The 65,672-nt window shown below is 41.2% G+C and overlaps 3 protein-coding genes, 2 long non-coding RNA genes, 1 other non-coding gene and 1 pseudogene across 7 annotated transcripts; 1 reads left to right on the top strand and 6 right to left on the bottom strand.

Moving 5' to 3' along the window:
* Positions 1 to 5,482: 5,482 nt before the first annotated feature.
* Positions 5,483 to 5,930, bottom strand: LOC117193808. The gene is made up of 2 exons (XR_004474709.1): positions 5,889 to 5,930; positions 5,483 to 5,824 (listed from the first exon to the last, which is right to left on the bottom strand). It is a non-coding gene; the product is annotated as an uncharacterized LOC117193808 (long non-coding RNA).
* Positions 5,931 to 10,492: 4,562 nt separating this feature from the next.
* Positions 10,493 to 11,178, bottom strand: LOC117193725 (persulfide dioxygenase ETHE1 homolog, mitochondrial-like; the record flags this gene model as incomplete). The annotated part of the gene is made up of 3 exons (XM_033398450.1): positions 10,493 to 10,580; positions 10,640 to 10,758; positions 10,820 to 11,178. Coding segments are annotated over 3 exons (534 nt in total), but the record flags the coding sequence as incomplete, so codon positions are not given.
* Positions 11,179 to 14,189: 3,011 nt separating this feature from the next.
* Positions 14,190 to 14,637, bottom strand: LOC117193995. The gene is made up of 2 exons (XR_004474718.1): positions 14,596 to 14,637; positions 14,190 to 14,531 (listed from the first exon to the last, which is right to left on the bottom strand). It is a non-coding gene; the product is annotated as an uncharacterized LOC117193995 (long non-coding RNA).
* A 4,215-nt stretch (positions 14,638 to 18,852) lies between these two features.
* LOC117193581 (persulfide dioxygenase ETHE1, mitochondrial-like) lies at positions 18,853 to 20,021 on the bottom strand. Its single transcript, XM_033398324.1, has 6 exons — positions 19,959 to 20,021; positions 19,807 to 19,866; positions 19,605 to 19,749; positions 19,173 to 19,536; positions 18,993 to 19,111; positions 18,853 to 18,939 (listed from the first exon to the last, which is right to left on the bottom strand). The coding sequence occupies exons 1-6, from the start codon at positions 20,004 to 20,006 to the stop codon at positions 18,884 to 18,886; spliced, it is 792 nt and encodes a 263-aa protein (XP_033254215.1). The 5' UTR covers positions 20,007 to 20,021; the 3' UTR covers positions 18,853 to 18,883.
* Positions 20,022 to 21,856: 1,835 nt separating this feature from the next.
* LOC117193946 lies at positions 21,857 to 24,504 on the bottom strand (annotated as a pseudogene).
* Positions 24,505 to 24,659: 155 nt separating this feature from the next.
* Positions 24,660 to 26,083, bottom strand: LOC117193580 (persulfide dioxygenase ETHE1, mitochondrial-like). 2 transcript variants are annotated; one of them, XM_033398322.1, is made up of 4 exons: positions 25,583 to 26,061; positions 25,375 to 25,515; positions 24,962 to 25,299; positions 24,660 to 24,900 (listed from the first exon to the last, which is right to left on the bottom strand). In XM_033398322.1, exons 1-4 carry the CDS (start codon positions 25,787 to 25,789, stop codon positions 24,726 to 24,728), a joined length of 861 nt encoding a protein of 286 aa, XP_033254213.1. In that variant the 5' UTR covers positions 25,790 to 26,061; the 3' UTR covers positions 24,660 to 24,725. The 2 variants fall into 2 exon arrangements, with proteins under 2 accessions (XP_033254213.1, XP_033254214.1); XM_033398323.1 differs by lacking the exon at positions 24,660 to 24,900 and having other exon boundaries at positions 25,101 to 25,299; positions 25,371 to 25,515; positions 25,583 to 26,083.
* A 13,399-nt stretch (positions 26,084 to 39,482) lies between these two features.
* Positions 39,483 to 39,554, top strand: Trnat-ugu. The gene has a single exon. It is a non-coding gene; the product is annotated as a tRNA-Thr (tRNA).
* Positions 39,555 to 65,672: the final 26,118 nt, after the last annotated feature.

Here is a 65,672-nt window from a genome sequence, read left to right as displayed (position 1 = left end):
ATTTTAAACAACTAGTTACTACAAGTGCTGAATATAAACTGAAAATCTAAACATATTTCACTATTACAGTAGATAGCGTAGTTAGAATTTTCCAAGATAACAAATAGCTTAAATAAATTATTTAGAGCACATCTAAGAGGAATTTTTTTGTGGATTCTACAGCTTGTAAAAAAATTTGGATAAAATGTGAGACTTTTTCCTATATCGATATCAATAATATTATTTGTTAAGTACTTAGATAAAAACTTTTTTTTAATTTCACCACGTACAATAACGGTGCTAAATCTATTTAGTGGTGAAAGTATTTCACCTAAACTTAAATATGATATTTCACCATCTGACCATTCCAATCCATTTATGGTTTGACGATTAATATGTTGTTGTTTAATCATTTCATTATCCAATTCATTCAGATGATATGGTGGTTTGAAATGAATGAAGTTTGGTGTTACTGTTCCGGTTTGCATAAACGCCAATTCCTTAATAAAAAGTTGTTTATTATTTCCAAAGGGATATTGAAAATCAACTATAACGCTCGAATTCCTGTCGATTGTGTTCATGTTGGTTTGAGATTTTGTAATAAACTGAATGAGTCGTTGATTCCTATCTCCTTTATATACAGCCCAATTCAGTAAGGGTTCTTAGTTTAACAAAAGCATTCAACCCAAATGGACACGCTTCAATCAAAAAGAATTAGGTCCACTAGAAAGAAGCAGGATCACGAAGTCATTTTCGGTCTCGAATATTATGTAGTACATAATTTAAAACTTAAATGCGGTTTTTCAACTACAAGAAAATTCACTCCAATGATATGGATGCAGCAAAGCAAAAACAATTTCGTCGGTTTAGATAAAGATGAATGGATGCAATTGGTTACATACAAGGAGTATATCCAATTGAAACTTGATCAGTATGATTTTTTGATGCCTGATACAATTATAGACCATCCATTATTGCCCACAATTAAGTGTAATTTTAGATTTCGAAAATCAGATAAGCAGTATGTGTTTATAATAAATCAGTTTGGAAATAAAATTGAATTTGATAGTGAGTCCTGGAGATCGTTTTTAAGATTAGGCATTTTTTTTACCACATTTTTATGTTGGAATACGATACTTAAGCAACAAATTATATACCTCTACTATAATAATATTATTCCTAAGTGTGCAGCCTTACAAAAATTTGATGTTCAACTAGCTGATTTAGACGGTACTTATGATAGAAATGTGCAAATAGATTTAACCCGTTTATGCTTTGAAATTTCCAAAAAAATGTGTAATCAAATAAAACGCGATGTTCTTGAGTATAAGCAAACACTTTTAAATAAGCAATCATCCCAACATAACAATAGAAAATAAAAATTATATTAAACGAGGGGGAACGTTGTGAGTTGCTGCGGACACCGCAACTCTACGGTTATACCCGATACTAAGTCAGTATAACTCTCCTCCGGCAGACGCCGCTAATATTAAACGACACGACAAAGAGTGCGTGCGAGAGAGACAGAAAATCAGTCTGAGCGTCACGTCGGGCGCTGCGTAGCCACTGCAAATTGATTTGTTCCTTTTGGCTATAAAAATTATCTGATCTAATCCAGATTCAGCAATTTGATAGATATGGTCATTATCTATGATTCTGCGTTTTTAGTTTTCTCGAATGTGCAATATTGTGGATGCAACAGCTTTTCGTTCTTTGTGTGGGCGGAAGGGGGTGGGGCGAAATTTTGAGATACACGTTTTATAGTAAGATCTAACTGGAGTGCGAATATCAAATTTGGTTACTCTAGCCTTAATAGTCTCTGAGATTTTTTAATATCCCCAGATTTTCGTCCTTTGCGGGGGCGGAAGGGGGTGTGGCGAAATTTTGAAACAAACTCGTCTCGGTCCGATATATTAGGAGTGTGGATACCAAATTTGGTTGCTCTAGCTTTTGTAGTCTCTGAGATCTGGCGCTAATGTTTTACTCTAAGCAAAGCCGCCTATGCTACGTGTGTGTTAGAGAGAGACAGGGCGAGAAAAAATGAAATTGTTTTCTTGATGCTGGCTATAATAATAATACGATCCAATTCAGATTCCGCAGTCTTAAAGATATGGTCATTCTCTACAATTCTACGTTTTTGGTTTTCTTATATCTTTAAAATTGTGGATGCCACAGATTTTCGTCCTTGGTGGGGGCGGAAGTGGGCGGGGCGAAGTTTTGAAATATTTTTGTATCAGTGACATATCACAGAAGTCTGGATCCAAAACATCGTTGCTCTAGCTCTTATAGTCTTTGAGCACTAGGCGCTGAAGGGGACGGACAGACGGACAGACGGACGGACGGACAGACAGACAGGGCTCAATCGACTCGGCTATTGATGCTGATCAAGAATATATATACTTTATGGGGTCGGAAACGATTCCTTCTGGACGTTACACACATCCGCTTTTACCACAAATCTAATATACCCCAATACTCATTTTGAGTATCGGGTATAAAAAAAAATGAGGAAGCAACAAGTTGTTAATGAAATACATAAGCCTGCTAGAAGAAATTTCATTCGTCGTAAATTCGTACAAAAGGGAATTAATGACACGTGGCAAATCGATTTAGTTGAAATGATACCCTTTTATAAGGAAAACAAAGGATATAGGTACTTGCTGACAGTAATTGACACGTTCTCGAAGTATGCATATGCAGTTCCCGTTAAGTCTAAAACAGCTTTAGATGTTTTATCAGCATTGAAGAAAATATTAAAAATATCTAAACATAAACCTAAAAATTTCAGTCTGATCAAGGAAAGGAGTTTTTTAATCTAGCCTTCGGAGAGTTAATGAAAAAGAATAACATTAACCATTACCATACATATACACACCTTAAGGCATCTATTTGTGAACGTTTTAATAGAACATTAAAAAATCGTATGTGGAAAATCTTTAGTATGCAGGGTAATCATACGTGGATTTATACCTTGCATGAATTACTAAAAGATTATAATAATTCATATCACCGTACTATAAAAATGAGGCCTATAGATGTAAACAAATAAAATGAAGAGTTTATTTTGAAAACAGCTTATAATATTTGTAAGGTATTTCCTAAACACAAGTTTTCCATTGGTGATCCTGTTAGAATAAGTAAATATAAAGGTATTTTTACAAAGGGCTATGATCCAAACTGGACAACCGAAGTTTTTAAAATTTTAAAAGTAAAGTCTACTAATCCTGTAACATATGAACTGGAGGACTATAAGGGAGAAATGATCAAAGGCTCATTTTATGATCAAGAACTCCAAAAAGTTAAAGATGAAAATGCTTTCTTAGTGGAAAAAATACTCAGAAGGAAAAAAGAACAAGTTTTTGTTAAATGGTTAGGTTTCGATGAAACACACAATTCATGGATAGATAAAAAGAGTATATTAAAATAATTAAGCACGCAAAATATTTATCAGATTTAATTTATTTTTGTGTATTTTTTACATTGAAATATAGTTTTAATTATACACAAATTAAAAAATAATAATAATATAATGTTAAATTTACTTATACCATATTTTGTGTATTATTACTAGCACCTAAAATATTTTTAATTTCATAGTGATTATGAGCTAATGTTGAAATATTATCAGGTAATATAAATCTTTTGTCATCCTTATAATTTAGACTTGTCTTATTTACAATTTCAGTATAAATTTTATGACCTCTACTTCTAATAACTCTCTGTTGTCCATAATAAGTTTTTTTATGTTTAATGCATTCAATATAATGAGTATGAGTTAATCGTTTCACTACTGACTTTTTTACGCCTTTAACCTTTTTTACGTTATAGTCAGTGTTATCATCTTTAGCAATTAAATATGAGTATGCTTTCGCTTTTAGTCCTGCAAACGACGTCATTATTTTTCCTGCATTTTCGTCTTTCATTAATCCAAGCTCTTTGTCATTAGCGAGATTGATACCGAATCTGTTTGAGGCTAGGTAATTGGTTGTATCAAAGCGATTAGGATTGAATTTAATTAAATCATAAAAATCTTCTTCTGATGATATAATAAATGAATCTGTATCCATATAGAGTATTTTTGATGATGGACATTTTACAGAATGAAAATTATAGAAATAGTCATACATTAACCATTTTGAAAGTTCTAGTACACTAACTCCAATGTATATGGGCTTATCATAAAAAATTCGGGACTTAGTTGATTCAATGGCAGCCAAATTATCTCCAAAGATTTCAACACTGTGGAAATTATGTCTTGCTATGCGTTGTCTAAACCCTGCTGAGTTTTGTCTTGAATCATAATGCTTAACTAATGCAACCTCACGACGTTTTTCTACATTCTCCATTGTTTTACCGTAAACGGCATTAGCCATTAATTTGTAAAAGTTTATCTCAAAGTCATTGCTAGCTAATTTTCTAAGAGATGTATTGAGGTCAATATAAGGTTTTAGCCAACAGGACTGATTAAATGATAAAACTCTAGATATTTTTTCTAAAATCATACCTTGCTCTATACATAACTGTAGCTGCTTCAAATGGATTATATAGTTCTTTTTATCACTTAAGTCAGCTATTAGTTTTGTCTGCTTTCCTCCTGGTGGAATCTTATTTTCGGGGCAAAAAGGTAAACTATTATGCTTATTATGAATATCATCAGGATATCGCATATCTACTTCTAAAATATATCCAACATCACTAGATGCCGATATGCTAAGAACGTTGAAAGATGAAATTTCATCGTTACTTAGAAATTTAAAATTAGAAAATGGAAGGGGTTGACTCATAGCCCATCCATATAAGTTGTTGGCGTCAATATATGAAAGGAAATTTATGGGTTCGGTAGGCTTAAATTTATTATTTAAATATTTGTTATTTGCTCTTGCAATCCGTTGAGTACATTGGGTCAACCCTCCACGAACAGCAGTTTTTAAAAAATTATAAATGTCAGGATCACTTACAAGTTCTAATTCTACCCTTGTGTATTTTAACATTGCATCCCATGAAACTGAAGGAGCAGTAACATAATTAATGGGGTCTAACCTGTACACTCGGGAACAAAGACTCCTAAAATTCTCAAATACATCAGCAAGAATTAAAACATCGCTTTCCAAATATAATTTTAAATAATCTCTAATAGTTTTGCAATTAAATGCGCTCCAAACCTTCTGAGCAAAGTTGTAGTCTTCAACACTACATTCCTCATCATTCAGTAAATTATAAAAATTATCTCGCAAAGGAAGCAGGGATTCATCAAATTTTTCAAAACTATCCAAATAATCATAGGGAAATACTCCCTTTCGTCATAGCATATCAAATTTTTCACCTTGATATTTAGTTTTCAAAATTTTAAAATTCGCTATGTTCATATAACTAGCGAGTTTTTCTAAGCTTGAATTTAAAAATCTATTTGAATCTATATATCTAATTTTATATTGATGAAGATAAGATTCATCGAGCTTACAAATTTGAGTTAACGCAATATATAACTCTTTATTGCAAGGAATGGGTCTTAGTTCATCTTTTATTGACGTAACAAATAAATGTATATCATAACGAGACAAGTTATGAAAAACTACCGGGAAAAAGGGATCGCTTAATCTAAATGTCTGTTTACACAGCTTATGAATAGGACCTACATATTGTCCTGTAAACTGATCAAAGAATTTTTCTCGATCATCATCAGAAATTTGTTTCTCGCAGGCATAGCAATCACCGTGTTCCTGATAATCCTCATCCCAAATGTTAAACTGATAGATTGGATTTTAATAGGACTTCCAGTACTTCTCATAAAGTCCATCGGTTTTCATCCTAAGTGCTTGACAAAATTTTTGGATACAATCCGGTCCTGAAATAACGAAATCATAATGTTTATGAGTTTATTGCCTTTGCTGGAATGTTAAAATATTTACCTTCGTATGTCCACATCTCATTTAGATGTTCATTGTATTTATTTACAATATAAAATGATGCTGCACATGCTGTATGCCTCTGTGCCATAGTAGTTGATGATTTTGATGGATCATTAAGATTTATATGGTAATTTTCCAAAACTGCTTCGATGTCAGCATAAATTACTACTGGTGGAGATAGTTTTTTAGAAAAACTTTTGAATACAGTTTTGGTATTAGGTTCAGGATACAAAGCAGCAACTTTTCCACACTCTTTAGTGTCATGTATAGTATTTGTTGTACTATAAAATTGCAAGCAGTTCTCGCAAAAATATGCAGTATTATGGGATTTACTATGTTGTGAATAACATAATTTTCTCATGCACGTTATATATGCATAATGCATCATTTGCATATTATCACTATTAATTCCAAGCAAGTTTATGTGGTGAGTCCGAATTTTCTTAGTCCTCACTGTGCGTCCCACAACGTTTTTTCCATTCTCATCGACTTCATAAACATTGATGCTAAAATCCTCATTTGCTGATTCGAATCGCTTGATTCCTTTGCTTGTTATTGGAAACTCAATTCCGGAAAAATTTAATCTTACTCCTTCATAATAAATGATGTCTTGCCGTATGTTTCCGCATCGATAGGATGATGGTATTGTTAACTTATCTCGGGAAATTTTTTTAATGCTGCTGTTTGATATATAGTTTTAAGGTGTTTTCCATAGGCTAATGATGCTAAAACACACCACTTGAAACAAAAATCCTCGTAATTTTTAACATTTATGAGTGCATTTCGTGACTTAATTTTTTTGGGAGCTTGGATAAACCTGTTTGCAGCGATATGCTCTAGTTTTATCATGGTAAGTTCAAAATATTTAAAACACTTTATTGCCCAACCTGACTCTTTCTCCTGGAATTCACTGCTGAGAGTTATAAAATTTTCTATGGTATCATTTAGATGATCATCAATCAGCTCGTTTTCATATATTGGTTTGTATGGAGTAATGAAATGCTTCATTGTTTCTGTTAAGCTTTCATCATCAGTGTTTTTAACGTATAATCCATATACTTTTAAATTGTATTTTATGGATCTGTACTCACTCATGCAGTGACGCAATAAATTGATAATATCATTTTTGCAATCATGAAAAAACTCTTTTAAATCAATCTGTTCACTTTTATTTGAGTGAACACGATATGATTTTAAAGGAAATAGCGACTCCGTTGAAATTAAAATAACGTTTTCATTTTCCTCTAGTTGAGCTGCTCTTGCATTCTTATGTTTGTCCGACATCATATGGCGTCTTTCCCTAGACGAAGGGTAACTTTCACCGCAAATTGAACAGTCAATAATCCTTAGTTCCATCGGAGTATCCAATCGAGGCCGTTTTGAAGCTCCTGACGTTGAAGGACCTTGAAGATCACTTGAATTAGATCCTTTGCTCATAAGAATCTCAAAAGCATTCCTAGGTCCCAAGCATGCTTCATAATGACTATCAAACTCTATTAAGTCGATGGACTTAGAGCAAAGGTCACACACCACATTATTACGAGAATCAGAGCATCTCTCATAATGAGATTGAAACTCTGAAAAGTCAACGGACTTATCACACATGTTGCACTTAACTTTTGATGCCATTTTAAGCTTTATTTATTTTTTATTTTTATACCCGATACTCAAAATGAGTATTGGGGTCTGTCCGTCTGTCCGTCTGTCCGTCCGTCCGTCTGTCCGTCCCCTTCAGCGCCTAGTGCCCAAAGACTATAAGAGCTAGAGCAACGATGTTTTGTATCCAGACTTCTGTGATATGTCACTGCTACAAAAATATTTCAAAACTTCGCCCCGCCCACTTCCGCCCCCACAAAGGACGAAAATCTGTGGCATCCACATTTTTAAAGATACAATAAAACCAAAAACGCAGAATCGTAGAGGATGACTATATGTTTTAGAATGTAAGATCTCAACCAGATCGTATAATTATTATAGCCAGAATCAAGAAAACAATTTCATTCTTTCTCGCTCTGTCTCTCTCTAACACACAGGTTTCATGGTCGGTTTTGTCAATTGCACAATATGAGTTCAAGGATCTCAGAACCTATAAGAGCCAGAGCAACCAAATTTGGTATCCACACTCCTGTGATATCGGACCTTGACCGTTTCGTGTCCAAATTTCGCCACACCCCCTTCCGCCCCCGCAAAGGACGAAAATCTGGGGCATCCACAAATCTCAGAGACTACCAAGGCTAGAGTAACCAAATTTGGTATCCGCACTTCTGTTAGATCTCACTATTAAACGTATATCTCAGAATTTCGCCCCACCCCCTTCCGCCCACACAAAGGACGAAAATCTGTTGCATCCACAATATTGCACATTCGAGAAAACTAAAAACGCAGAATCATAGATAACGACCATATCTATCAGATTGCTGAATCTGGACCAGATCAGATAATTTTTATAGCCAAAAGGAACAAATCAATTTGCACTGGCTACGCAGCGCCCGACGTCACGCTCAGACTGATTTTCTGTCTCTCTCGCACGCACTCTTTGTCGTGTCGTTTAATATTAGCAGCGTCTGCCGGAGGAGAGCCATACTGACTTAGTATCGGGTATAACTGTAGAGTTGCGGTGTCTGCAGCAACTCTCAACGTTTCCCCTCGTTTTAAAATTAAATTCAAATATTTCAATGGCAATTCGTAGTGGTGGTAATATTTTCTTTATCAGCGAATCCTCTAACATTTGAAACAGAATTAAAATGCGTGCAAAAATTATGAACTTAAAAAAAACCTTATGCTCAAGATTGCATTTAACGGTTTTTATATGCAAACTGTTGCGCAGTTTAGTTTTAACTAATACCCATTCCACATCAGCATTTGACCGTGAGAAGGAGAGCATTTGAATAGAATTTGTAGGCCAATATCAATGACGGTGATTTTACTATCTTCCAGAACTTTCCACGTTTCCAACGGAAAATACATTGAGTTTCTTAAGAACTTCAAATTTATAGGGTAGTCCGAAATTTAACAGAACCAAAATCATGCTCTAATGAATTTGAAAAGCTAGTCTACTTTTAAAAATGCTAGATCTAGCCTGAAATGGGCTAAACTGGCAGCACTGCCTGAGATCGGATCGGATCGTGTCGTGTGGGTGAGAAACCTAATTCCTCTCTGAATTACTCTCTCACACTCGCAAAGCTTTATCAAGTGCTGAATGTGAACGGTACTATCATTGGGATAGTCTAAGCATTTAAACACTGGAAATAGCTTAAGAGCTATCAATCGTTTAGATTTACTTTTCAATTGTATTTTTCAATTAAGTGTTTAATAAAAGCACCATTATTAGCTCTTATACAATGTTTGCATTCTTCGCAATTGTTCAAACGGCTGCCGGGACACGCTTACGTGCGGTTTTTATACCCGATACTCAAAATGAGTATTGGGGTATATTAGATTTGTGAGCCCTGTCTGTCTGTCCGTCCGTCCGTCCGTCCGTCCGTCCGTCTGTCCGTCCCCTTCAGCGCCTAGTGCTCAAAGACTATAAGAGCTAGAGCAACGATGTTTTGGATCCAGACTTCTGTGATATGTCACTGCTACAAAAATATTTCAAAACTTCGCCCCGCCCACTTCCGCCCCCACAAAGAACGAAAATCTGTGGCATCCACAATTTTAAAGATATGAGAAAACCAAAAACGTAGAATTGTAGAGAATGACCATATCTTTAAGACTGCGGAATCTGAATTGGATCGTATTATTATTATAGCCAGCATCAAGAAAACAATTTCATTTTTTCTCGCCCTGTCTCTCTCTAACAGAGAGAGTCTCTCTAGATCTCAGAGACTACAAAAGCTAGAGCAACCAAATTTGGTATCCACACTCCTAATATATCGGACCGAGACGAGTTTGTTTCAAAATTTCGCCACACCCCCTTCCGCCCCAGCAAAGGACGAAAATCTTGGGATATTCAAAAATCTCAGAGACTATTAAGGCTAGAGTAACCAAATTTGGTATCCGCACTCCTGTTAGATCTCACTTTAAAACGTATATCTCAAAATTTCGCCCCACCCCCTTCCGCCCACACAAAGAACGAAAATCTGTTGCATCCACAATATTGCACATTCGAGAAAAATAAAAACGCAGAATCACAGATACTGACCATATCTATCAGATTGCTGAATCTGGATTAGATCAGATCATTTTTATAGCCAAAAGGAACAAATCAATTTGCACTGGCTACGCAGCCCCCGACGTCACGCTCAGACTGATTTTCTGTCTCTCTCGCACGCACTCTTTGTCGTGCCAGAGGAGAGCCATACTGACTAAGTATTGGGTATAACTGTAGAGTTGCGGTGTCGGCTGCAACTCACAACGTTCCCCCTCGTTTTAAATAGTTTATCACCATCTCGTCACAAAATACGTGCTCGGCTCGTGCCCACACTGGTGGCCAGATTTACTCCGAGTGCACAAGTCTCACAATACGTGCAAGGCTCGTGCATACACTGGTGGCTATAAATAATGGCCATGCTTACACATTTGATTGCTTTAAAGTGCCAGAGCTTCGGTCAGAAATTCTTTTTAAAAGTATATAAGCTTGTCTATTTTTTTCAATGCATTTATTTAATTAAATTAACGTTATATTTTTGTTAATGGACTACTCCTTTGGTATATCGTAGACTCCGCACTCTCGATTGGCAGGCAGCGAGACATCTGAAAGAGATCCATTAGTTACGGGATGATCCTATACTAGTACCTTTCAATAACACCACCTATCTTATTGGGATATGACAAGTTAAGATTATCCATGATTTGAATAAACTCCTCCAGATCCTTAGTCAGACGGGGGTTATAGCGCTTCTCCTCCCACACGCTGCTCTCTAGTTGTCCTCTGTAAGGATCAACGCATTAGCACTCGATCTTCCCTTTATTTTTATATTCCTGTAACTCACTTGTAGTCGTGAGCCGGATAGATGCGATAGCTATCGGGCAGTGTAAAGATTTTGGTATGGACATTTTCGTAGAAAAATTCTGAACTGCCCTCCTGGAAGTCTGTGCGTCCACAGCCGCGTATCAGAACCGTGTCGCCAGTGAAGACGCAGGCCTGCTCCTTGATCACGTAGCTCATGCAGCCATTGGAGTGGGCCGGAGTGGCTAGGACATCAATGACATGGCTTCCAAATGCAATACGATCGCCCTCCCTCAGATACAGATCCGCTTTGGCTCCGCTGGCGGCGGCAATCATCGACTGGCAGCCAGTCAGCTCCCTCAACCAGCCGCTGCCCGTGATATGATCCGCGTGCATGTGTGTGTTGACTTGGGAGAAATAATAAATAAGTGATATTAGTTATATATATGTATGTATAGTGACTAAAAATACTCACTAAATTCGTACAAAAGGGAATTAATGACACGTGGCAAATCGATTTAGTTGAAATGATACCCTTTTATAAGGAAAACAAAGGATATAGGTACTTGCTGACAGTAATTGACACGTTCTCGAAGTATGCATATGCAGTTCCCGTTAAGTCTAAAACAGCTTTAGATGTTTTATCAGCATTGAAGAAAATATTAAAAATATCTAAACATAAACCTAAAAATTTCAGTCTGATCAAGGAAAGGAGTTTTTTAATCTAGCCTTCGGAGAGTTAATGAAAAAGAATAACATTAACCATTACCATACATATACACACCTTAAGGCATCCATTTTGTGAACGTTTTAATAGAACATTAAAAAATCGTATGTGGAAAATCTTTAGTATGCAGGGTAATCATACGTGGATTTATACCTTGCATGAATTACTAAAAGATTATAATAATTCATATCACCGTACTATAAAAATGAGGCCTATAGATGTAAACAAATAAAATGAAGAGTTTATTTTGAAAACAGCTTATAATATTTGTAAGGTATTTCCTAAACACAAGTTTTCCATTGGTGATCCTGTTAGAATAAGTAAATATAAAGGTATTTTTACAAAGGGCTATAATCCAAACTGGACAACCGAAGTTTTTAAAATTTTAAAAGTAAAGTCTACTAATCCTGTAACATATGAACTGGAGGACTATAAGGGGGAAATGATCAAAGGCTCATTTTATGATCAAGAACTCCAAAAAGTTAAAGATGAAAATGCTTTCTTAGTGGAAAAAATACTCAGAAGGAAAAAAGAACAAGTTTTTGTTAAATGGTTAGGTTTCGATGAAACACACAATTCATGGATAGATAAAAAGAGTATATTAAAATAATTAAGCACGCAAAATATTTATCAGATTTAATTTATTTTTGTGTATTTTTTACATTGAAATATAGTTTTAATTATACACAAATTAAAAAATAATAATAATATAATGTTAAATTTACTTATACCATATTTTGTGTATTATTACTAGCACCTAAAATATTTTTAATTTCATAGTGATTATGAGCTAATGTTGAAATATTATCAGGTAATATAAATCTTTTGTCATCCTTATAATTTAGACTTATCTTATTTACAATTTCAGTATAAATTTTATGACCTCTACTTCTAATAACTCTCTGTTGTCCATAATAAGTTTTTTTATGTTTAATGCATTCAATATAATGAGTATGAGTTAATCGTTTCACTACTGACTTTTTTACGCCTTTAACCTTTTTTACGTTATAGTCAGTGTTATCATCTTTAGCAATTAAATATGAGTATGCTTTCGCTTTTAGTCCTGCAAACGACGTCATTATTTTTCCTGCATTTTCGTCTTTCATTAATCCAAGCTCTTTGTCATTAGCGAGATTGATACCGAATCTGTTTGAGGCTAGGTAATTGGTTGTATCAAAGCGATTAGGATTGAATTTAATGAAATCATAAAAATCTTCTTCTGATGATATAATAAATGAATCTGTATCCAAATAGAGTATTTTTGATGATGGACATTTTACAGAATGAAAATTATAGAAATAGTCATACATTAACCATTTTGAAAGTTCTAGTACACTAACTCCAATGTATATGGGCTTATCATAAAAAATTCGGGACTTAGTTGATTCAATGGCAGCCAAATTATCTCCAAAGATTTCAACACTGTGGAAATTATGTCTTGCTATGCGTTGTCTAAACCCTGCTGAGTTTTGTCTTGAATCATAATGCTTAACTAATGCAACCTCACGACGTTTTTCTACATTCTCCATTGTTTTACCGTAAACGGCATTAGCCATTAATTTGTAAAAGTTTATCTCAAAGTCATTGCTAGCTAATTTTCTAAGAGATGTATTGAGGTCAATATAAGGTTTTAGCCAACAGGACTGATTAAATGATAAAACTCTAGATATTTTTTCTAAAATCATACCTTGCTCTATACATAACTGTAGCTGCTTCAAATGGATTATATAGTTCTTTTTATCACTTAAGTCAGCTATTAGTTTTGTCTGCTTTCCTCCTGGTGGAATCTTATTGTCGGGGCAAAAAGGTAAACTATTATGCTTATTATGAATATCATCAGGATATCGCATATCTACTTCTAAAATATATCCAACATCACTAGATGCCGATATGCTAAGAACGTTGAAAGATGAAATTTCATCGTTACTTAGAAATTTAAAATTAGAAAATGGAAGGGGTTGACTCATAGCCCATCCATATAAGTTGTTGGCGTCAATATATGAAAGGAAATTTATGGGTTCGGTAGGCTTAAATTTATTATTTAAATATTTGTTATTTGCTGTTGCAATCCGTTGAGTACATTGGGTCAACCCTCCACGAACAGCAGTTTTTAAAAAATTATAAATGTCAGGATCACTAACAAGTTCTAATTCTACCCTTGTGTATTTTAACATTGCATCCCATGAAACTGAAGGAGCAGTAACATAATTAATGGGGTCTAACCTGTACACTCGGGAACAAAGACTCCTAAAATTCTCAAATACATCAGCAAGAATTAAAACATCGCTTTCCAAATATAATTTTAAATAATCTCTAATAGATTTGCAATTAAATGCGCTCCAAACCTTCTGAGCAAAGTTGTAGTCTTCAACACTACATTCCTCATCATTCAGTAAATTATAAAAATTATCTCGCAAAGGAAGCAGGGATTCATCAAATTTTTCAAAACTATCCAAATAATCATAGGGAAATACTCCCTTTCGTCATAGCATATCAAATTTTTCACCTTGATATTTAGTTTTCAAAATTTTAAAATTCGCTATGTTCATATAACTAGCGAGTTTTTCTAAGCTTGAATTTAAAAATCTATTTGAATCTATATATCTAATTTTATATTGATGAAGATAAGATTCATCGAGCTTACAAATTTGAGTTAACGCAATATATAACTCTTTATTGCAAGGAATGGGTCTTAGTTCATCTTTTATTGACGTAACAAATAAATGTATATCATAACGAGACAAGTTATGAAAAACTACCGGGAAAAAGGGATCGCTTAATCTAAATGTCTGTTTACACAGCTTATGAATAGGACCTACATATTGTCCTGTAAACTGATCAAAGAATTTTTCTCGATCATCATCAGAAATTTGTTTCTCGCAGGCATAGCAATCACCGTGTTCCTGATAATCCTCATCCCAAATGTTAAACTGATAGATTGGATTTTAATAGGACTTCCAGTACTTCTCATAAAGTCCATCGGTTTTCATCCTAAGTGCTTGACAAAATTTTTGGATACAATCCGGTCCTGAAATAACGAAATCATAATGTTTATGAGTTTATTGCCTTTGCTGGAATGTTAAAATATTTACCTTCGTATGTCCACATCTCATTTAGATGTTCATTGTATTTATTTACAATATAAAATGATGCTGCACATGCTGTATGCCTCTGTGCCATAGTAGTTGATGATTTTGATGGATCATTAAGATTTATATGGTAATTTTCCAAAACTGCTTCGATGTCAGCATAAATTACTACTGGTGGAGATAGTTTTTTAGAAAAACTTTTGAATACAGTTTTGGTATTAGGTTCAGGATACAAAGCAGCAACTTTTCCACACTCTTTAGTGTCATGTATAGTATTTGTTGTACTATAAAATTGCAAGCAGTTCTCGCAAAAATATGCAGTATTATGGGATTTACTATGTTGTGAATAACATAATTTTCTCATGCACGTTATATATGCATAATGCATCATTTGCATATTATCACTATTAATTCCAAGCAAGTTTATGTGGTGAGTCCGAATTTTCTTAGTCCTCACTGTGGGTCCCACAACGTTTTTTCCATTCTCATCGACTTCATAAACATTGATGCTAAAATCCTCATTTGCTGATTCGAATCGCTTGATTCCTTTGCTTGTTATTGGAAACTCAATTCCGGAAAAATTTAATCTTACTCCTTCATAATAAATGATGTCTTGCCGTATGTTTCCGCATCGATAGGATGATGGTATTGTTAACTTATCTCGGGAAATTTTTTTTAATGCTGCTGTTTGATATATAGTTTTAAGGTGTTTTCCATAGGCTAATGATGCTAAAACACACCACTTGAAACAAAAATCCTCGTAATTTTTAACATTTATGAGTGCATTTCGTGACTTAATTTTTTTGGGAGCTTGGATAAGCCTGTTTGCAGCGATATGCTCTAGTTTTATCATGGTAAGTTCAAAATATTTAAAACAATTTATTGCCCAACCTGAATCCTTCTCCTGGAATTCACTGCTGAGAGTTATCAAATTTTCTATGGTATCATTTAGATAATCATCAATCAGCTCGTTTTCATATATTGGTTTGTATGGAGTAATGAAATGCTTCATTGTTTCTGTTAAGCTTTCATCATCAGTGTTTTTAACGTATAATCCATATACTTTTAAATTGTATTTTATGGATCTGTACTCACTCATGCAGTGACGCAATAAATTGATAATATCATTTTTGCAATCATGAAAAAACTCTTTTAAATAAATCTGTTCACTTTTATTTGAGTGAACACGATATGATTTTAAAGGAAATCGCGACTCCGTTGAAATTAAAATAACGTTTTCATTTTCCTCTAGTTGAGCTGCTCTTGCATTCTTATGTTTGTCCGACATCATATGGCGTCTTTCCCTAGACGAAGGGTAACTTTCACCGCAAATTGAACAGTCAATAATCCTTAGTTCCATCGGAGTATCCAATCGAGGCCGTTTTGAAGCTCCTGACGTTGAAGGACCTTGAAGATCAATTGAATTAGATCCTTTGCTCATAAGAATCTCAAAAGCATTCCTAGGTCCCAAGCATGCTTCATAATGACTATCAAACTCTATTAAGTCGATGGACTTAGAGCAAAGGTCACACACCACATTATTACGAGAATCAGAGCATCTCTCATAATGAGATTGAAACTCTGAAAAGTCAACGGACTTATCACACATGTTGCACTTAACTTTTGATGCCATTTTAAGTTTTATTTATTTTTTATTTTTATACCCGATACTCAAAATGAGTATTGGGGTCTGTCCGTCTGTCCGTCTGTCCGTCCGTCCGTCTGTCCGTCCCCTTCAGCGCCTAGTGCTCAAAGACTATAAGAGCTAGAGCAACGATGTTTTGGATCCAGACTTCTGTGATATGTCACTGCTACAAAAATATTTCAAAACTTCGCCCCGCCCACTTCCGCCCCCACAAAGGACGAAAATCTGTGGCATCCACATTTTTAAAGATACAATAAAACCAAAAACGCAGAATCGTAGAGGATGACTATATGTTTTAGAATGTAAGATCTCAACCAGATCGTATAATTATTATAGCCAGAATCAAGAAAACAATTTCATTCTTTCTCGCTCTGTCTCTCTCTAACACACAGGTTTCATGGTCGGTTTTGTCAATTGCACAATATGAGTTCAAGGATCTCAGAACCTATAAAAGCCAGAGCAACCAAATTTGGTATCCACACTCCTGTGATATCGGACCTTGACCGTTTCGTGTCCAAATTTCGCCACACCCCCTTCCGCCCCCGCAAAGGACGAAAATCTGGGGCATCCACAAATCTCAGAGACTACCAAGGCTAGAGTAACCAAATTTGGTATCCGCACTTCTGTTAGATCTCACTATTAAACGTATATCTCAGAATTTCGCCCCACCCCCTTCCGCCCCCACAAAGAACGAAAATCTGTTGCATCCACAATATTGCACATTCGAAAAAACTAAAAACGCAGAATCATAGATAACGACCATATCTATCAGATTGCTGAATCTGGACCAGATCAGATAATTTTTATAGCCAAAAGGAACAAATCAATTTGCACTGGCTACGCAGTGCCCGACGTCACGCTCAGACTGATTTTCTGTCTCTCTCGCACGCACTCTTTGTCGTGTCGTTTAATATTAGCAGCGTCTGCCGGAGGAGAGCCATACTGACTTAGTATCGGGTATAACTGTAGAGTTGCGGTGTCTGCAGCAACTCTCAACGTTTCCCCTCGTTTTAAAATTAAATTCAAATATTTCAATGGCAATTCGTAGTGGTGGTAATATTTTCTTTATCAGCGAATCCTCTAACATTTGAAACAGAATTAAAATGCGTGCAAAAATTATGAACTTAAAAAAAACCTTATGCTCAAGATTGCATTTAACGGTTTTTATATGCAAACTGTTGCGCAGTTTAGTTTTAACTAATACCCATTCCACATCAGCATTTGACCGTGAGAAGGAGAACATTTGAATAGAATTTGTAGGCCAATATCAATGACGGTGATTTTACTATCTTCCAGAACTTTCCACGTTTCCAACGGAAAATACATTGAGTTTCTTAAGAACTTCAAATTTATAGGGTAGTCCGAAATTTAACAGAACCAAAATCATGCTCTAATGAATTTGAAAAGCTAGTCTACTTTTAAAAATGCTAGATCTAGCCTGAAATGGGCTAAACTGGCAGCACTGCCTGAGATCGGATCGGATCGTGTCGTGTGGGTGAGAAACCTAATTCCTCTCTGAATTACTCTCTCACACTCGCAAAGCTTTATCAAGTGCTGAATGTGAACGGTACTATCATTGGGATAGTCTAAGCATTTAAACACTGGAAATAGCTTAAGAGCTATCAATCGTTTAGATTTACTTTTCAATTGTATTTTTCAATTAAGTGTTTAATAAAAGCACCATTATTAGCTCTTATACAATGTTTGCATTCTTCGCAATTGTTCAAACGGCTGCCGGGACACGCTTACGTGCGGTTTTTATACCCGATACTCAAAATGAGTATTGGGGTATATTAGATTTGTGGTAAAAGTGGATGTGTGTAACGTCCAGAAGGAATCGTTTCCGACCCTATAAAGTATATATATGCTTGATCAGCATCAATAGCCGAGTCGATTGAGCCCTGTCTGTCTGTCCGTCCGTCCGTCCGTCCGTCCGTCCGTCTGTCCGTCCCCTTCAGCGCCTAGTGCTCAAAGACTATAAGAGCTAGAGCAACGATGTTTTGGATCCAGACTTCTGTGATATGTCACTGCTACAAAAATATTTCAAAACTTCGCCCCGCCCACTTCCGCCCCCACAAAGGACGAAAATCTGTTGCATCCACAATATTGCACATTCGAGAAAAATAAAAACGCAGAATCACAGATACTGACCATATCTATCAGATTGCTGAATCTGGATTAGATCAGATCATTTTTATAGCCAAAAGGAACAAATCAATTTGCACTGGCTACGCAGCCCCCGACGTCACGCTCAGACTGATTTTCTGTCTCTCTCGCACGCACTCTTTGTCGTGCCAGAGGAGAGCCATACTGACTAAGTATTGGGTATAACTGTAGAGTTGCGGTGTCGGCTGCAACTCACAACGTTCCCCCTCGTTTTACATAGTTTATCACCATCTCGTCACAAAATACGTGCTCGGCTCGTGCCCACACTGGTGGCCAGATTTACTCCGAGTGCACAAGTCTCACAATACGTGCAAGGCTCGTGCATACACTGGTGGCTATAAATAATGGCCATGCTTACACATTTGATTGCTTTAAAGTGCCAGAGCTTCGGTCAGAAATTCTTTTTAAAAGTATATAAGCTTGTCTATTTTTTTCAATGCATTTATTTAATTAAATTAACGTTATATTTTTGTTAATGGACTACTCCTTTGGTATATCGTAGACTCCGCACTCTCGATTGGCAGGCAGCGAGACATCTGAAAGATATCCATTAGTTACGGGATTATCCTATACCTTTCAATAACACCACCTATCTTATTGGGATATGACAAGTTAAGATTATCCATGATTTGAATAAACTCCTCCAGATCCTTAGTCAGACGGGGGTTATAGCGCTTCTCCTCCCACACGCTGCTCTCTAGTTGTCCTCTGTAAGGATCAACGCATTAGCACTCGATCTTCCCTTTATTTTTATATTCCTGTAACTCACTTGTAGTCGTGAGCCGGATAGATGCGATAGCTATCGGGCAGTGTAAAGATTTTGGTATGGACATTTTCGTAGAAAAATTCTGAACTGCCCTCCTGGAAGTCTGTGCGTCCACAGCCGCGTATCAGAACCGTGTCGCCAGTGAAGACGCAGGCCTGCTCCTTGATCACGTAGCTCATGCAGCCATTGGTGTGGGCCGGAGTGGCTAGGACATCAATGACATGGCTTCCAAATGCAATACGATCGCCCTCCCTCAGATACAGATCCGCTTTGGCTCCGCTGGCGGCGGCAATCATCGACTGGCAGCCAGTCAGCTCCCTCAACCAGCCGCTGCCCGTGATATGATCCGCGTGCATGTGTGTGTTGACTTGGGAGAAATAATAAATAAGTGATATTAGTTATATATATGTATGTATAGTGACTAAAAATACTCACTGGCATATTTGAGCTTGAAGCCCAGCTCCTTGACCAGCTGGGCATCTCGCTTGGCCTGCTCCAGCACAGGATCGATAATCACGGCCTCGCCAGTCTTCAGATCCGCCAGCAAGTAGCTGTAGGTACTGCTCTCCTCATCGAAAAGCTGCTGGGAATCAGTTGGGACAGTTGCTTACAGTTTACATTAAAGGAGAGTACGCACTTGACGGAAGAAGAAGTCCGATGTAAAGGGTTGGCGCTCCGGCAGACTTGTTAAACCATTCTGGATGTTTTCCAACAAGGCAAGCAAAGGGCCGTATGAGAATTGAATAATGGATTGTCATTATATCGAGTATTAAAACTTTAGGGTCTTACCGGCTGAGCAGTCGCACATATTGTGGCAATCGCAAGAATTCGCAACATATTCCAAACTGAAAACGATGAAGGGACGGACCATTGTACCAGGCACTTCAATTCTGGTACTCAATGATTGAATTATGAGTGTTTTTTTATTGGACAGGTCCCCGCTTATCGGTCGCCAAGTTTCGGTTTGAATATTTTTGCTCTATCTCTAACTTATGGCTCTCACGGTAATGGACGGTACCCATTTACCTTTCTGCCCGATAATTGTCAAACTCCCTATCTAAGGAACTGATTGCGTTTGATAATAGCTCAGAATGACAGTACGATCCATGATGCAATTATACAAGTTGGTCTCGTCGGCAAAAGTTAGTCCCTTAACGTATGCTAGCAATAAGTGCGAGTGAAGGGCACATAGTATAGTGAGTGTGAGTGAGACGGTATATGTTGATGTTGATTAACCCTTAACAGGCCCGTGGGTTTTAAAATTTTAAAATAAAATGATTTTACTGATATATTAATATTTAAATTTTATGCAGCCATTAATAATTTTTTTTCAACATTTTTAGTTATATTAAAATGTTCTTTTACATAATATATAAAGATTACTTCTAATTCTGTGGTATTTTTTTTATATGCTTTTTATAATTTTGTTGTTGTCGGGACATAAGGGTTAAGAATATATCAAAAAATTCGTCCGTGAACAACCTTCATCATCAACAAGCAAGCATGCACTGACGATAAGGGACAACACGAACGAACTTCGGCTCCCGGCGAGACCACCTTGTATAATTGCATCATGGTACGATCATACCCTTAATTATACCCGATACTCAAAATGAGTATTGGGGTATATTAGATTTGTGGTAAAAGTGGATGTGTGTAACGTCCAGAAGGAATCGTTTCCGATCCCATAAAGTATATATATTCTTGATCAGCACCAATAGCCGAGTCGATTGAGCCCTGTCTGTCCGTCCGTCCGTCCGTCCGTCCCCTTCAGCGCCTAGTGCTCAAAGACTATAAGAGCTAGAGCAACGATGTTTTGGATCCAGACTTCTGTGATATGTCACTGCTACAAAAATATTTCAAAACTTCGCCCCGCCCACTTTCGCCCCCACAAAGGACGAAAATTTGTGGCATCTACATTTTTAAAGATACGATAAAACCAAAAACGCAGAATCGGTGAGGATGACCATATCTTCTACAGTGCAAAATCTGAACCAGATCGTATAATGATTATAGCCAGAATCAAGAAAACAATTTCATTCTTTCTCGCTCTGTCTCTCTCTAACACACAGGTTTCATGGTCGGTTTTGTCAATTGCAAAATAGGAGTTCAAGGATCTCAGAACCTAAAAGAGCCAGAGCAACCAAATTTGGTATCCACACTCCTGTGATATCGGACCTTGACCGTTTCGTGTCCAAATTTCGCCACACCCCCTTCCGCCCCCGCAAAGGACGAAAATCTGGGGCATCCACAAATCTCAGAGACTATTAAGGCTAGAGTAACCAAACTTGGTATCCGCACTTCTGTTAGATCTCACTATAAAACGTATATCTCAGAATTTCGCCTCACCCCCTTCCACCCCCACAAAGAACGAAAATCTGTTGCATCCACAATATTGCACATTCGAGAAAACTAAAAACGCAGAATCATAGATAATGACTATATCTATCAGATTGCTGAATCTGGATCAGATCGGATCATTTTTGTAGCCAAAAGCAAGAAATCAATTTGCAGTGGCCACGCAGCGCCCGACGTCACGCTCAGACTGATTTTCTGTCTCTCTCGCCCGCCCTCTTTGTCGTGTGGTTCAATATTAGCGGCGTCTGCCGCAGGAGAGCCATACTGACTTAGTATCGGGTATAACTGTAGAGTTGCGGTGTACGCAGCAACTCACAACGTTCCCCCTCGTTTTTATTTCGATTTCCTAAACTGACTTACAGACAAAACTAAATACAATCAAATATAGTACAGATGCTGATCGGGAATGGAATTTTCGTTGCCATAAGGTATTGAAAAGTATAAGTATACCCTTCGTATAGTATAGATGCTGATCGGGAATGGAATATTCGTTGCCATAAGGTATAGAAAAGTATAAGTATGCATAGAAAACTTAAGCATACCCTTTAGAAAGGGTAATTCGTCCATTCAATTCTTAAGTGATATGCATTTAGTTTCTAAGTACTAAGTACTTCTTTTAAGTACTCACCTTTAATTATTTCTCTTGAGAAAGGAACCAAAACTCTGTATTCTTCGAGGACTGCTAAGAAACTGTTTCCAGTCTGGAGTAATGTGAGTTGAAATCAACTTTCGAATGGGGATCTGCTCTTATCTACTAATGATTAAATTTTATCAGCATCAAGAGTCACACAAAATTTACGAGTTTGTGGGGGCCGGTCCGTCACTGGTGGCTATAATTTCCCGAATCAAAATAAGCCCTACTTATCGATATATGTAGAATGTAAGTACAGTGCAAACCGAGCTCTACAACAACTACGATATATGTAGAGTACAACTGAACCTCTCAACAATTTACGCAAGAGACTGCTAATGGTAAACGTAATTCTAATTATAATTTTGCACATGTCCGCCTGTTGGTGTCAACTGCCATCTGCTGGCAGTCTGGGGTTAAGATAGTTCCATTAACACTACGTGGGGGGTGTTTCCCAGCCCTTATATGAGCTTGTGCCTGCCCAGAGAGGCTGTGTGCAGAGGACTGTAACTCTCGATGAGCATCGTCTGGCCCTCGTCCGTGGGCGAGGCTGCGCTCTTGTTGTGGTTGTTGTGATGCATCCGTTTCATCGGTCGTGGCCGGGGTGCAGTTCCACGGTCTGTAGGCTCTGGGCCCGCAGCAGTGACAGCCGCAGGGGCTTTTTCGGTGGCGTCGGTCGCACTGTGCGGGTCTCTGTCGCTGGTCTGGATTCGTTCTCGCTGTCAAAGTCCAGGGACTTGACGCTCCTCATATCGCTGGGCAGGCGGGTCCGCAGGGTCTGCGCCTCGCTCTGGCGCGGCGTTTCCCGTCGACGTTCCAGTCTGGGAAGACCATAGACATTAGTATGGATGGAACCTAGCGGAAATTCTCTGTTTACATACCCGTTGTACTGGTTGAGGTGCTCCACACTGCGGGCATGTGCGCTCATCAGATGCTCGCGGTGGAGCTGCTGTTGCTGCTGGAGGGGGTCGCGTGGCCGACGCTCCCGGTGACGCTCCTTCTCGCGCCTGTGGTGCTGCATGTAAGCGGAGTCGCTGTTGGTGGAGATCTTCGAGGCGGAGAGCGACTTGGAGGGCATGGAATACATGTGGGGAAGACGCTCGCGCAGGTCGATGTGGGTGTTCTCCTTGATCAGGGTCTTGGTCACATGCGCTGGCGTCTGGGCGCTATCATCGCCCATCAGTTCAATTGGCTTGCCGCCCACCAGGGTGGTGATGCAGTTGCCCCGCTGGAAGATCAGCGGCTTCTCAGGCGGCGTCGAAGGGGGAGATGAGATACTAATGCTGGTCACGTGCTGCGACTGGTTGGTGGGTGTCTGATGCAGCTGCTGGTGCTGTTGGTGCTGCTGCTGCTGCTGCTGGTGATGTGGCTGCTCCTTGACTGTCTGCAGCTCTTTCACCTGCTCCTCCAAGTAAGAGATTCGATGCTGCAGTCGCATGTTGTTCTCCTTCTCCTGGTCGAGCTGCTTCTGGGGTATAGGGAGGGATTTCTTTCGCAGCACCACCATTTGGCACTTTCCGGAGTTGCCCACATGCTTCTGCAGCTCCTCTTTGGTCTTGCTGGTCACCAGGCGCCCGTTGATCTCCAGAATGCGATCGCCCTTGTACAGTCCGTCGCCCTCCAGAGCCCACTCCACATAGAATCCCGGCTGATCGGCCCGCTGCTGGGCTGCCCATCGTGCGGACGTCGCATGCACCGCATGCAGGCTGAGCGATACCCCAGAGCTAATGATATTGTAGAGGGTCTGGGCCTCCGGCTTGGACTTCTCCAACCTGGCCTGCAGGGCCCGAGCCTCCTCCACTATGGAAAGCATCTGAAGCTCCTCCCGGCCGAGGGCATACTCCAGTTCTGCCTGACGGATGCGTACGTCGATGTTGCTACCGGCGGAAGAGAATTGGATGGGAATTAGCTTTAATCTTCTTCATTTTGATCTGCTTTCATTACTTACTCTGTGATGTCTAGCTTCTCGAGGGCGCTCTTTAGGTTCTTGATCTTGATGCGTTTATTTTCCGCCTCGGACTTCAGCCGGCTCAGCTTTTGCTCGGCTGCCGGCTTCTCCGAATCGTCCAGCGGCGGTCCGCTGGGCCGTGGCAGCTTCCCCAGACACAGCTGGATGCGCAGATTCTGGATGACGGCCTCTTGATCCTTCAGAGCCGAACGCAGCTGCTTTGACTCGCTGCGCGTGGAGCGGGATGAGAGCGTTCCGCCCAGGGAGCCGCCCTTACGCCGTCTTCCGGTGGTGGAGCTGTGGCTGGTCGTGTGACTGCCCTCATGGCTCTCTGCTGCCACTGCCGTGTGGAGACTGTACTTGGCAGCACTGCCACAACCCTTCGGATTCAGAATGGTCTATGAAAATAGGAAGAAGTAGCTGAAATTAGTTGACATTCGTTTCTTGATGGGAAAGGATCCGTTTCTAGAGTAACGTCTAAGATCTGGGTTGAATATGGATTGCAAAAGTATTTATTTATATTTTTATAGATTACAAATCTCTTGGAAGTATTGTGATATACGAATATGTATGTTTAGATGCACTTGAAGTCGCTTTATAATGATCTAATTAGAGTGGGTTACTCCTTGGGTATATCGTTGACTCCACACTCTCGATTGGCGGGCAGCGACGCATCTATCTTCTTGGGATATGGCAAATTAAGGTTTTCCATGATTTTGATAAACTCCTCCAGATCCTTGGTCAGACGTGGGTTATAACGCTTCTCCTCCCACACGCTGCTCTCTAGTTGTCCTCTGCAAGGATCAAAGTGTTAGCACTCGATCTTCTCTTCATTTTCACATTCCTGCAACTCACTTGTAGTCGTGGGCCGGATAGATGCGATAGCTATCGGGCAGCGTAAAGATCTTGCTGTGAACATTTTCATACAGATTCTTGGGGCTGCCCTCCTGGAAGTCTGTGCGTCCGCAGCCGCGTATAAGGAGTGTGTCGCCAGTGAAGACGCAGCCCTGATCCTTGATCACGTAGCTCATACAGCCGTTGGTGTGTCCAGGAGTGGCCAAAGTATCAATGACATGGCTCCCAAAATCAACGTGATCGCCCCCCTTTAAGTGGCAGTCCGCCTTGGCACCGCTGGTGGCGGCAATCACCGACTGGCAGCCAGTCAGCTCTCTGAGCCAGCCGCTGCCCGTTGACTGAAATACGCACGTGGGATGATGAAATTATCGCCAAGGTGACAAGAGTGCCCCTTCCCCATCTCACTCACTGACATATTTGAGCTTGAAGCCCAATTCCTTGACCAGCTGGGCATCTCGCTTGGCCTGCTCTAGCACAGGATCAATGATCACTGCCTCGCCAGTCTTCAGGTCCGCCAGCAGGTAGCTGTAGGTGCTGCTCTCCCCATCGAACAGCTGTTGGCGGTGATGGTTAATTTCGACTGAGAAATTTTATCAGATGAGTCAGATGCGGTTTACGTACTTGGCGGAAAAAGAAGTCCGGCGTGAAGGGCTTGCGCTCCGGCAGACTCATTTTCCCGAATTGACTATGGACTGATCGTTGTGATTGCGACTCTGGGTTCCGCTGGGCACTGCGGACTGAGCTACTTCTGGCCAAGATCGTCTGATTCTGATGGCTGACTGATAGCCGCTTGAGGGCTGACAACATACTGCGGCCAACGATTCGCATTTTTTTCGATTTCCCAGTGCCATTGGGGCGAGCAGATCTTCGGTTCTAATGGGGTTTGCTCGGTCGGTTTTAGTATTCGGTGTTCGGCTTCTGTTCTGTTTACTTGTTATATAAGCACACAACTTTTTCTAGTTAAAAATTAATCAGTTGGCTTATTGAATCAAGTTTCCTAATATTGTAAATTACTGATAATTGAGCACTTTCTGTTGTTGCTTGAGTTTCGCGTCTGTCTCTCGTTTATCACATTTATCACAGCACAATTTTTTAGCGGTAATGCCCGGCAATCGCGAAATCTTTGCAGGTATGTAGTTTACAAAAAACACTTATTTTATGTCCAATTTTAGAGAAACAAACAAAATTTTAACAAACAAAGATCACCAGCAACCGGACTATAGACCAATCAGCTGATTAGGTGAGATTCGCTTTCTCCCCAACTTTTGACGCTGTTGGAGCTTTTGGGCCTTTTGGGGCCTGTCGGTGGAACCTGTTGCTCTGCCACAACGAAAGCTTTTCGAGCTATGTACATAAATGTGTATGTTCCATGTAAAAAGCATGTAGAAATGCCATTTCAGTCCACCTCTGAACCCCTTTCGAATATTGATTCGTAAACTTTATAAAAATTTGAATTTTTTGAGATGTTTTTTTTTAAAAAAAAGCATGTAAAATAAGGTCGAAAGCAGTAAAAATTCTATACCTGCCTTGTAGCAGAATTAATTAAAATTTCGAATCGTACACCCAGAGAAAAAAGCCATAATTTAGATCCAAGATATAAATAATAATAAATATATAAAAAATAAAATATAAACTAGGGGGAGTGTTGTGAGTCGCAGATACGGCCCTGTCAGAGGGCGCACAGTCTGAAAGATCTGAAACTTTTCTATGATTCTGCGTTTTTGGTTTTCTCGTATCTTCTAAAGTGTGGATTTCACAGATTCTCGTGCCTTGTGGGGGTGATTGGTGATTGATTCTGATTGACATCACAGGAGTCTGGATATAAATTTTCGTTGCTTTAGCTCTTATACTCTCTGAGAATAGGCGTCAAACATGACGCACAGGCTCACGGACGGACAAACAGAAATGGTTCAATCTACTCGGCTATTGATGCTGATCAAGAATATATATACTTCATGTGGTCGGAAAGGCTTTCTTCTGGGCTGAAATAAATCAAATGAATCTGTTGATGTAGATTCACTTGATTTTGTGTGATTGTCAATATGACAATCGTATGCTGAAAATGTAAATTTGTATGCTACCGGTTCATGTACCAGTAACAAATGGTCGCCGCAATCGGTACTTGAACAAATTGGGCTTCGGAGATGTGAATACGTCAGAGTTTTCTTTCGTACTGATTTTATTTGGTAAAATGCGAGGTTTATATACAAGTTATATGAGTATAATTGTTTACTTAGGATATTAGGTATGTTTAATAAGTTCTGAGTATAATATTGCTAGGGAAATGTGTTATAAATATTTAGGACTAAGCAATTACTACAAATCCAACAGTGGAATATTCCAAGGGTCATATTTATGACGGTCACAATGGTTACTTACTCTCACAATGGTGAGAGATTTGACCACATGCAGGTCATCCAGAATGTGTTTAATGATAATGCTGTAAATATCTTAACAGTGTATGTACACAAATGCATGCAGCTGTCCGTTGTATATTTATTTAGGTCAGTAGTGCATGTCACATATTTATATTTAGAGCATATTATCGTTTATTTATTTAGGTGGCTGGGAAATCTTAACCTTTTATGGCTAGCTATTTGTCGAGGTCTAATCATACGATTTTGTATTTTAATTGAAATCGTACATGAGCATTACACACAAATCTAATATACCCCTAAACTCATTTTGATTATCGGGTATAAAATATCATGTGGGAATAATGAATGTTTCATTTTCAGTTGCAGTTTTTAATCTCGTTCCCACAGGATAACGCTGCACAGTGTGTACTTCCTCCTGCCACATGAAATAATTTGCACACCACCCCATAAGCCACGAACAGAACTGAACAGAACCGTTACAAATTCTTGTCTCAGCTGCACTTAAGTGCAGCAACCACCGCCTTGACATAACTGAAGCTCCCTTTCACCCTTCGCTGACAACCCTTACCCTTTGCTTGAGGAAGTTGCAGTTGTTGAGAAATTTGTACAAAATTAATAACAAGCAGGGAAAGGAAATCGAGACTGGACATTGTCCAGTCCAGAGGGAGAACGTGAGAACTTCTTCGTACACCGGATTGGGCTATAAAATTTCTTGACTTTTCGTTCAGATCATAAATAAATTTGCATATATTAGAGGAGAGTTTCAAATATCAAATGCGGGCACGGCTCTTTTCCTCCATGGCGTTGAGTAATTGATGTAATTTTGCGGAAGGAATTAATTGACCGTTGGAATGGTAGGGATCTGTGTCTGTCGTCAAGAAGGGTGTGAACTGAAGCCCGACTTTGGGGTGCGGTTTGTGGAAGGTCTTTGAAGAGTGTACTATGCTGATATTCCCTACCAGTCGCGTTGCGTTACTCAATATTTGGGCAATGCAAATTATTTGTTCAGCCATTTGTTATAGCCAATTTACTGGGACTATTTATAGATAAAGTATTATTGCTATGGCAGCCTCTACAACACCCCTTGACTAAACACCTGCCGGTTAATGAGTCGCATCGATGTGGATGCTGAGTCCGATGCCCGAACGCAGACAAAACAAAAACAAAACGAGGGGGAACGTTGTGAGTTGTATAATCTCAGAGATTATAAAAGCTAGAGCAACCAAATTTGGTATCCACACTCCTAATATATCGGACCGAGACGAGTTTGTTTCAAAATTTCGCCACACCCCCTTCCGCCACCGCACAGGATGAAAATCTGGGATATTCACAAATCTCAGAGACTATTAAGGCTAGAGTAACCAAATTTGGTATCCGCACTCCTGTTAGATCTCACTTTAAAACTTCCGCCCCCACAAAGGACGAAAATCTGTTGCATCCACAATATTGAGGATACGAGAAAACTAAAAACGCAGAATCATGGATAATGATCATATCTATCAGATTGCTGAATCTGGATCAGATCAGATCATTTTTATAGCCAAAAGGAACAAATCAATTTGCACTGGCTACGCAGCCCCCAACGTCACGATCAGACTGATTTTCTGTCTCTCTCGCACGCACTCTTTGTCGTGTCGTTCCAATTAGCGGCGTCTGTCGGAGTGGCTCTCTCTCCTACTGACTTAGTATCGGGTACAACTGTAGAGTTGCGGTGTCCGCTGCAACTCACAACGTTCCCCCTCGTTTTGTTTTGGGGCTCTGCTATTTCAATCGTTCGGTGTTTTCAACTCATTATTAGCTGGCATTTATTTCTTGGCGAGGTGGAGTCTCTCCGCTGGCGGAAAACTTATTTCCGGTGGCGGGAAATATATACCCCCTGGCGGATAACTTATCTCTGCTGGCAGACAATTTATCTCCGCTGACGAACAACGATTCTCCGCTGGTAGAAAACTTAACTCCGGCGGCTGGAAATTGATATCCCCAGACGGACAATTTATCCCCGCAGACGAATTGCGTTTCTCCGCTGGCGGAAAACTTATTTCCGGTGGCGGGAAATTTATATCCCCTGCCAAAAAAATTATCTCTGCGGACGAAATACGTCTCTCCGCTGGAGGAAAACTTATTTCCGGTGGCGGGAAATCTATATCCGCTGGCGGCCAACTTATCTCCGCTGTCAGACAATTTATCTCCGCTGACGAACTACGATTCTCCGCTGGCAGAAAACTTATCTCCGCTGGCAGAACATTTACTTCCGGCGGCGAGGAATTTATATCCCCTGCGTGACATCTTATCTCTGCTAACAAAATACATCTTTCCGCTGGCGGAAAACTTATCTGCGGTGGCGGGAAATTTATATCCGCTGGCCGAAAACTTTTCTCCGCTGACAGACATCTTATCTCCGCTGCCGAACAACTTATCTCTGCTGACAAAATACGTCTCTCCGCTGGTAGAAAACTTATTTCCGGTGGCGGGAAATTTATATCCCCTGCCGGAAAACTTATCTCTGCTGACGAAATACGTCGTTACGCTGGCGGAAAACTTATCTCCGGTGACGGGAAATTTATATCCGCTGGCGGAAAACTTTACTCCGCTGACAGACATCTTATCTCCGCTGGCAGATAATTTATATCCGCTGGCGAACTACGTTTCTCCTGTGGCAGAAAACTTATCTCCAGAGGGGGAAATTTATATCCCCTGCCGGACAATTTATCCCCGCAGACGAATTACGTTTCTCCGCTGGCGGAAAACTTATTTCCGGCGGCGGAATATTTATATCCCCTGCCGGACAACTTATCTCTGCTAACGAAATACGTCTCTCCGCTGGCGGAAAACTTATTTCCGCTGGCAGACAATTTATCTCCGCTGACGAACAACGATTCTCCGCTGGTAGAAAACTTAACTCCGGCGGCGGGAAATTTATATCCCCAGACGGACAATTTATCCCCGCAGAAAAATTACGTTACTCCGCTGGCGGAAAACTTATTTCCGGTGGCGAGAAATTTATATCCGCTGGCGGAAAACTTATCTCTGCTAACGTAAGCCACCGACACGAAGATGCAGCCGAGGAAAGCAACGCCCGAAGCCAGAGTCGGGAGTTCCAAGAGAAGGGCTCATGGAAACTAGCCAGCAGCAGAGAGATCAGTTCCGTTTGAGACAAGCAGACGTAAAGTTAAGTCGGGGAATTCAACCAATCTTGTGACATAAAGAAATTAAGTACTAAAAATAAAAGCTTTTTAAAAACTAAATTTCGAGTTGCGGATATTTAACTATATATTCTTTATGGGGTCGGAAACGATTCCTTCTGGACGTTACACACATCCACTTTTACCACAAATCTAATATACCCCAATACTCATTTTGAGTATCGGGTATAAAAACATACGAGTATTCGTCACTCACTCTTGCTTTCAATCATTTCGCTGCGAGTGAAAGTTCCATTGTGGCGTCTGTCCGACTTCTTTCCACTAAATTGCTAAGCAGAAATCATTTGTGAATATTCCTCTCCCCATTGCACCACAAAAATAAAATATCTCCAACATATGAGAGAGGTGAGTGAGTGTACTGAACCCAGATGTTAAAGATCTGTGGGCCACACTTTCCCAACATTTTTACCCGGGGATCTTGCAGTATGCAGTATTTGACACATATGTAATACTCGTGTCTGGTAAAATATTTAGATACTCGAACGCCCAATCGGTTGAATGCAACTCTCAGGTTGCATCGGAATGAATGACTTTGCATTGTTGTGGGCCGCGTGAAAGTGTTGCTTAAAAATGCATTCAAATGCATTTGCAATTAATTGTCGAAAACTGTTTTTGTTTTGGGGCTCTGCTATTTCAATCTTTCGGTGTTTTCAACTCATTATTAGCTGGCATTTATTTATTGGCGAGGTGGAGTCTCTCCGCTGGCGGAAAACTTATTTCCGCTGGCAGAAAACTTATCTCTGCTAACGAAATACGTCTTGGGGAATAATAATCATGCTGGCAACGCTTCGAGCAGCGTTCTACAAAATTTAGCTAAGACCTCCATCAGCATGTTGTCTGGGTCTGTCTTTTGGGGCCTACCTCTGGGATTGCGTGCTGGGACAGGAACTACCTGGGAAAAGCCGCGGCGAGAGGAGTGGGGCTGAGTTGTTTTGGTTAGCTCACCCAATGTGGGCCTATCATTAATCTAATTCCGCTTTAGTGTCTAATTATGGGCTAGATCTGGCCTGAACGAAAGCCCCGCCGAGTACTCGCACATTAGCAGTCGGATTCGGATCTGTCGCTGGCTGAAGTTTGTTAGATCGCTTTGCTAATGAGCTGAAATTAAGGGGATCTAAGGGCAATCTAGCAAGAATACGCCAGGGGTATCTGGCAGGTAAGATATCGCCAAATTGCAGCAGTGTCGGTTACTGTGGTGGCTGTGGTGGCTGTGGTGGCTGTGGGAAAAGTCTGTCAGGCATGAAGATCGTTCAACTACGAGTAGTGTATATGCAGACACAGCCATTGGGAGCTACCTTATATGCATGTAATTATTATTCTTGAATTTGCGTGGCCAACTTTGAAGGGTTCTCCTTTTGTCTTCTCTACCATTTAATAAGAACGAGAGCAAGTGCAGCGACTGCCAGCTCAGGCACAGTTGTTTCCCAGGCCTCGTGCATGTGGGCGCTGAAGCCACTGAAGCGCAACCAGGGCAAGAACAAGTACAAGTGCCTAATAATTAAGTTAATGGAGATGGTTACGTGAGCTGTAAAGGATACGCCAGGTCTGAGAACATATTCGAACAGCGGAGCATTTGTGAACTAGCGACTCGAATCAATATTGTTTAAAATTCCCCCAAGATCTACACGATCCCCTCACGAGTCCATCTCTATCGTTTGAAGTACAGTCAGCTCTATAATCATTTCCATTAGTCTACATTTACGTTTCGCACGTTCGACTGTAACCCAAAGAGGGAGACAGCCATAGAAACATGACAAAAAGCCAAGTTTATGAAGCAATTTGGCTCAAGGTACCGAAACAATGTTTCAAGCCAAGAACAAGCTGCAAATTGTGATACGTACTACCCGGACTATACGTACTCTTAAATTCAAGTTGCAAATTGCATTTTCCACGATGATAATGATGATGGCCAAGCAACTGGAACGATGTCCACTGGACAGTGGCAAGTAGCAAGTGGCAGGTCGAGGTGGCAAGTGAAACTTGTTCGAATCCGAATTCCGGTCTAGTCGAGAGATCCCATGCGACCATTATCAGCCATTGGATGTGCCGCTGGGTGCTCCGTTTTGGCTTAACGCACACACCAAATGACCCAAAAACCACAAAACGATGACACGTTTATTCCGTTTTTCCCGTGTATCATTTGGGTCTCGATTCCAGCTGAATCTCATGTCGCCTAACTTGTCGGCCAAGGTCTCCACGGGATCGGAGACGATGACGCTAACTGCGATTCTGTTGCAGATCATAAATTCCAATCAGCAGAGATCTCAATGAGTATTCGATGCCTGCCTGGCTCTACATAGGTCCACATCATATGCATTCCGTTGATATGTCAGTCTTGTCATTAATATTATTATTATTATTATTATTATTATATTATCCCACACATCCAATAGAACTTGGTACATATGTAAATCCGATATAGAGAAAACGAGGGGGAACGTTGTGAGTTGCTGCGGACACCGCAACTCTACGGTTATACCCGATACTAAGTCAGTATGGCTCTCCTCCGGCAGACGCCGCTAATATTAAACGACACGACAAAGAGTGCGTGCGAGCGAGACAGAAAATCAGTTTGAGCGTGACGTCGGGCGCTGCGTAGCCACTGCAAATTGATTTGTTCCTATTGGCTATAAAAATGATCTGATCTGATCCAGATTCAGCAATCTGATAGATATGGTCATTATCTATGATTCTGCGTTTTTAGTTTTCTCGAATGTGCAATATTGTGGATGCAACAGATTTTCGTTCTTTGTGTGGGCGGTAGGGGGTGGGGCGAAATTTTGAGATACACGTTTTATAGTAAGATCTAACAGGAGTGCGGATACCAAATTTGGTTACTCTAGCCTTAATAGTCTCTGAGATTTTGGAATATCCCCAGATTTTCGTCCTTTGCGGGGGCGGAAGAGGGTGTGGCGAAATTTTGAAACAAACTCGTCTCGGTCCGATATATTACGAGTGTGGATACCAAATTTGGTTGCTCTAGCTTTTGTAGTCTCTGAGATCTATGCTCTATCTAATGTTTTACTCTAAGCAGAGACGCCTATGCTACGTGTGTGTTAGAGAGAGACAGGGCGAGAAAAAATGAAATTGTTTTCTTTATGCTGGCTATAATAATAATACGATCCAATTCAGATTCCGCAGTCTTAAAGATATGGTCATTCTCTACAATTCTACGTTTTTGGTTTTCTCATATCTTTAAAATTGTGGATGCCACAGATTTTCGTCCTTTGTGGGGGCGGAAGTGGGCGGGGCGAGGTTTTGAAATATTTTTGTAGCAGTGACATATCACAGAAGTCTGGATCCAAAACATCGTTGCTCTAGCTCTTATAGTCTTTGAGCACTAGGCGCTGAAGGGGACGGACAGACGGACAGACGGACAGACGGACGGACGGACGGACGGACGGACAGACAGACAGTGCTCAATCGACTCGGCTATTGATGCTGATCAAGCATATATATACTTTATGGGGTCGGAAACGATTCCTTCTGGACGTTACACACATCCACTTTTACCACAAATCTAATATACCCCAATACTCATTTTGAGTATCGGGTATAAAAAATCAAAATCCAATTTACAAAATCTCTTCTCTTCTCTCTATACACATTCTCTAATGTATTTAGAAGGCGTATCTTGCCTCGCCCCTTCTTCTGTTGGGCCCCAAGCCTGTTTATCTTGCCACGCCCCTTCTTCTGTTTTGCCCCAAGCCTGTTTATTTAGTTTCGAACGCGCCTACAAAATTGTTGCGAGATGAGCTCAGTGCCAGCCAGTGTTCGCCCCCGCAGCTTGTGGATCAATGCAAATTAATGCTCAATTGCTTAAATGGAGATGACACCTGGTTCTAACAATAGTATGTGTATACGTAGCACGTACATTTATATAAACGAGGGGGAACGTTGTGAGTTGCTGCGTACACCGCAACTCTACAGTTATACCCGATACTAAGTCAGTATGGCTCACCTGCGGCAGACGCCGCTAATATTGAACCACACGACAAAGAGTGCGTGCGAGAGAGACAGAAAATCAGTCTGAGCGTGACGTCGGGCGCTGCTAGGCCACTGCAAATTGATTTCTTGGTTTTGGCTACAAAAATGATCCGATCTGATCCAGATTCAGCAATCTGATAGATATGGTCATTATCTATGATTCTTTCACGCGGCCCACAACAATGCAAAGTCATTCATTCCGATGCAACCTGAGAGTTGCATTCAACCGATTGGGCGTTCGAGTATCTAAATATTTTACCAGACACGAGTATTACATATGTGTCAAATACTGCATACTGCAAGATCCCCGGGTAAAAATGTTGGGAAAGTGTGGCCCACAGATCTTTAACATCTGGGTTCAGTACACTCACTCACCTCTCTCATATGTTGGAGATATTTTATTTTTGTGGTGCAATGGGGAGAGGAATATTCACAAATGATTTCTGCTTAGCAATTTAGTGGAAAGAAGTCGGACAGACGCCACAATGGAACTTTCACTCGCAGCGAAATGATTGAAAGCAAGAGTGAGTGACGAATACTCGTATGTTTTTATACCCGATACTCAAAATGAGTATTGGGGTATATTAGATTTGTGGTAAAAGTGGATGTGTGTAACGTCCAGAAGGAATCGTTTCCGACCCCATAAAGAATATATAGTTAAATATCCGCAACTCGAAATTTAGTTTTTAAAAAGATTTTATTTTTAGTACTTAATTTCTTTATGTCACAAGATTGGTTGAATTCCCCGACTTAACTTTACGTCTGCTTGTCTCAAACGGAACTGATCTCTCTGCTGCTGGCTAGTTTCCATGAGCCCTTCTCTGGGAACTCCCGACTCTGGCTTCGGGCGTTGCTTTCCTCGGCTGCATCTTCGTGTCGGTGGCTTACGTTAGCAGAGATAAGTTTTCCGCCAGCGGATATAAATTTCTCGCCACCGGAAATAAGTTTTCCGCCAGCGGAGTAACGTAATTTTTCTGCGGGGATAAATTGTCCGTCTGGGGATATAAATTTCCCGCCGCCGGAGTTAAGTTTTCTACCAGCGGAGAATCGTTGTTCGTCAGCGGAGATAAATTGTCTGCCAGCGGAAATAAGTTTTCCGCCAGCGGAGAGACGTATTTCGTTAGCAGAGATAAGTTGTCCGGCAGGGGATATAAATATTCCGCCGCCGGAAATAAGTTTTCCGCCAGCGGAGAAACGTAATTCGTCTGCGGGGATAAATTGTCCGGCAGGGGATATAAATTTCCCCCTCTGGAGATAAGTTTTCTGCCACAGGAGAAACGTAGTTCGCCAGCGGATATAAATTATCTGCCAGCGGAGATAAGATGTCTGTCAGCGGAGTAAAGTTTTCCGCCAGCGGATATAAATTTCCCGTCACCGGAGATAAGTTTTCCGCCAGCGTAGAGACGTATTTCGTCAGCAGAGATAAGTTTTCCGGCAGGGGATATATATTTCCCGCCACCGGAAATAAGTTTTCTACCAGCGGAGAGACGTATTTTGTCAGCAGAGATAAGTTGTTCGGCAGCGGAGATAAGATGTCTGTCAGCGGAGAAAAGTTTTCGGCCAGCGGATATAAATTTCCCGCCACCGCAGATAAGTTTTCCGCCAGCGGAAAGATGTATTTTGTTAGCAGAGATAAGATGTCACGCAGGGGATATAAATTCCTCGCCGCCGGAAGTAAATGTTCTGCCAGCGGAGATAAGTTTTCTGCCAGCGGAGAATCGTAGTTCGTCAGCGGAGATAAATTGTCTGACAGCGGAGATAAGTTGGCCGCCAGCGGATATAGATTTCCCGCCACCGGAAATAAGTTTTCCTCCAGCGGAGAGACGTATTTCGTCCGCAGAGATAATTTTTTTGGCAGGGGATATAAATTTCCCGCCACCGGAAATAAGTTTTCCGCCAGCGGAGAAACGCAATTCGTCTGCGGGGATAAATTGTCCGTCTGGGGATATCAATTTCCAGCCGCCGGAGTTAAGTTTTCTACCAGCGGAGAATCGTTGTTCGTCAGCGGAGATAAATTGTCTGCCAGCAGAGATAAGTTGTCCGCCAGGGGGTATATATTTCCCGCCACCGGAAATAAGTTTTCCGCCAGCGGAGAGACTCCACCTCGCCAAGAAATAAATGCCAGCTAATAATGAGTTGAAAACACCGAACGATTGAAATAGCAGAGCCCCAAAACAAAACGAGGGGGAACGTTGTGAGTTGCAGCGGACACCGCAACTCTACAGTTGTACCCGATACTAAGTCAGTATGGCTCTCCTCCGGCAGACGCCGCTAATATTAAACGACACGACAAAGAGTGCGTGCGAGCGAGACAGAAAATCAGTTTGAGCGTGACGTCGGGCGCTGCGTAGCCACTGCAAATTGATTTGTTCCTATTGGCTATAAAAATGATCTGATCTGATCCAGATTCAGCAATCTGATAGATATGGTCATTATCTATGATTCTGCGTTTTTAGTTTTCTCGAATGTGCAATATAGTGGATGCAACAGATTTTCGTTCTTTGTGTGGGCGGAAGGGGGTGGGGCGAAATTTTGAGATACACGTTTTATAGTAAGATCTAACAGGAGTGCGGATACCAAATTTGGTTACTCTAGCCTTAATAGTCTCTGAGATTTTGGAATATCCCCAGATTTACGTCCTTTGCGGGGGCGGAAGAGGGTGTGGCGAAATTTTGAAACAAACTCGTCTCGGTCCGATATATTACGAGTGTGGATACCAAATTTGGTTGCTCTAGCTTTTGTAGTCTCTGAGATCTATGCTCTATCTAATGTTTTACTCTAAGCAGAGACGCCTATGCTACGTGTGTGTTAGAGAGAGACAGGGCGAGAAAAAATGAAATTGTTTTCTTGATGCTGGCTATAATAATAATACGATCCAATTCAGATTCCGCAGTCTTAAAGATATGGTCATTCTCTACAATTCTACGTTTTTGGTTTTCTCATATCTTTAAAATTGTGGATGCCACAGATTTTCGTCCTTTGTGGGGGCGGAAGTGGGCGGGGCGAGGTTTTGAAATATTTTTGTAGCAGTGACATATCACAGAAGTCTGGATCCAAAACATCGTTGCTCTAGCTCTTATAGTCTTTGAGCACTAGGCGCTGAAGGGGACGGACAGACGGACAGACGGACAGACGGACGGACGGACGGACGGACGGACAGACAGACAGTGCTCAATCGACTCGGCTATTGATGCTGATCAAGCATATATATACTTGATGGGGTCGGAAACGATTCCTTCTGGACGTTACACACATCCACTTTTACCACAAATCTAATATAACAAAATACTCATTTTGAGTATCGGGTATAAAAAATCAAAATCCAATTTACAAAATCTCTTCTCTTCTCTCTATACACATTCTCTAATGTATTTAGAAGGCGTATCTTGCCTCGCCCCTTCTTCTGTTGGGCCCCAAGCCTGTTTATCTTGCCACGCCCCTTCTTCTGTTTTGCCCCAAGCCTGTTTATTTAGTTTCGAACGCGCCTACAAAATTGTTGCGAGATGAGCTCAGTGCCAGCCAGTGTTCGCCCCCGCAGCTTGTGGATCAATGCAAATTAATGCTCAATTGCTTAAATGGAGATGACACCTGGTTCTAACAATAGTATGTGTATACGTAGCACGTACATTTATATAAACGAGGGGGAACGTTGTGAGTTGCTGCGTACACCGCAACTCTACAGTTATACCCGATACTAAGTCAGTATGGCTCACCTGCGGCAGACGCCGCTAATATTGAACCACACGACAAAGAGTGCGTGCGAGAGAGACAGAAAATCAGTCTGAGCGTGACGTCGGGCGCTGCTAGGCCACTGCAAATTGATTTCTTGGTTTTGGCTACAAAAATGATCCGATCTGATCCAGATTCAGCAATCTGATAGATATGGTCATTATCTATGATTCTGCGTTTTTAGTTTTCTCGAATGTGCAATATTGTGGATGCAACAGATTTTTGTTCTTTGTGGGGGCGGAAGGGGGTGGGGCGAAATTCTGAGATATACGTTTAATAGTGAGATTTAACAGAAGTGCGGATACCAAATTTGGTTACTCTAGCCTTAATAGTCTCTGAGATTTGTGGATGCCCCAGATTTTCGTCCTTTGCGGGGGCGGAAGGGGGTGTGGCGAAATTTGGACAAGAAACGGTCAAGGTCAGATATCACAGGAGTGTGGATACCAAATTTGGTTGCTCTGGCTCTTATAGGTTCTGAGATCCTTGAACTCATATTTTGCAATTGGCAAAGCCGACCATGAAACCTGTGTGTTAGAGAGAGACAGAGCGAGAAAGAATGAAATTGTTTTCTAGATTCTGGCTATAATAATTATACGATCTGGTTGAGATTTTACACTCTAGAACATATAGTCATCCTCTACGATTCTGCATTTTTGGTTTTATCGTATCTTTAAAAATGTGGATGCCACAGATTTTCGTCCTTTGTGGTGGCGGAAGTGGGCGGGGCAAAATTTTGAAATATTTTTGTAGCAGTGACATATCACAGATGTCTGGATCCAAAACATCGTTGCTCTAGCTCTTATAGTCTTTGAGCACTAGGCGCTGAACTAGGGACGGACGGACGGACGGACGGACAGACGGACAGACAGACAGGGCTCAATCGACTCGGCTATTGATGCTGATCAAGAATATATATACTTTATGGGGTCGGAAACGATTCCTTCTGGACGTTACACACATCCACTTTTACCACAAATCTAATATACCCCAATACTCATTTTGAGTATCGGGTATAAAAACTCGATTTAATGCTGTGACGCTTGGCTTAATGCAAATGAAGAATCGCCCTGAGAGCTCCAGCAAACTTAACACGATATTTACATCGTATGGTCTGTTCTCGCGCTCTCTCTCTCGCTGTCACTGTTAAGCTTTTCCAGAATTCTGTTAAGAAGCATTCTGTTAGCGCGTAAATCCTATGGGCCATCGGACACCCGTCAAGCAGAGGTCTCTTTAGCTCAGTGGCAGAGCACTGGTCTTGTAAACCAGGGGTCGTGAGTTCAATCCTCACAGGAGGCAATTGCCAAATTTCTTTTTATTTTCATTTAATATATATTTACGCTAATTATACCCGATACTCAAAATGAGGATTGGGGTATATTCGATTTGTGGTGAAAATGGATGTGTGTAACGTCCAGAAGGAATCGTTTCCGACCCCATAAAGTATATATTCTTGATCAGCATCAATAGCCGAGTCGATTGAGCCATGTCTGTCTGTCCGTCTGTCCGTCTGTCCGTCTGTCCGTCCGTCCGTCCGTCTGTCCGTCTGTCCGTCCCTATTAGCGACTAGTGCTCAAAGACTATAAGAGCTAGAGCAACGATGTTTTTGATCCAGACTTCTGTGATATGTCACTGCTACAAAAATATTTCAAAACTTCGCCCCGCCCACTTACGTCCCCACAAAGGACGAAAATCTGTGGCATCCACAACTTTAAAGATATGAGAAAACCAAAAACGCAGAACCGTAGAGAATGACTATATCTTTTAGACTCCAGAATCTGAATTGGATCGTATTATTATTATAGCCAGCATCAAGAAAACAATTTCATTTTTTCTCGCCCTGTTCTAACACACACGTAGCATAGGCGGCTTTGCTTAGAATAAAACATTAGCGCCTAGATCTCAGAGACTATAAAAGCTAGAGCAACCAAATTTGGTATCCACACTCCTAAGATATCCGACCGAGACGAGTTTGTTTCAAAATTTCGCCACACCCCCTTCCGCCCCTCCCCCCAAAGGACGAAAATCTGTGGCATCCACAATTTTAAAGATACGAGAAAACTAAAAACGCAGAATCATAGATAATGATCATACCTATCAGGTTGCTGAATTTGCTGATTGCTGATCAGATCAGATCATTTTTATAGCCAAAGGGAACAAATCAATTTGCATGGGCTACGCAGCGCCCGACGTCACGCTCAGACTGATTTTCTGTCTCTCTCGCACGCACTCTTTGTCGTGTCGTTTAATAGTAGCGGCGTCTGCCGGAGGAGAGCCATACTGACTAAGTATCGGGTATAAATGTAGAGTTGCGGTGTCCGCAGCAACTCACAACGTTCCCCCTCGTTTTGAATGTATTTCATGTCTCTGAGATTTGTGGATGCCCCAGATTTTCGTCCTTTGCAAATTGATTTCTTGCTTTTGGCTACAAAAATGATCCGATCTGATCCAGATTCAGTAATCTGATGGATATGGTCATTATCTATGATTCTGCGTTTTTAGTTTTCTCAAATCTGCAATATTGTGGATGCAACAGATTTTCGTCCTTTGTGGGTGCAGAAGGGGGTGGGGCGAAATTCTGAGATATACGTTTTATAGTGAGATCTAACAGAAGTGCGGATACCAAATTTGGTTACTCTAGCCTTAATAGTCTCTGAGATTTGTGGATGCCCCAGATTTTCGTCCTTTGCGGGGGCGGAAGGGGGTGTGGCGAAATTTGGACACGAAACGGTCAAGGTCCGATATCACAGGAGTGTGGATACCAAATTTGTTTGCTCTGGCTCTTATAGGTTCTGAGATCCTTGAACTCATATTTTGCAATTGACAAAACCGACCATGAAACCTGTGTGTTAGAGAGAGACAGAGCGAGAAAGAATGAAATTGTTTTCTTGATTCTGGCTATAATAATTATACGATCTGGTTGAGATTTTACACTCTAGAACATATAGTCATCCTCTACGATTCTGCGTTTTTGGTTTTATCGTATCTTTAAAAATGTGGATTCCACAGATTTTCGTCCTTTGTGGGGTCGGAAGTGGGCAAGGCGAAGTTTTGAAATATTTTTGTAGCAGTGACATATCACAGAAGTCTGGATCCAAAACATCGTTGCTCTAGCTCTTATAGTCTTTGAGCACTAGGCGCTGAAGGGGACGGACAGACGGACGGACGGACAGACGGACAGACGGACAGACAGACAGGGCTCAATCGACTTGGCTATTGATGCTGATCAAGAATATATATATAGTGACATATCCATAATTCCCCACATCCCATACACATTATGTTTATGTACAATTCATCCACCCCATCCACACAAGTAACAGGACCCCACTCAAGAATCAATAACTGTTTCTTCCCATACTCCAAGCTAGGGCCCCCCATAATATAAACAATGGACCACATTGTTTCATCAACATTAGAATCACGCCACTCTCGAGAAATCGATTCTTTAGAATCACGCCACTCATGAGGACCAATCAAAGCTAGACATAAAACCAAGGAGTATCATATTCCTAGCACCGTCATGTAATGCAACACCGATCGCCAGCAGTGGATTCCTTTCATCAAAGCCGACGCATCCCCAAATATCGATCCAGGCACGTACGCCACCGACACGAAGATGCAGCCGAGGAAAGCAACGCCCGAAGCCAGAGTCGGGAGGTCCAAGAGAAGGGCGCATGGAAACTAGCCAGCAGCAGAGAGATCAGTTCCGTTTGAGACAAGCAGACGTAAAGTTAAGTCAGGGAATTCAACCAATCTTGTGACATAAAGAAATTAAGTACTAAAAATAAAATCTTTTTTAAAAACTAAATTTCGAGTTGCGGATATTTAACTGGCGCAGTCGGTAGGATTTCGTTTAAAATTAACTCCTATATTTCGGTAATGGTCAGCTTGTGTAATTTCTAATTACTGTGATCACGTAATCCCGGAATCGTTAATAAAATTGTGAAATCCGCCAAAGAACCTATGTGTTACGAGCACATACGATTTGCAAAACTAAAATTAAGTGAACTGAAGTAAGCGGAGATAGTGATCCACCAAGAACAGTGAAACACTAAATACAAAATCAAAAAACTAACAAGTGAACCAAAATAAAATTAAAAACTACTGAAAACAAAACAAAACCCAATCAACACCAACAACATGTCGTTACCACCACTATCATTGAGCGAAATCCACTTGAACCAGGCACTGCTGTCGATCAGACAAATACCTGCCTATGACGGTTCATCTGGACAGCTAAGCTCATTTATCAAACGAATCGAATATGTATGCGGATTATATCCAACTGAAGATCTTCGCCAACAAAGGATCCTATTTGGAGCGCCCGAGATCCAACTGTCAGGAGAGGCACAACGCATATCGCAAATGATACGAACTGAAGACGGCGCTGATCAACGAGTTCAAAAATCACACACCATATGAAGAACTCTTACGACAACTATACCCCACCAGATTCAACGGCAGTCTTCGTAAGTTTATAGAAGAATTAGAGATAAAAGCATTATTAATAAACAATAAGCTAAACTTAGAAAACATACCAGAAAATAATGTCATTTATAAAAACGCTTTGAACAACACAATTAAAGATGTCATTACTCGAAAACTTCCTGACAGAATGTTCATGACCTTAGCAAGAAAAGATATTACCACATTGTCTAATCTTAAGCAGACAGCACAAGAAGAAGGATTGTACGAAGCTAGTACAACAGATTCAGGTACAAATAAAGATCAATCGAAATCGTCTCAATCAAATCGAAAGAATGTTGGAAACTATTATAAAAATTATAATACTACTAACTATCACAATCAAACTCAGAGTTCATCTGGAACAGGTCAGACTAATCGAACAAATCAAAATCAAAATTCCCAAAATCCTGGATTATACAATGAGTTCAAAAATTCCTTGAATCAAGGTAGGGCTCAGAATCCATTCAATCAGCAAATATCTCAAAACCAAGCTAGTGGGAGTGGACCCAACCAACCTACTAAAAGAGGGAGGGAGAGCCAGAGTGGCCAAACGAAGATGGACGTAAATTTTCATCAAGCCGCCTCGGAAGAAACCGAGGAGGACCCTATATAAACATTACCATTAATAAAAGAATATTAAGGTGTATCGCTGACTCGGGATCATCGATCGACATCATGAAAGAAAATTATACAGATTCCGAGATAAAAGACGATAACCTTACGGTCCATACCATCAATGGACCTGTCCGTTTAACTAAGAGTATAATGAGGAATGCGAACAAAACATGTCCGTCCGTACAAAAGTTCTACATACATAACTTTTCCGAAAATTATAATATTTTATTAGGTAGAGAATACTTGATGGCAAGTAAAGCCGTCATCGATTACAGAAATGACACTGAAACACTAGGAGCTAGGTCGTACCCAATCATTCAGAGTGGAGAAACTATTGAAGCCGGCAAGACCGCACAGAAGTGCACTGATCCCTCTACAAAAGAAGAGAAGATCGCACCTAAGTGCCTTGACCCATCTCCAGAGGGAGATCAATACTTCGCTTCCGCTCTAGACAGTGAATTAAGGGAATGTAATCAATTAAGATTGGAACACTTAAACGACGAAGAGAGGGAAGAGTTAAAGAAGGTCTTATATGAGTTTAAGGATGTGCAGTACAGAGAAGGTGACAATTTGACTTTCACAAGTACAATCAAGCACGAGATCAAAACTCTACATGAAGACCCGGTCTACAGACGACCATACAAATATGCCCAGATACATGATCAGGAGGTAAATCATCAAATCAAAGATATGATCAGGCAGGGAACAATTCGAAAGTCGAATTCTCCTTACTGCTCGCCCATATCTATGATTCCGAAGAAGATAGATGCTTCAGGAAAGCAAAAATATCGAATGGTAGTAGACTATAGAAGTCTAAATGAAATAACAGTTAAGGACAAATTCCAAACTCCACGAATGGATGAAATCCTAGACAAACTAGGTAAATGTCAGTATTTTACGACAATCGATTTAGCAAAAGGTTTCCATCAAATACCCATGGAACCTAGCTCAATCCCCAAAACTGCGTTCTCCACTAAGCATGGACATTACGAGTTCACTCGTATGCCCTTTGGGCTAACCACTGCCCCAGCTACCTTCCAAAGATGTATGAACAATCTGCTAGAAGAGTTAATCTTCAAAGATTGCTTGGTATACTTAGATGACATCATTATATTTTCCACTTCATTGGAAGAACACTTGTTGTCACTAAGGAGAGTATTTGGAAAGTTGAGAGACGACAACTTGAAGCTACAAATGGATAAATGTGAATTCATGAAAAAGGAAACTGAATTCCTAGGTCATGTAGTCACTACTGAAGGAATAGTACCAAATCCAGGCAAAATCTCTGCCATTGTCAAATTTCCAATACCAGAAACGACTAAACAAATAAGGTCATTCTTAGGTCTGTGCGGGTTCTACAGGAAATTCATTGATAATTTTGCAAACATAGCAAAACCCATGACACTCAAACTAAAGAAAGGAGCTGTCATAGACCCCAAGGAAGAAAAGTACGTCGAGGCATTTGAGAGACTAAAAGTACTCATCACCTCAGACCCTATCCTTGCGTTCCCAGACTTTGACAAAATGTTCACGGTAACAACCGACGCTAGTAACATAGCATTGGGAGCGGTTTTGTCACAAGAACACAAACCGATCTGCTACGCTAGCAGAACCCTAAATGAACATGAAATAAACTATTCAGCCATCGAAAAGGAATTATTATCGATCGTATGGGCAACCAAGTATTTCCGTTCATACCTGTTCGGTAGAACATTCGAGATACAAAGCGATCATAAACCCTTGATTTGGTTGAACAACCTCAAGGAGCCAAATATGAAATTACAAAGGTGGAAAATAAAACTAAATGAGTTTGATTTTAAAATGAAATATCTACCAGGCAAAGAAAATCATGTAGCTGATGCCTTATCAAGGGTAAAGATTAATGCAAATCTCCTTGGAGAAGCTTCCAATAGCGTTGGTGCAACTGTACATAGCGCACAGGAAGACAATCTAAATCACATTGCTATCACGGAAAGACCAATTAACTATTACAATCGGCAAATTGAGCTAATAAAAGGCAATGAAGATAAGGTAGAAACTATTGTGTATTGCGCCTTTTGTCATGTATTAAATAGAGAACGACGCGTCTGTGCTCATAAGTGGTTTATTCAGAACTGAAGAGATGACATGTGTACACATGTACTTACATACGAATAGGAGAGACGAGAGATAACAGAGGCTCTCGCTGTTCATGTACATTATGTTAATTAGCGTTGCCAGACAGATCATATTATGGTTACACTTCAAATTTCAACACTTTTGCTTAAGCATAATATTTTTTGATTACAATGTATTAATCAATTAATCCAAGCGATTTTACAAATCTATAATGCTTTTGCTTACATAAACTTTTGGTTAATACATCGGCAACGTTTTTCTGTGTGGATACATATTCAAGTTTTATCTCTTTACTTTCTACTTTGTCTCTAACAAAATGATATTTTAAATCTATATGCTTTGTGCGTTTATGGTGAATAGGATTTTTCGCAATATGATGCGCACTGAGGTTGTCACCATAGATAGCCATTGGCCCTTGATTTGAGTATCCAATCTCTTGCAACAGACCTTGTAGATATATTGCTTCTCTAGCGGCTGTTGATAGCGCCACATACTCTGCTTCGGTGCTGCTCATGGTGACGACGCTCTGCTTGGCTGATGTCCACGAAAACGCACTACCAGCTAGGAAGAAAACGTATCCGGAATATGATTTTCGGTCCAGCTTGTCATTTGCCCAATCAGCATCGGCGAACCCTTTTACTGGCTCTCCAGACTTTTGGTAGAAGATGCTCATATTCATTGTGCCTCGTAAATAGCGCAACACATGCTTAGCTGCAGTTTCGTGCTCCACATGAGGGTCTTGGTTTCGCTGTGATAGTTTGCTCACAGCATGAAGAATGTCGGGCCGGCTCAAAACTGCTAAGTACATGAGCGAACCAATAAGTGATTGATAATATGTCTTATTTACCTTTACACATTCTTCATCTTTACAACCAACGTGAAAACCTGGGTCAAGTGGTGTTGCGACTGGACGGCAATCCTGCATACCGAAAGTATTAAAAACGCTTTCAATATACCTCTTCTGGCATAACTTGAGGGCGCCTTGTTTGCCTTCTCGATGAATTTCCATGCCTAGGAAAAAGTTGAGCTGACCTCCATCTTTCATCTCAAATACGGATGCGATATTTTGCTTGATCGCGCTGACGTCCATCTCTTTTGGACAGATGATTATCAGGTCGTCGACGTAAACTGCTATATAACTGAAGCCTTGTTGATGCTGTTTGACGTATAGACATGGCTCGTGTTGACTGTTTTTAAAGCCCATGTTAACCAGCACCTCGTTCAATGTGTCATTCCAGACACGTCCAGACTGCTTCAGCCCATAGATAGCCTTTTGAAGTTTGAGTACCTTGTGGGGGTTCTGCTCATCTATAAAGCCTACGGGTTGCTTCATATAGACGACTTCTTGGAGTTTACCGTTGAGATACGCGTTAGAGATATCCACCTGATGCATTTGTAACTGCTTTTCTGCAGCAATCGCAAATAACATTCGGATTGTCTCATAACGTATCACTGGAGAATATGACTCCCAGTAGTTAACGCCAAACTGCTGGCCACATCCTTGTGCCACAAGTCTCGACTTAAACCTTTCAATGTCACCGTTTTGGTTGCGTTTGATTCTGAAAACCCATTTTGAACCTATAGCCTTTTTTCCGGGCGGAAGATTGACAGAAGTCCATGTATTATTTGACACGAGTGCATCGAATTCCTTTCGCATAGATTTTTTCCATTCTTCTGCATCGTGGCTTTGCAACGCCTCTGCAACGGTCCGTGGAGTCTCAATGTCATCGGAGCAGCTAAGATTGTTGAGGACAGTGTACTGCTTCTTTGGTCTGCCAGGTTGACCAGTACGAATGATTTTTGGCCTTCCTGGGCCACGTATTTGTGGGATGTCTTCTTCATCTGAGCTGCGGCTCTGTTCTGGATCGCTTGCACTTACGAAGTACTCCTCCTCATCATCATCGCTGTTGTCAATGTTGCTAATCGTTTCGTCTTCGGGCTCAACAACAGTTTGTACCTGCACAGGTTCTTCGTTTGACTCAAAGCGTATGATGATTTTTGCAAGATCCTCAGTCTGATCTCTATTTTCGTAAATATCATTTACTTCCTTGACGAACTCACCCTCCACAATTTTGACGTCTCGGCGTTCCACTATCATTCGCTTTTCTTGGTCATATAAACGATATGCTTTTGCTGCAAAAGAGTAGCCAACAAAAATGTACTCCTTTCCTTTTGCAACGAATTTGCCTTTTTTGGTTTTTTCCAGTGCAAATGCGCGTGAACCAAATATTTTCAGATGGTTTACCGACGGCTTGCGCTTCTTCCAAGCCTCGAAGGGGGTGCATCCATTTAACGCTCTGGTCGGACATATATTTCTCAAATATACTGCAGTTTGAACGGCTTCAGCCCACAAAAATTCTTTTAAATTTGCATGAATTAACATACTCCTAGCCATTTCAACGATTGTACGATTTGCGCGCTCAGCAACGCCGTTTTGCTGAGGTGTGTAAGGCACCGTTAGTTCTCTTTTTATTCCGCACGCATTTAAAAAATTTGTAAATTCATTGTTTATGTACTCAGTACCGTTATCGCTTCGCAAGGCTTTGATTGTTTTTTCGGTTTGGCACTCAACATAACTTTTATACATTTTAAATTTCTCAAAAACTTCATTTTTGGCGCGCATAAAATATACGTGAATTTTTCGCGAGTAATCGTCTATAAATGTAACAAAATAACGGTTTCCAGCCAGAGATTTAACATTCATAGGTCCGCATACGTCGGTATGGATCAATTCGAGAACACTTTTCGTAACACGTTCTGCCTTTTGTGGGAACGGCAATGCACATATTTTAGCCTTATTGCATGTGTCGCAATTTGTGTTTACGGATACGTTTTTAATTTTCATCCCGATTACACGTTCTTTCTCACAAAGATTCTTTAAATTTTGAAAATTTAAATGCCCGTAGCGGCTATGCCATTTTATTGCAAGAGATATATCGGATATCAAATGCACTGCATCAGTGGTTTTTTCCACTCCATACACGTATAAATTGTTTTCTTGTACCGCTCGCAACATTATACATATGTCCATGTTTATTTCGCACTAAAGCTTCTGAATTTCCGAATGTAGTGACATTCCCGAACTCGGCTGCTTTGCTCACCGACAAAAAATTCATTTTTAAATCCGGCACATACAACACGTTTCGCAATTCTATATTTGTTTCATTTGATTTAATTTTTACAGTTCCAATACCTAGGGACTCAATATACTTTTCTGCAGCCAACATAATGGTTGTGTTTTTCTTATTAAAGGTTTCAAACAAATTTTTATTACAACACATATGCGATGTTGCCCCGATACACCAAGAATTTTTTCGCTGCTTAACAACGCAGCTGTGCATTAAACAGTTTGATTTTTCATCCCTTACGCACTCTTTCGTATTATCTTTGTTGCTTTTGCACTCGGATGCGCGGTGCCCGCTTTGTTTACATTTGTAGCATTTTCCTCGAAACTCGCGATGCTCGTTGGATTTCTGGCCGTCTCGTTTGCTGTCTTTTCGACTGGCGCCGTAATTCTTCGAACGCGCACCGTTTCTTTGAGTCTGTGTGTGTGCGTACACTGCCTGTACAGCAAGCTCACGATCGTCTCTTTCGTCTTTACGTGCTCCTTCTTCAAGTATTTTTACTTTTACCGTTTCGAACGGCGGCAGACTGTCGCGTGTTTCTATCGCCACGACGAAATTTTCCCAACCGCTGGGCAAGCTCGACAACAACATTATTACTTTTAGCTCGTCTTGAATGTCGATATTTAGCTCGGCTAACTTTTCAGTAATTTCCACGAAAGAATTTACATATTGTACCACGTTATCACCGTTTTGCATATTTTGCCGCAAAAGTTTTTGGTATAACTGTACCTTTCGCACTGGTCCCACTGACACATGTACATCGCGTAATTTTTGCCACGCCTGCTTCGACGTTGTGCACGACTTTATGTGCATCAACTGCGTTGCTTTTACATTTAATATAATACATACCAACGCCTTTTGATCAGCCTTGTCCCACTGTGCCAAGTGTTCCTGTGTTCCTGCTGCTTCCTCCTGTGGCCTTTCGGTTTTACCACTTACATATGTCCACAAATCCGTTGTGATCAATACACTACGCATGGACATAGACCACACATCGTAATTGTCTTCCCCCAATTTTTCAATTTGCAGAGACACACTCATTTTGTTTTAATTGCTACACGCCACTTTCTAACTGGTGCACGATTTATTTGCAATTGCATCAAACAAAATATTAACTTCCAGTTCTACCACGGTTTTTTAATTGTTTTTAATACACGCCCGATCTTTCGGTGATCTGGGCCCATAACCTATTGTGTATTGCGCCTTTTGTCATGTATTAAATAGAGAACGACGCGTCTGTGCTCATAAGTTGTTTATTCAGAACTGAAGAGATGACATGTGTACATATGTACTTACATACGAATAGGAGAGACGAGAGATAACAGAGGCTCTCGCTGTTCATGTACATTATGTTAATTAGCGTTGCCAGACAGATCATATTATGGTTACACTTCAAATTTCAACAGAAACAATTCTTTATTTTCACAAGCTAATCATCAAGATCACGTATAAGGAAATGACTAACACCTTAGCGAAGGATATTGGACGGTTTTCTAAGGGTTAAACTACAAAGAGAGTGAGAGCGCTCTAACTGCGATTGCCCACTCGGAGAACTGCGTCGATTCATGCTAGGGCGGCGTAACCTCGTTTCCGATCACCATGAAGTGTCTTCGTTTGCGTTTCGACGAAATCACAACGACAATTAGCAGTTGCAGCCGGCCGCGCTTAAACCCGTATTACCCATTACATACATACATACTCTATACGCGATTAAGATTAAAGTTTAAGTTGATTGAAGTCCAAATGAATAAATATCGAATTGTCTATATCGTGTAGTACATTATTAAACGCAAAGATTCCCCAGAGCATTTCTGCTCAACATTGAAATCTCGTATCGAGGATTTCACAACATTTTTGGTGGCCCATGAGGGGAACCGCGTTTAATTCGTACTATACGCATATGATTCTACCTCGTTCCGCGTTCAGTTAAATGTACAAATAAAATCATATTTTACCGGCTGCAACTGTAAACGGCAAACACAACGCAAACCAACGGTTTATCCAACAGCCGCTATCTCTCGCACGAAGCAGGGACAAAGAAGACCAGACGATAGCTCTGTGCCTGGACAGTAGCACACAACAACAACACAAGCCGACGGTTAGACAGCAGCCTCTCTCTCGTGCAAAGCAGAGACCAAGAGACCAACGAGCGTTCTGTTGCTGCACATCATCTCTAGACACAAGGCCTCAACTCAACGCTCACAGTAGCACAGTTTCTGCTCTCCGCTCGGACAACACCAACAACAACGACAAGTTCTCTTAAGCTACGCTTTAAGCAAAGAGAAGCACTCCCGAGTACCAGAGTAAGTGTTTCGTTGTGGGTATTTTGTACAAGGTCAAAGAGAGTGCAACTAAGGGTGAGAAAGGTACATACACATATAACAGCAACATGTCAACAGCCGAGTCCCACGACCTCGAAGCCGATCCTCAGGTGGAGATCGACAATCTCAGTGTTATTCAGACAAATCTCATTGCGAGGGTTAATCAAACGGTGCGTAATTTCAGAAAGGATGGCGCAGATCGGAAAACAAAAGCTTATTTTCAAACGCGCTTACAAACTTTGCAACGGTTCTTAGGAGAATTTGAGCAAAATCATCAACGTTTGCTAATACTTCGATGTCCAAGTACGCATAGTTATGTGTCCAGCGAAGTGGCCTTTCGCTTTGATGAAGACTATACAACGGCATTCAGCATCATATCAGAGGCCTACGAAAATGTATGTCCAAGAGCAGCACCGGTACAGCAGAATCCGGAGCCAGCAAATCCATCCATATCATCAGTGCAATTGCCCAAGCTACCTGTACCGACATTTACAGGCAAGTTTGTGGATTGGCCGGCATTTCACGATGCATTTGTTCAACTCATCCATAACAACCAGAAACTGTCCGACGTCCAAAGGTTTCATTTCCTGAAGCAAGCTCTTCCCTCGGATCGCGACGAGGATATTCAGCAGATGGCGCTTGCGGGAAATAACTATGCAACAGCTTGGAGTCTCGTCCTCAAGCGATACGACAACAAACGGCTGCAGTTTATGTACCATATGAACGGTTTGTATGACTTGCCACAGTTGACAAAGGAGCAGTCTGCTGATATAAAACATATGCTTAATGTTGCGACGGTTTGTCTCAATGCTTTCAAGAATCTAGATGTTCAGCATTGGATGGCTCATTATCTCACTTCCAGACTGCCAAGCACGACACTGCAAGCTTGGGAGCTCCATCTCGGTAGCTCTGCCGAACTTGCCACCTTTTCTCAGCTACAATCATTTCTCAACGACCGTCTCGTCAGCATCGATGTGTTCGAAAACCGAGGCCACTCCACGACGCGGACACCTGTGCCGCAGCCTGTCAATCAAAGGCACCCGAAGAAGTCAGTTGGCAACGTAACATACAAGGGCAACAGTTTCCACGCCAAGACTGCGGTTGCCGAACACACTCGCTGCCCTCACTGTAGCGACAGTCACAATCTTCGGCATTGCCCGGACCTTTTGTCCAAGGACTGCTTTGCAAGGAAAGCCATCGTCGATCATGCAAAGGCATGCCTCAACTGTCTGAGCCGTTCCCATGCACTTTCAAAATGTACCAGTAAAAGGAACTGCACGCAGTGTGGTCAAAGACACCATACACTGCTGCACTCCCCAACTCCTGCTCAGGTGGCAACACAGCCTCACGCAGCCTCCCATAGCGCTCGTTCCGGTAACTCCTGGCAGTATACAACGAGCGACTCATCTGGCAGGGCTACACCTACGCAACTCTACGCTAGGACCCCACTTCTTACTCAGAGCACTGCACAGCCTCTCCCAGTTGTTCCCAACACTAGTTCCGGTGGTCATCCACAGTCTGCAGCGACCGACTCGTCTGTGAGAACACACTCTGCGCAACTAGTCTCCGCTACGGCAACGCATCACGAACCCAGCACTGTCCTTCTGGCCACTGCCCTGGTCACAATCCACAACCCCCACACTGGCCAATCAGCTGTGGTACGTGCGTTAGTGGATTCAGGCTCGGAAGGAACCCTCATTACAGAGCACACAGTGCAGGCTCTCAACCTCAAGCGGCATCCAATTTCGGCAGAAATTGCTGGAGTTGGGACCACCTCCAAGAACAGGTGTACCTACACTACAGAATTGGCATTAAGTTCTTGTACTTCGCAGTTTTGTACTACCATTGATACTGCGTTTACACTTAAAACGCTTACATCGCAATTACCTTCAAACTCCATCAAATTGCAGCAATGTCCTCATTTGAACGGAATAGAACTCGCCGATCCCAGGTTCTACAAATCACAACGGATTGATCTTCTGCTGGGAGCGGACGTAATCCCACAGATCCTGCTTTCAGATATCCGCAGAGGAAAGGAGAACCAACCAATTGCACAGCACACCCAGCTGGGCTGGATAGTCTTTGGTCGAGCCACTTCCACACGCTCACACGCTGTCACCATTAGATGTCACCACAACAGGCTAGAGAATCTCGTCCAGAAATTCTTCGAAATGGAGCATCTCGGTTCTGCAAAACAGCTCACACCAGAAGAGCGATGGTGCGAGGAGCATTTTAAACGAACTCACATCCGTCAACGAAACGGCAAGTATTTGGTACGGTTACCACTTAAGCGTTTGTTTGACCCTTCGCAGGTGCTAGGCAAATCACGTCAAATCGCGATTAATCGATTCCAAATGCTTCAACGAAGATTCCAAAGGCAGCCGGAGCTGCAAGCCAAATATTCGGAAGTCATGAAGGAGTACTTTCAACTAGGCCAGGTGACCAAAGTAACAACCAAGGAGCAGCAGCATTGCATCATTAGCAAGGAGAATGGAATCGAGTCCACATGTTGCACCTTGCCTCATCACGCAGTATTTAAAGAGGAAAGTGTCACTACTAAGGTTAGAGTAGTATATGACGCCTCCTGTAAAACGTCAAACGGAAAATCGCTCAATGACGTCCTATGCACCGGACCAGCGCTCCAAAACGATCTAGCCGGCGTGGTCCTGAATTGGCGTTTCCATCGTTTTGTTTTTGCTGCCGACATTCAGAAGATGTATAGATGCATTGACATGAATGCAGAGGATTCGCAATATCAACGCATCTTTTGGCATGACGAACACAACCAAGTAGCTGAGTATTATCTCAACACAGTTACGTTTGGAACCGCTTCAGCTCCTTACACAGCCATTCGCGTCATACATCAACTGGCGCAGGATGAACGAGACCGATACCCACTCGCGGAAAGGGTCCTTCGACACGAAATATACGTGGACGACGTACAAAGCGGAGCTTCCACTCGCGAAGGAGCATTAGAAATTCAAAATCAATTGATCGGAGCCTTACGATCAGCAGGAATGGAGCTTCGAAAGTGGTCTGCGAATGACGCTTCTCTGCTACAAGAAATACCTCCAGACCATTTATCTCATAAGACATTATTAGAGTTTGAGTACCAAGATCCCGTTAAAACCTTAGGCCTCTATTGGCATCCACATCAAGACTATTTTGGGTTCAAGATAAATTTTGAAATCAGTCACGCACATACTAAACGTTCTTTACTTTCCACAGTCGCCCGACTGTACGACCCATTAGGTTTCATCACGCCCTGTGTCATGACCGCGAAGGCGATACTCAAGGACTCATGGATGGCCCGCATCAAACGCAACGATGGCAGCCTAGCACAACTGGACTGGGATGAACCGCTGCCAACCGAACTGCTTGATGGATGGCAGGGATTCATACAGAACTTGCCATATGTCGAGCAAATTCAAGTACCACGATGGCTGCGCTTCAACATCCACGAGCTTGCGTCATTACAGCTACATGTTTTCTGCGATGGATCATCACTGGCGTATGCAGCATGTGCATATATTCGTGCAGAGCTACCAAACGGAATGATTCAAACTCATTTGCTAGCTGCACGCAGTCGAGTCACACCCACGAAACCGATCACAATTCCACGAGTCGAACTTTCGGGTGCGCTGCTGGCAGTTAAACTGGCAAAATGGATCCGGGACCAACTTCGCACTGCAGGACCACCTATGGCAACCTTCTATTGGTCAGATGCTACTATCGTTTTGTTTTGGATAAATGGAGATCCCCACCGATGGCAAACCTTTGTGTCAAATCGCGTTGGACAGATTTTGGAGCATAGTACATCAACTCAGTGGAGACATGTACCTACTGCGGTAAACCCAGCGGACTGCGCAACTCGTGGCTTAACACCACAAGAGTTAGCAGTCCATCCATTATGGTGGGCTGGACCATCATGGCTACAGCAGCCGGAAAGCCAATGGCCGGCAAACGGAGTTCCCAGTCAGGACATCGACAGGACTATAATCGAGGAGAAACCATCAGTTTTGTTCCAAAATGCTGTGCAAGTCTCGGAGGCTCCAGAAGCCTTCATCCAAAACTCGTCCTCATACGACAGGTTAATATCAGTCATGGCATATGTTCTACGGTTTATACATAACATTCAAGCCAAAGGGGACAAACTTTCTGGACCACTGAGTGTGCAGGAGCTCGACAACGCTTTAATTTATCTCGTTCGCAGCATTCAACAGGAGGTCTACGCGACAGAGATATTGAGGTTGAAGGGAAACAAGGCACTATCGGGCACACACAAGCTGTGTCAATTATCCCCATTTCTAGATGACCAACAAATTCTACGAGTCAGAGGTCGACTGCGAAATGCAATGTACCTTCTGATAAGCCAGCGACAACCAATGATCATTCCCAATCATCATCATTTTACCGATCTCGTCGTGCGTAATGCCCACCGTCTCGCACTCCACGGCGGCACCGAATTAACGCTGGCCACTATTCGACACAAATTCTGGATAGTCAACGGAAAACAAACTGTCAAACGCATTCTTCGACAATGCGTCCGATGTTTTCGTCACCGACCGAACCCAGCAGCACAATTGATGGCCGATCTTCCCCTACATAGAGTCAATCCGCCAACTCGTGCATTCATCGCCACCGGAGTGGACTATACAGGCGCGTTCGAAATTCAAGCATCCAGATTCCGTGGACACACAAACTACAAGGCGTATATCGCAGTTTTCATCTGTTTGGCTACAAAGGCAATTCATCTTGAAGCGGTCACGGGCTTAACCACCGAACACTTTCTCATGGCCCTACAACGTTTCATCGCGCGTCGGGGCTACTGTCAACACATGTATAGCGACTGCGGCACGAACTTCATTGGTGCCGACCGGGCTCTTCAAACCTGGCAACTACATTTGAAACGAGAGCTACCCACAACTGTAATACCTGCTTTAGCGGCCCGAAACGTCCAATGGCATTTTAATCCACCGCATAGTCCTAATTTCGGAGGCCTTTGGGAGGCAAATGTAAAGTCTGTCAAAACACATCTCTATCGAGCCTTTTCAGGATATAAAATGACCTACGAACAACTTGCTACCGTGCTAACACAAATTGAAGCCTGTTTAAATTCCAGGCCATTATGTCCACTAAGCGCGGAGCCGGAGGACCTAGCTGTCCTCACCCCGGCACATTTTCTTATTGGAGATTCATTATTAGCACCGCCGGATGTAACGACAAGGGATGTTCCACTCACAGTCCAATTTCTGGAAGGACAGAAAATGATCCGGCAATTTTGGAAACGTTGGAGTTCGGATTGGCTATCACATCTTCAAGCCCGTCCAAAGTGGCGACATGAAACCGACAATCTACAAGTCAGCGATCTAGTAATTGTCAAGGATGACCGACTGCCACCCAACGAGTGGAAACTGGGAAGGATAATAGAAGTTCACCCTGGAGCTGACAGTTTAGTCAGAGTCGCAACTGTTAAAACAGCATCAGGCGTATACAAACGATCGGTCTCTAAACTATGTCGGCTACCGTTGCAACAGACCTCAGAATAATCCTACCACCGTTGCTAGCTCTATTCGACCATACATGTACCATAACGAACACTTTATTTATTCACAGAGCATTCACATGTGACATCCTTTGGTTTCTAATACTGGTCCCAGTATTGGGGGCGGCATGGACGGTTTTCTAAGGGTTAAACTACAAAGAGAGTGAGAGCGCTCTAACTGCGATTGCCCACTCGGAGAACTGCGTCGATTCATGCTAGGGCGGCGTAACCTCGTTTCCGATCACCATGAAGTGTCTTCGTTTGCGTTTCGACGAAATCACAACGACAATTAGCAGTTGCAGCCGGCCGCGCTTAAACCCGTATTACCCATTACATACATACATACTCTATACGCGATTAAGATTAAAGTTTAAGTTGATTGAAGTCCAAATGAATAAATATCGAATTGTCTATATCGTGTAGTACATTATTAAACGCAAAGATTCCCCAGAGCATTTCTGCTCAACATTGAAATCTCGTATCGAGGATTTCACAACAGATATAATAAAGGAATATCTATGCACCAAAAAGAGCGCATTATATTCCCATAACGAAATAGATTTTCCTCCATTCCAAAAAGCCTATTTAGAAATCAATTATTCTAACAATATAACCAAAGCTATTAAATCAAGCACGAAACTCCTAGATATTCAGAATTACGCTGAATTTAAAGAAACCATATTAAAGAATCATAAAGGCTTACTCCATCCAGGGATAGAGAAAACCGTCAATTGGTTTAGGGGAAAATACTATTACCCGGATTATCAAAAACTAATCCAAAACATCATAAACGAATGTCCTACTTGTAATATTGCCAAAACAGAGCATAGAAATACGAAGTTGGCATTCGAAACTACACCGGAAATACTGAACATCAGAGAGAAATACGTCATAGATTTCTATATGGTTGGTAACCAACAGTTCCTATCATGTATTGACGTATACTCGAAGTTTGCCACTCTTGTAGAAGTAAAAAGTCGTGACTGGTTAGAAGCAAAAAGAGCCATCATGAAAGTTTTTAACGAGATGGGCAAACCAATTGAAATCAAAGCCATTAAAGATTCAGCTTTTATGTGCACAGAATTGCAAGCATGGCTGAATGCGGAAAACGTCAAAATAGAGATCACTTCCAGCAAAAATGGAATATCTGACGTAGAAAGATTTCATAAAACAGTAAATGAAAAATTAAGAATAATATCTAGCGAGGATAACCCAGAAGATAGATTCACGAAGTTTGAATTAATTCTTTATACTTATAATCATAAAACCAAACATAATACCACAAATAGGACACCAGCTGATATATTCATTTATGCAGGCTGACCTGATTATGACACCCAACTAAATAAAGTGAATAAAATCACTCAATTAAATAAAAACCGCATAGAGTATGAAGTAGATACCCGCTATAAACTATCACCTCTAGTTAAGTCTAAGGTAACAAATCCTTTCAAAAGGACGGGCGAAATTAGACAGGTAGACGAAAAACATTATGAAGAAAAGAATAGGGGTAGGAAAATAAATCATTATAAATCAAAATTCAAGAAAAAGAAGAAATCTAATAGAAGCAAATATAATAATTCCAGGACATAATCCAAATAAAATATCTAGTAGACAAATTGCAAAGAGAAATGAACGGGCTAAAAATAACCAAAAGAAATAAAAGAGGCCTAATCAATATAGTAGGAACAGCCTACAAATATCTCTTTGGAATACTAGATCAGGAAGATAAAGTCGATTTGGAACAAAAAATAGAAAATTTAGCCAGCCATAGCATTCAAATGAATGAACTAAATTTGGTAATAGATGCAGTTAATAGCGGAATAAACGTTATAAACAAACTAAATGAAGAAAAAGACAGGAATCAACAAATAGAAATTTTGATATTCAATCTACAACATTTCACAGAATATATCGAAGATATAGAACTAGGTATGCAATTAACTAGGCTCGGTATATTTAATCAAAAATTATTAAAACAAGACTACCTGGAACAAATAAATTCTGAGAAAATACTAAATATAAAAACCTCCACATGGCTAAAATCCGATACCAACGAAATTCTAATAATTTCCAACATTCCCAAAGACATTACAAAAGTACCAATCTATAAAATCGTTCCGTATCCAGACGAATTAAATAACATGTTAACAGATATGACATACGACAAGTACTACATAAAAAATGAAGAAGTTGTTGTTAAAGAAACTAGATTGAAAACCAATGACAATTGTATAAAAGGAATTTTAATGCAAATTCCCACTAAATGTCCATATTCCAAAACTTTTCAAAACTTTCAAATAAACTTTATTGAACCCAATATACTAATCACATGGAATCTTCCAAAAACAACGCTAAACCAGAATTGTGTAAACCAAGAAATCATAGCGGAAGGAAATACCATTATAAAAATCTACAACTGTTCAATCCAATTAAATGAATTTAGAATATCAAACACAATGTTAGATTTTGCGCAGAATGTTTATGTCAACAACAACATAACTAAAATAAAACCACTGTCGTATGTCCAAACTAATGAAATAATTATGCAATACACCAAATATAGTAGCCTATTACAAATAAGTCTACTAATTTCATTTGTCATAATTATATTAGTACTACTAAGTTATGTAGCTGTTAAATTTAAGAAAACTTCTAAAAGAGTCACGGTTAAATGTATTAACCCTATAATAGAAGCAGAAGAGGAACCAACCTCAGCCACCGCACTTGACACACCGTCACTATACCCGAGGGTAATCGCCTAGGGACAGGCTAATAACAAACGTTGGGGAGTGACATATCCATAATTCCCCACATCCCATACACATTATGTTTATGTACAATTCATCCACCCCATCCACACAAGTAACAGGACCCCACTCAAGAATCAATAACTGTTTCTTCCCTTACTCTAAGCTAGGGCCCCCAATAATATAAACAATGGACCACATTGTTTCATCAACATTAGAATCACGCCACTCTCGAGAAATCGATTCATTAGAATCACGCCACTCATGAGGACCAATCAAAGCTAGACATAAAACCAAGGAGTATCACATTCCTAGCTCCGTCATGTAATGCAACACCGATCGCCAGCAGTGGATGCCTTTCATCAAAGCCGACGCATCCCCAAATATCGATCCAGGCACGTACGCCACCGACACGAAGATGCAGCCGAGGAAAGCAACGCCCGAAGCCAGAGTCGGGAGTTCCAAGAGAAGGGCTCATGGAAACTAGCCAGCAGCAGAGAGATCAGTTCCGTTTGAGACAAGCAGACGTAAAGTTAAGTCGGGGAATTCAACCAATCTTGTGACATAAAGAAATTAAGTACTAAAAATAAAATCTTTTTAGAAACTAAATTTCGAGTTGCGGATATTTAACTATATATTCTTTATGGGGTCGGAAACGATTCCTTCTGGACGTTACACACATCCACTTTTACCACAAATCTAATATACCCCAATACTCATTTTGAGTATCGGGTATAAAAACATACGAGTATTCGTCACTCACTCTTGCTTTCAATCATTTCGCTGCGAGTGAAAGTTCCATTGTGGCGTCTGTCCGACTTCTTTCCACTAAATTGCTAAGCAGAAATCATTTGTGAATATTCCTCTCCCCATTGCACCACAAAAATAAAATATCTCCAACATATGAGAGAGGTGAGTGAGTGTACTGAACCCAGATGTTAAAGATCTGTGGGGTTATAGGCCACACTTTCCCAACATTTTTACCCGGGGATTCCTATCTCTGGGATTGCGTGCTGGGACAGGAACTACCTGGGAAAAGCCGCGGCGAGAGGAGTGGGGCTGAGTTGTTTTGGTTAGCTCACCCAATGTGGGCCTATCATTAATCTAATTCCGCTTTAGTGTCTAATTATGGGCTAGATCTGGCCTGAACGAAAGCCCCGCCGAGTACTCGCACATTAGCAGTCGGATTCGGATCTGTCGCTGGCTGAAGTTTGTTAGATCGCTTTGCTAATGAGCTGAAATTAAGGGGATCTAAGGGCAATCTAGCAAGAATACGCCAGGGGTATCTGGCAGGTTAGATATCGCCAAATTGCAGCAGTGTCGGTTACTGTGGTGGCTGTGGTGGCTGTGGGAAAAGTCTGTCAGGCATGAAGATCGTTCAACTACGAGTAGTGTATATGCAGACACAGCCATTGGGAGCTACCTTATATGCATGTAATTATTATTCTTGAATTTGCGTGGCCAACTTTGAAGGGTTCTCCTTTTGTCTTCTCTACCATTTAATAAGAACGAGAGCAAGTGCAGCGACTGCCAGCTCAGGCACAGTTGTTTCCCAGGCCTCGTGCATGTGGGCGCTGAAGCCACTGAAGCGCAACAAGGGCAAGAACAAGTACAAGTGCCTAATAATTAAGTTAATGGAGATGGTTACGTGAGCTGTAAAGGATATGCCAGGTCTGAGAACATATTCGAACAGCGTAGCATTTGTGAACTAGCGACTCGAATCAATATTGTTTAAAATTCCCCCAAGATCTACACGATCCCCTCACGAGTCCATCTCTATCGTTTGAAGTACAGTCAGCTCTATAATCATTTCCATTAGTCTACATTTACGTTTCGCACGTTCGACTGTAACCCAAAGAGGGAGACAGCCATAGAAACATGACAAAAAGCCAAGTTTATGAAGCAATTTGGCTCAAGGTACCGAAACAATGTTTCAAGCCAAGAACAAGCTGCAAATTGTGATACGTACTACCCGGACTGTACTCTTAAATTCAAGTTGCAAATTGCATTTTCCACGATGATGATGATGATGGCCAAGCAACTGGAACGATGTCCACTGGACAGTGGCAAGTAGCAAGTGGCAGGTCGAGGTGGCAAGTGAAACTTGTTCGAATCCGAATTCCGGTCTAGTCGAGAGATCCCATGCGACCATTATCAGCCATTGGATGTGCCGCTGGGTGCTCCGTTTTGGCTTAACGCACACACCAAATGACCCAAAAACTACAAAACGATGACACGTTTATTCCGTTTTTCCCGTGTATCATTTGTGTCTAGATTCCAGCTGTATCTCATGTCGCCTAACTTGTCGGCCAAGGTCTCCACGGGATCGGAGACGATGACGCTAACTGCGATTCTGTTGCAGATCATAAATTCCAATCAGCAGAGATCTCAATGAGTATTCGATGCCTGCCTGGCTCTACATAGGTCCACATCATATGCATTCCGTTGATATGTCAGTCTTGTCATTAATATTATTATTATTATTATTATTATTATATTATCCCACACATCCAATAGAACTTGGTACATATGTAAATCCGATATAGAGAAAACGAGGGGGAACGTTGTGAGTTGCTGCAGACACCGCAACTCTACGGTTATACCCGATACTAAGTCAGTATGGCTCTCCTCCGGCAGACGCCGCTAATATTAAACGACACGACAAAGAGTGCGTGCGAGCGAGACAGAAAATCAGTCTGAGCGTGACGTCGGGCGCTGCGTAGCCACTGCAAATTGATTTGTTCCTATTGGCTATAAAAATGATCTGATCTGATCCAGATTCAGCAATCTGATAGATATGGTCATTATCTATGATTCTGCGTTTTTAGTTTTCTCGAATGTGCAATATTGTGGATGCAACAGATTTTCGTCCTTTGTGTGGGCGGAAGAGGGTGGGGCGAAATTTTGAGATACACGTTTTATAGTAAGATCTAACAGGAGTGCGGATACCAAATTTGGTTGCTCTAGCCTTAATAGTCTCTGAGATTTTTGAATATCCCCAGATTTTCGTCCTTTGCGGGGGCGGAAGGGGGTGTGGCGAAATTTTGAAACAAACTCGTCTCGGTCCGATATATTAGGAGTGTGGATACCAAATTTGGTTGCTCTAGCTTTTGTAGTCTCTGAGATCTAGGCGCTAATGTTTTACTCTAAGCAAAGCCGCCTATGCTACGTGTGTGTTAGAGAGAGACAGGGCGGGAAAAAATGAAATTGCTTTCTTGATGCTGGCTACAATAATGATGCGATCCAATTCAGATTCTGCAGTCTAAAAGATATGGTCATTCTCTACAATTCTACGTTTTTGGTTTTCTCATATCTTTAAAATTGTGGATGCCACAGATTTTCGTCCTTTGTGGGGGCGGAAGTGGGCGGGGCGAAGTTTTGAAATATTTTTGTAGCAGTGACATATCACAGAAGTCTGGATCCAAAACATCGTTGCTCTAGCTCTTATGGTCTTTGAGCACTAGGCGCTGAAGGGGACGGACAGACGGACAGACGGACGGACGGACAGACAGACAGGGATCAATCGACTCGGCTATTGATGCTGATCAAGAATATATATACTTTATGGGGTCGGAAACGATTCCTTCTGGACGTTACACACATCCACTTTTACCACAAATCTAATATACCCCAATACTCATTTTGAGTATCGGGTATAAAAACGAGGGGACACGTTGTGAGTTGCTGCGGACACCGCAACTCTACGGTTATACCCGATACTAAGTCAGTATGGCTCTCCTCCGGCAGACGCCGCTAATATTAAACGACACGACAAAGAGTGCGTGCGAGAGAGACAGAAAATCAGTCTGAGCGTGACGTCGGGCGCTGCGTAGCCACTGCAAATTGATTTGTTCCTATTGGCTATAAAAATGATCTGATCTGATCCAGATTCAGCAATCTGATAGATATGGTCATTATCTATGATTCTGCGTTTTTAGTTTTCTCGAATGTGCAATATTGTGGATGCAACAGATTTTCGTTCTTTGTGTGGGCGGAAGGGGGTGGGGCGAAATTTTGAGATACACGTTTTATAGTAAGATCTAACAGGAGTGCGGATACCAAATTTGGTTACTCTAGCCTTAATAGTCTCTGAGATTTTTGAATATCCCCAGATTTTCGTCCTTTGCGGGGGCGGAAGGGGGTGTGGCGAAATTCTGAGATATACGTTTTATAGTGAGATCTAACAGAAGTGCGGATACCAAATTTGGTTACTCTAGCTTTAATAGTCTCTGAGATTTGTGGATGCCCCAGATTTTCGTCCTTTGCGGGGGCGGAAGGGGGTGTGGCGAAATTTTGACACGAAACGGTCAAGGTCCGATATCACAGGAGTGTGGATACCAAATTTGGTTGCTCTGGCTCTTATAGGTTCTGAGATCCTTGAACTCATATTTTGCAATTGGCAAAGCCGACCATGAAACCTGTGTGTTAGAGATAGACAGAGCGAGAAAGAATGAAATTGTTTTCTTGATTCTGGCTATAATAATTATACGATCTGGTTGAGATTTTACACTCTAGAACATATAGTCACCCTCTACGATTCTGCGTTTTTGGCTTTATCGTATCTTTAAAAATGTGGATGCCACAGATTTTCGTCCTTTGTGGGGGCGGAAGTGGGCGGGGCGAAGTTTTGAAATATTTTTGTAGCAGTGACATATCACAGAAGTCTGGATACAAAACATCGTTGCTCTAGCTCTTATAGTCTTTGAGCACTAGGCGCTGAAGGGGACGGACAGACGGACAGACGGACGGACGGACAGACAGACAGGGCTCAATCGACTCGGCTATTGATGCTGATCAAGAATATATATACTTTATGGGGTCGGAAACGATTCCTTCTGGACGTTACACACATCCACTTTTACCACAAATCTCTTATACCCCAATACTCATTTTGAGAATCGGGTATAACGAGGGGGAACGTTGTGAGTTGCTGGTGACACCGCAACTCTACGGTTATACCCGATACTAAGTCAGTATGGCTCTCCTCCGGCAGACGCCGCTAATATTAAACGACACGACAAAGAGTGCGTGCGAGAGAGACAGAAAATCAGTCTGAGCGTGACGTGGGGCGCTGCGTAGCCACTGCAAATTGATTTGTTCCTATTGGCTATAAAAATGATCTGATCTGATCCAGATCCAGCAATCTGATAGATATGGTCATTATCTATGATTCTGCGAATTTTTCTCGAATGTGCAATATTGTGGATGCAACAGATTTTCGTCCTTTGTGTGGGCGGAAGGGGGTGGGGCGAAATTTTGAGATACATGTTTTATAGTAAGATCTAACAAAAGTGCGGATACCAAATTTGGTTACTCTAGCCTTAATAGTCTCTGAGATTTTTAAATATCCCCAGATTTTCGTCCTTTGCGGGGGCGGAAGGGGGTGTGGCGAAATTTTGAAACAAACTCGTCTCGGTCCGATATATTAGGAGTGTGGATACCAAATTTGGTTGCTCTAGCTTTTGTAGTCTCTGAGATCTAGGCGCTAATGTTTTACTCTAAGCAAAGCCGCCTATGCTACGTGTGTGTTAGAGAGAGACAGGGCGAGAAAAAATGAAATTGTTTTCTTGATGCTGGCTATAATAATAATACGATCCAATTCAGATTCCGCAGTCTTAAAGATATGGTCATTTTCTACAACTCTACTTTTTGGTTTTCTCATATCTTTAAAATTGTGGATGCCACAGATTTTTGTTCTTTGTGGGGGCGGAAGTGGGCGGGGCGAAGTTTTGAAATATTTTTGTAGCAGTGACATATCACAGAAGTCTGGATCCAAAACATCGTTGCTCTAGCTCTTATAGTCTTTGAGCACTAGGCGCTGAAGGGGACGGACAGACGGACAGACGGACGGACGGACAGACAGACAGGGCTCAATCGACTCGGCTATTGATGCTGATCAAGAATATATATACTTTATGGGGTCGGAAACGATTCCTTCTGGACGTTACACACATCCACTTTTACCGCAAATCTAATATACCCCAATACTCATTTTGAGAATCGGGTATAACGAGGGGGAACGTTGTGAGTTGCTGCGGACACCGCAACTCTACGGTTATACCCGATACTAAGTCAGTATGGCTCTCCTCCGGCAGACGCCGCTAATATTAAACGACACGACAAAGAGTGCGTGCGAGAGAGACAGAAAATCAGTCTGAGCGTGACGTCGGGCGCTGCGTAGCCACTGCAAATTGATTTGTTCCTATTGGCTATAAAAATGATCTGATCTGATCCAGATTCAGCAATCTGATAGATATGGTCATTATCTATGATTCTGCGAATTTTTCTCGAATGTGCAATATTGTGGATGCAACAGATTTTGGTCCTTTGTGTGGGCGGAAGGGGGTGGGGCGAAATTTTGAGATACACGTTTTATAGTAAGATCTAACAAAAGTGCGGATACCAAATTTGGTTACTCTAGCCTTAATAGTCTCTGAGATTTTTGAATATCCCCAGATTTTCGTCCTTTGCGG

The sequence above is a fragment of the Drosophila miranda genome (genome assembly GCF_003369915.1).
Source record: "Drosophila miranda strain MSH22 chromosome Y unlocalized genomic scaffold, D.miranda_PacBio2.1 Contig_Y2_pilon, whole genome shotgun sequence".
Taxonomy (NCBI): domain Eukaryota; kingdom Metazoa; phylum Arthropoda; class Insecta; order Diptera; family Drosophilidae; genus Drosophila; species Drosophila miranda.
This window is presented reverse-complemented; position numbering and strand designations above follow the sequence as displayed.

Excerpts from the sequence above, each read along its gene's own strand:
- LOC117193581 (XM_033398324.1), bottom strand. The coding sequence starts at position 20,006 with ATGTTGCGAATTCTTGCGATTGCCACAATATGTGCGACTGCTCAGCCG. Across the intron at positions 19,750-19,806 it reads CGGACTTCTTCTTCCGTCAA|CTTTTCGATGAGGAGAGCAG; the intron begins GTGCGTACTCTC and ends GATTCCCAGCAG. Across the intron at positions 18,940-18,992 it reads GTCATATCCCAATAAGATAG|ATGTCTCGCTGCCTGCCAAT; the intron begins GTGGTGTTATTG and ends GATATCTTTCAG.
- LOC117193580 (XM_033398322.1), bottom strand. The coding sequence starts at position 25,789 with ATGCGAATCGTTGGCCGCAGTATGTTGTCAGCCCTCAAGCGGCTATCA. Across the intron at positions 25,300-25,374 it reads TGGGCTTCAAGCTCAAATAT|TCAACGGGCAGCGGCTGGCT; the intron begins GTCAGTGAGTGA and ends TGCGTATTTCAG. Across the intron at positions 24,901-24,961 it reads TATCCGGCCCACGACTACAA|AGGACAACTAGAGAGCAGCG; the intron begins GTGAGTTGCAGG and ends TGATCCTTGCAG.